This window comes from Dasypus novemcinctus, chromosome 11 (genome assembly GCF_030445035.2).
Source record: "Dasypus novemcinctus isolate mDasNov1 chromosome 11, mDasNov1.1.hap2, whole genome shotgun sequence".
NCBI lineage: Eukaryota > Metazoa > Chordata > Mammalia > Cingulata > Dasypodidae > Dasypus > Dasypus novemcinctus.
The window spans coordinates 9,385,130-9,457,218 of record NC_080683.1 but is presented as its reverse complement, the minus strand read 5'-3'; the positions used below and the strand labels follow the sequence as shown (position 1 = coordinate 9,457,218).

Here is a 72,089-nt window from a genome sequence, read left to right as displayed (position 1 = left end):
AGTTCCAAATTAACTTGAACCAAGTATCAAAGGGGAGCTGTAGGACAAAGTCAATCAAGTAGAAAGACTTAGACTAAACAGAGGAACTGAGCCCAGATAAATACATCAAGTAAATTAGATTCTGAGACACCAACAAGAAATTACAATCAATACCAAGAAACAGGAAGATATGGCCCAGTCAGAGGAACAAGCTAAACCTTCAGATGACATAAAGGAGTTGAGACAACTAATCATAGATGTTCAAACAAATCTCCTTAATAAATTCAATAATGTGACTAGAGAGATTAAGGATATTAAAAAGACACTGAGTGAGCACAAAGAAGAATTTGAAAGCATAAGCAGAAAAATATCAGATCTTATGGGAATAAAAGACACAGTAAGTGAAATTAAAAATACATTGGATGCATACAATTGCAGATTTGAAGAGGCAAAAGAAAGCAGTGAGCTTGAAGATGGGACCTCCAAAAGTGAACACACAAAAGAAGAGATGAAGAGAATGGAAATCATTAAACAGGGTCCCAGGGAACTAAATGATGACAAGAGATGTGCAAACATACAGGTAATGGGTGTACCAGAAGAAGAGAAGGGAAAGGGGGCAGAAGGAATATTTGAGGAAATAATGGTAGAAAATTTCCCAACTCTCTTGAAGGACATAGATATCCATGCGCAAGAAATACAATAACCCCTAGGTGGTATCCACACAGGAGAGATTCGGATAGCACTGGAAATACTTTGAACACTAAACCAACACTGGAACCAACAGAAACTTGCGGCTTGAACCAAAACAGGTCAGTGACTGTTACACACATAAAAATGAAAATTCTCCATAAGACTGAAACAAAACTCAGAATGACCATACATATTTTAAATGGTCAAGATAAAATCCCAAATCACCCAATTGTCTTAGTTTACCAAAGGCTGCCAATGCAAAGTACCCAAAATGGGTTGGCTTTTATAATGGGAAGTTTATTAGGGGTAAAAGTTTACAGTTCCAAATCTGTGAAAACATCCAAATTAACACACCATCAGAGATGCTTCCTAGCCGAAGTCATCTACTAGTGCTCCAGGCACCCTGCCACGTGGTAAGGCAAGATGGCAGCCAGTCTCTGCCAAGGTCCCTGCCTTCCCATCAAGGCTCACCATCTCTAGGAGCTCAACTATGGGTGATCAGGCCTATGACTTGTCTCTTTTCTGGGTCTTTCTCTCAGCCTGGGTGTCTCCTACTTTCTCCCTAAGCCCAGCTATGGGCAATCAGGCAAATGGCTCATCTCTTCAGCCTTGAGCTGCATCATGGGTTCAACCTCTTGGGGACTTGCTGACTCAGCTTCAGTGGATAGCGATCCTTGATTCTTCTCTCACACACGGTTAGGTCAAAATAGCAGATCTCCCTTTTCCATGCATTTTCTTTCTCTCTGTGTCTCCGTTTATATAGGGCTCCAGTAAGAGGGCAGAGACCCAGGGTGAGTCACACCTCACTGACGTAGTCCAATCAAAAACTATTTAACCAAGTGATCTAATGCAATCAAAGCGTCTCACACCCACAGGATTGGATTAGCTCAGAAGCAATCTTTTTTGGGGGAATTCACCAAATTCAAACTGTCACACCAATATGCAAAGAATCAGGAAATTCTCAGTATTTTTCAAGGTAAAAAAAAAATGGTGGTGGAATAGGAAGCTCTAGGAATTGGTCTCTCCATTGAAACAACTATTGGGCTGACAAGAACTAATTGAAGGGAAGCAGATTTGGCTCAACAGATAGAGCGTCTACCTAACAGATAGAGTGTCCACCTTCCACATGGAGGTCCAGGGTTCAAACTCAGGGCCTCCTGACCCGTGTGGAGCTGGCCCACGTGCAGTGCTGATACGCACAAGGAGTATCATGCCACGCGGCTTGCATAGGGGAGTCCCACGCGCAAGGAGTGCGCCCTGTAAGGAGAGTCGCCCCATATGAAAAAAGTGCAGCCTGTCCGGGAGTGGCACCACACACACGGAGAGCTGATGCAGCAAGATGATGCAACAAAAAGAGGCATAGATTCCCAGTGCCGCTGATAAGAATCCAAGTGGACACAGAAGAACACACAGTGAAGGGACACAGAGAGCAGACAACCTGGGGCAGGGGGAGGGGATAAATAAATAAATAAATCTCTAAAAAAAAAAAAGAACTAACTGAAGCAAATATTTTGGAATCCTGGAGTCTAGTCAATCCTTGCAGCATACAGGGGAGTGCTTAATAAAGAAAGAAACAGATACATTTCAGTGAATTTTGGCATTTTGTTGGGTAACAACCTGAAAGCCACAGAGCAAGTAAAAGTTAGACTCAATGATCATACTCTTTTCACCATTTACACCTGCCACCTGCAGAAGCAACAAAACTGGATGTCGCTAACAGGCCAAAATAAAAATAATGTCTGGAAGGATATAGGCTAGCTTGAAGATTTGAGGCAAGGCTGGACCAGGTCTTCTCAGGTCTCTGACCCAGGTACAAGCAACAGAAGTGGATTCTGACCACATCAATTTTTTTTTTAAAGATGTATTTTTAAAATTTCTCTCCCCTCCCCCCTTACCCCGGTTGTCTGTTCTCTGTGTCTTTTTGCTGCGTCTTCTTTGTCCGCTTCTGTTGTTGTCAGTGGCACGAGAATCTGTTTCTTTTTGTTGCGTCATCTTGTTCTGTCAGTTCCCCGTGCGTGCACCACCATTCCTGGGCAGGCTGCACTTTTTTTCGCACTGGGCGGCTCTCCTTACAAGGCGCACTCCTTGCACATGGGGCTCCCCTACGCGGGGGACACCCCTGCGTGGCACGGCACTCCTTGCGCCATCAGCACTGCGCATGGACCAGCTCCACATGGGTCAGGATGCCCAGGGTTTGAACCAAGGATGTGGTAGGCGGATGCCCTAACCACTGGGCCAAGTCCGCTTCCCTGACCACATCAATTTTTAAGAGAATTTATTGAAAAGATTAATGAAGGACTCAAAGAACAAGTCTTGGCAGCAAACCAGCCAGGAATACAGTGCCCCCAAATCACTGTAGATCTGGTCTGAGGAAATCACCACTGCCCTGGCCCATGGGCACACGCCCCAAAGTTTGCATGACAAATACCCTTGACCTTGGATGATGCCACTAGAACAGCTGCCATGACTGCCTCTAGAAACTGGACTTAGCCACCATGCTCAAAGACCATGATTCTGCTGGTCCTTGGCATCACTTGTTTCCAATTCACAACTTGTGTGTGTCTAGTTGTTGGAGGCCAGTCATGTGTCCAGCTCTAGCTACAAGGGATGCTGGGAAACTGAGTATCTGGTATTTCCAGCTTCTTTGGGATAGAAGGGGAGGTGGGCTTTGCTTCAGAAGGAGAAAGATTAGTCAAGCATAAGGAAGTAGTTCAGGTACTGGTGATCAAAACCAATAACAAATGTAGGTACACACTTGGAGGAAAAGGACAGGAACCAAAGAAGATCTTTGTAACAGCATTTAAAAATAATGCTTCATTTGTGTCTGCCCAACTCCCTGCAGTTGCAGCTGCAGATTGAGAGGAAAAGAGAGGCACAGCAATTAAGGAGTGTAATAAGGATATATTCTTGAAGATGAAGAATTCTATAAATATATTCTTTAATAATATATTATTTTTAATTAATATATCTATAAGAAGAATATACCCATAAGAGCAGTATATTCATAAATATGTTTAAGAAAAACACCCAAGATTATTTTCACAAAATGGTGTGCTCATGGGACAAAGCCCATCATTTAATTTTGGGATGAGGATCTCCACGATAGGTCTTGGACCTGTTTCAGTCTTTAAATACCAAATTTATTGGTATTCTGAATTCTAGCTCTCTCTTCTACAGTGTTCTTTGGCCATGCAGGCACCACCGCCAGGCCCTGGGTCCCTCTACTTTTACTTACCAGCTCCCTGCTCTCTTCATTTTCCCACGCTGACCAGCCGGGACTCCCAGCTCCATCACTCGAACCCCTCCTTCCCCGACCCCCATGGCACCCCTCTGCCAAAGCCCAGACCCTAGGTCCATCCAGTTTCATTTTCTCCAGACATAGGGGTCTGAGCCCTGCCAAGGAAAACCACAGAACAGAGGTTCCTGGTGCCCCCAGAAAACGCTGAGCTCCTCATCACCACGCCCCCCGCAGCCAGCAAGACTTTTGTGCTTCCCTGGTGCGCTCTCTCCCGTTCTCCACAGCAGCTCTTGCTCCTTCACCACTTTCCTCTCCCTTCACTCTGACCAGAAGATCCTCTTCCAGCGTCTCAGAAGAAATAGAAACCATCAGGAGAAAAATCCCTCAGCTTCTCTCTACTAAGTCTTTAGACTTCTCTCTCCATCATATTCCTTTTTTCCTCCCCTTCTCTCCTCCTAAAATGTAACAATTCCTTATTTCTCACCCATTCTTTTGTGCAGGGCAGGTGATGGTTTTGCTGCCCCGCCCCCACCCCCAAGCCACTAAAGCTGCTCTTCAACGACCTCCAGGCCCCTAAATCCTCCAGGCCCCTAAATCCATTCCGCGGGCCCAGTCGACCCCGCGCTGCTGCTGGCAAAGCCCCCTCCGCGAGGCACCTCCTTCACTTCTCCCTTCCGCCCCCGCTCCTTCCTGGCCTCCGCAGGCTGCTTCCTGGAAGGTCGTCTCTCGCTGGGGCCCCGTGGGGGTCGTTGCTCCCTCGGCCCCCTCTCCCTAGGGCCGTGCACCCTCTTTGGTGACCCAGTGCCCCCCTGCCCACCCACTTTGCCGCGGCTTCATCACCAGCCCTTATCTCCTTCCAAACTCTCAGCCTCCACGACGGACGCCTGACACGAGCAGCAATTTCGGATCACGCGATGGGCATCTGGTTTTGTTACAAATGTCAACCCTAACGCTTACGAGGTTTTGTCTTGTCCCCCCACCCCCAACTGTGTGAGAGACGTCTCGCAGTAACAGCTCTCCGGCGCCAGCCCAGGGAGCGAGCGTTTACCCCGGCAACCAGTGCAGGGCGTGTGGGAACGCAGTGGGTCTGCGGGCGCCCGCTCAACACACGCCCTTCCCTTTGGGCACTGTGGAAAAGAAAATTCTCAAGTCCACTAGTAAAAGTGGGAGTCCTAAAGGCGGGGCTACCTGAGTGGCTTGCAACCGTCAGCGCGTAAGGTAAGGTCTACGAGACTGCAGGGAGAGAAGCGGGGGCCGGGGCGGGGCCGGGGCGGGGCCGGGGCGGGGCCGGGGCGGGGCCGGGGCGGGGCCGGGGCGGGGCCGGGGCGGGGCCGGGGCGGGGCCGGGGCGGGGCCGGGGCGGGGCCGGGGCGGGGCCGGGGCGGGGCCGGGGCGGGGCCGGGGCGTCCCCACCTGGAGTACTTGTAAGAGCGGTCTGATGTACTGGCCTTGTCTACAGCTTAGCTTTGTTCCTGTTCACTGCAGAACAGCTTTCCCTGGACTCTGGTTGTCCCCGGGCTACCTCTCTCTGCTCTTCACAACAAAGTGATTGTACATTGAAGGCCGAGGCAGTGGAAAGGTCCTCAAAGAAATAAGCCAAAAGACCCCTCTGCTAGAGTAATTAAGTTTCCTTAAAATGCAGTGGATTGCCTGCAGATGAAATACTTTATTTACTACTTATGTGCTTCCTTTTGAAGAATTACTGTTACATAGAGGCAATTTTTTAAATTATCAACGATAATCTTCAATTTTATTCAAACCAGCCTTTTTTAAATTATTCTCATCTGAAAGTATAAAAAGCATAGGGCTTCTCTTCTCTAATATTTTGGTTAAATCAATAACAGTGACAGTATGCCATTTTGTAACTATTATTCTTTCTATTCTAATATTTTAATACCAGTTAATTTAAGGAAACCAAGTTTTACTTTTTAAACAAATTGATTTTATTGTTACATATTAATAAAGCATAAATCCATACAAAGAGTACAATCAATGGTATTCAGTGCAATCCCATATTTATGCATTCATCACCCCAATAACTCCCAGAGCACTTTCATTATTCCAATAATAATAAATAATAAATAATTTTAAAAACAAGCAAAATTCATCATCTCTCAGTCTCTCTGTGCCTCACCTGCTGTACATAGATGCTATTCTTTTTCCTTCTTTCTAGTATGTTTATATTTATATTTTTAAAAAATAGTCTTATGCATGCAATATCCCTCATATCCATGTTTTACATAAGGTTTTACTATCTTATACAGTCCCATGTTAGTTTTTAGCTTTCCTTTCAGTAATATACATGACCCTAGACTTTCCCTTCCAACCAGTGTCACACCCATACAATAGCACTGCTAGTTACAAACTCCATGATGTGCTTTCACCATTTCTATTCATTTCCAAAGATTTGCAAACAACCTTTTTACCAATTCTCAGAGATTAACTCTCAGTATTCCATTCTCTACCCTCCTTCTATTTTCTGGAGACCTATATGCTAATTATTAGCTCCATGAGTTTACACAGTATGTTTAGTTCATAATAGTGCAGTCATACAGTATTTGTCCTTTTGTGTCTGGCTTGCTTCACTCAGCATAACGTCCTCCAGGCTCATCCATGCTGTCATGTGCTTCATGACTTCATTCCTTCTTATCACTACATAATATTCCATCTTGTGTATGTAGCACAATTTGTTTATCCATTCATCAGTTGATGGGCACCTGGGTTGTTTCCAACTTTTGGCTATCATGAATAACGCTGCTATGAACATTGGTGTGATGTCCGTGTCCCTGCTCTCAGTTCTTCTGGGTATATACTTAGTAATGGTATTGCAGGGTCACATGGTAAATCTATATTCAACTTCCTTAGGAACTGCCGAACAGTCCTCCACAGTGGCTGTATCACCAACAGTGAGTAAGTGTTCCTATCTCTCCACATCCTCTCCAACAATTACAGTTTTCCAACTTTTGAGTAGCAGCCAGTCTAATGGGTGTGAAATGATATCTCATTGTAGTTTTGATTTGCATTTCCCTAATCATCAGTGATGTCGAACATTTTTTCATGTGTTTTTTTCACCATCTGTATTTCTTCTGTGGACAATTATCTTTTTTGTTTTAACTTTATTTTGTACATTTACTAATTGAAAATATAAATAATTAAAAACTAAAACGAAAACAGTTGAATAAAAACGTACGTTTCTCAATTAAATGTACTGATACATATAAATAATTTTTTGAATCATACTATGTGTTACACAATGTATTTGGCTCACAGTAATGCAATCATACAGTATTTGTCCTTTAGTGTCTGGCTTGCTTCGCTCAACATAATGTCCTCCAGGTTCATGCATGTTGTCAAATGCTCTATGACTTCATTTCTTCTTACAGCTGCATAATATTCCATGTGTGAATAAACAACAGTTTGCTTTTCCACTCATCTGAGACAGACACTTGTGTTGTTTCCAACTTTTGGCAATCATGAATAATGCTGCTATGAACAACGGTGTGCAGATGTCTGTTCACATCACTGCTCTCAGTTCTTCTGGGTATATACCCAGTAGTGGTATTGCAGGATCACGTGGCAAGTCTATATTCAATTTCTTTAGGAACTGCCAAACAGTCCTCCACAGTGACTACCATTGTGCATTCCCATCAACAGTGAATAAGGGTTCCCATCTCTCCACAATCTCTCCAACATTTGTATTTCTCTTTCTGAAAGGTGTGAAATGGTATCTCATTGTAGTTTTGATTTGCATGTCCCTAACCATTAGTGATGTTGAGCATTTCTTCGTGTGTCTTTTTTTTTTGCCATTTGTATTTCTTCTCTGGACAAATGTCTATTCAAGTCTTTTGCCCACTTTTTAATTGTGTTATTTGTCTTTTTATTGTTGAGTTGTAATGTCTCTTTATATGTCCTGGATATTAAACCCTTACCGGGTATGTGATTTCCAAATATTTTTTTCCATTGAGTTGGCTGCCTTTTTACCCTTTCAACAAAGTCCAGTGAGGTGCAAAAGTGTTTAATTTATCTATTTTTCCTTTTGTTGCACATGCTTTGGGTATAAGGGCCAAGAAACTACCATTTAGTGCAAGGACTTGAAGATGTTTCCCTACATTTTCTACTAGCAGTTTTATGGTTCTGGCTTTTATATTTAGAATGTTGACCCATTTTGAGTTGATTCATGTATGGGAGTGAGATAGGGGTCCTCTTTCATTCTTTCGGTTATAGATATCCAGTTGTCCCAGCACCATTTGTTGAAGATATTGTTTTTTCTGTTAACATTAATTTGGTAGTTTTGTAAAATCCAGTTGACTGTATAGGTGAGGGTTTATTTCTTTGTTCTCACTTCTATCCCACTGATTGACGTGTCTATCTTTATGCCAGTACCATGCTGTTTTGACCACTGTAGCTTTGTAATATATTTCAAGGCCAGGCAGTTAAATTCCTCCCACATCGCTCTTCTTTTTTAGAATACTTTTGGCTATTCAGGTGCACTTTCCCTTCCAAATGAATTTGGTAATTGCCTTTTCTAATTCTGTGAATTAAGCTGCTGGGATTTTTATTGGTATTGCATTGAATCTATAATTGACTTTGGGTAAGATTGACATCCTCATGATATTTATTCTTCCAACCCATGAACACAGCATGTCTTTCCATTGTTTAGGTCTTTTAAAATTTCTTTTGGCATCATTTTGTAGTTTTCTGCATATAGGTACAGTACTTCTTTGGTTAAATTAATTCCTAGGTATTTGAGTCTTTTTGTTGCTATTGAAAATGGAGAGGGACGCGGACTTGACCCAGTAGATAGGGCATCCATCTACCACATCGGAGGTCCGTGGTTCAAACCCAGGCCTCCTTGACCCGTGTGGAGCTGGCCCATGCGCAGTGCTGATGCGCGCAAGGAGTGCCGTGCCACGCAGGGGTGTCCCTGCATAGGGGAGCCCCACACGCAAGGAGTGCGCCCCATAGGGAGAGCCGCCCAGCGTGAAAGAAAGTTCAGCTTGCCCAGGAATGGCGCCACACACATGGAGAACTGACACAACAAGATGATACAACAAAAAAGAAACACAGATTCCCGTGCCGCTGACAACAGAAGTGGACAAAGAAGAACACGTAGCAAATAGACACAGACAACAGACTACTGGGGCGGGAGGAAGGAAGGGAAGAGAAAAAAAAATACTAGAAAATGGAATTTTCCCTCTGATTTCCTTCTCAGATTGTTCAGTGCTAGTGCTAGTTACTGATTTTTGCGTGTTGATCTTGTATCCTGCCATTTTGCTAAACTCATTTATTAGCTCAAGTAGTTTTGTCGTGGATACTTCAGGATTTTCAGAGTATAGGATCATGTCACCCGCAAACAGTGAGAGTTTTACTTCCTCTTTTCCTGTTTGGATGCCTTTGATTTTTTTCCCTTGTCTAATAGCCCTAGGTAGAACTTCTAGCACATTATTGAATAACTGTGGTGACAGTGGGCATCCTTGTCTTGTTCCGCATCTTAGAGGGAAAGCTTTCAACCTTTCCCTATTGAGTATGATGTTGGCTGTGGGTTTTCATATATGCCTTTTATCTTATTGAAAGATAGAAAGTATCCTATCTTTTGAAGTATTTTTATCAAAAAAGGATGCTGGATTTTGTTGAATGCCTTTTCATTGTCGTTTAAGATGTTCATGTGTTTTTTTTTCCCTTTAATTTGTTAATGTGATGTATTACGTTGATTGAATCAGTCTTGCATACCAGGAATAAATCTCACTTGGTCGTGATGTATAAATTTTTCGATATGCTGTTGAATTCGATTTCCAAGTATTTTGTTGAGAATTTTTCCATCTATGTTCATTAGGGAGATTAGTCTGTAATTTTCCTTTTTTGTAGTGTCTTTATCTGGTTTTGGTATTAGGGTGTTGTCGGCTTCATAAAATGTGTTGGGTAATTTTTCCTCCTCTTCAATTTTTTTGAAGAGTTTAGACAGGATTGTTGTTAATTCTTTTCGAAATGCTTAGTAGAATTCACCTGTGAAGCCATCTGGTCCTGGACTTTTCTTTGTTGGGAGATTTTTGATGATGGATTCTATCTCCTTAAATGTGATTGGTTTGTTAAGTTCTTGTATTTCTTGTAGCATCAGTGTAGGTTGGTTGTGCATTTCTAGTAATTTGTCCATTTCACCTAGGCTGTCTAGTTTGTTGGCATACAGTTTCTCATAATATCCTCTTATGATTCTTTTTATTTCTGTGGGGTCATTGTAACTTGCCCCATTTCATTTCTGATTGTATTTATTTTCATCTTCTCTCTTTTTTTCTTTGTTAGTCTAGCTAGGGGTTGTCAATTTTATTATCTTCTCATAGAATCAGCTTTTGTTTTGTTGATTTTCTCTATTTTTTTTTGTTCTTAATTTCATGTATTTCTTCTCTAGTCTTTATTATTTCTTTCCTTCTGCTTACTTTGTATTGATTTGCTGTTCTTTTTCTAGTTTCTCTAGTTGTTCAGTTGAATCTTTGAGATTAGCTCTTTCTTCTTTTTTAATATAGGCATTTATGACTATAAATTTCCCTCTCAAGAGTGCCTTCACTGTTTCCTGTGGGTAGAGCTGCTGAAACCTTCAGCCTTGCTGTGCTGCGCACCGCCAGATGAGCAAACTCTCAGGCGTACACGCTTTAGGGCACACCCTAAAGATGGCGCACCAGCAGAGAGCAGAAGCAATCAAGCGCCACCCTCCTGCCTCCGTCTGTTAGCAGACTGTCCAATTAAAAAATTACACACAAGCTACACTGCACTAGCGCCAATAACTAATACCCCGCCATTCATTCTATATAAGCCACTATCTTATGCAATAGAGTAGATTCGTGTCCTGAACCGGTCTCCGGAGTGTGTTTATCTCTGTCATCCTCACCCCAGCGGGTAACCGAGTTCAACAGTTTCCCATAAGTTTTGATACATTGTGTTCTCATTTTCATTTGCCTCAATATATTTACTGATTTCACTTGCAGTTTCTTCTTTGGCCCATTTATTATTTAGGAATGTGTTGTTCAGTCTCCGCACATTAACGAATTGACTTTTTTCCTATTTATTATTGACTTCCAGTTTCATTCCATTATGATCTGAGAAGGTGCTGAGTATAATTTCAATCTTTTTATATTTATTGAGAGCTGCATTCTGCCCTAACACGTGGTCTATCCTGGAGAAAGATCCATGGGCACCTGCGAAGAATATATAACCCACTGAGTTTGGATGCAGTGTTCTGTATATATGTTTAGGTCTAACTCATTTACCATATTGTTCAAGTTCTCTGTTTCCTTGTCGATCTTCTGTCTGGTTGTTCTATCTAATGATGTGAGTGGGGTGTTGAAGTCTCCCACAATTATTGTAGAGATGCCTGTTTCTCCCTTCAGTTTTCCCAGTTTTGGGGCACCCTGGTTAGATGCATAGATATTTATGACTGTTATATCTTCCTGGTGGATTGTCCCTTTTATTAATATATAACAGCCTTCTGTATCTCTTGTAACTTTTTTGCATTTAAAGTCTGTTTTGGTATAGCTATCCCTGCTCTTTTCTGGTTACTATTTGCATGGAGAATCTTTTTCCAGCCTTTCACTTTCAGCAGGTTTATATCCCTGGGTCTAAGGTGAGTTTCTTGAAAGCAGCATATGGTTGGCTCATGTTATTTTTTTCATCCATTCTGTCAGCCTGTGTCCCAATGGGAGTTTAATCCATTTACATTCAGTGATATTACTATAAATATGCTATTTACTTCCTCCATTTTATTCTTTGGCTTTCATACATCATATCTTATTTTTGTCTGTCTTTTTATTCTTTTGATTATCTTTTTTGCTATTCTTTCTTCTATACTCTCCTCCAAGCCTGTCTGTCCTTTCTTTTTCTTCCAGGTTCTAAGGCTTCCTTTAATATTTCCTGCAAAGGTGGATTCTTTTTGCAAACTCTCTTAATTTCTGTTTGTTTTTGAATATTTTATACTCAACTTCATATTTGAAGGACAATTTTGCTGGATAAAGAATTCTCGGCTGGCCGTTTTTCTCTTTCAGGATCTCAATTGTATCATACAACTGTTTTCTTGCCTCCATGGTTTCTGAAGAGAAATCTGCACTAAGTCTTACTGGACATCCCTTGTATGTGATGGTTTGCTTCTCCCATGCTATTCTGAGAATTTTTATCTTTGACATCTGACATTCTGAGTAGTATGTGTCTTGGAGTAGGTCTATTCAGATTTATTCTGATTGGTGTATGTGCATCTTGGACATGTATGTTCATTTCTTTCATGAGAGTTGGGAAATTTTCAGCTATGATTTCCTCAAATACTCTTTCTGTTCCCTTTCCCTTCTCTTCTCCTTCTGGAATTCCCATGACATATATGTGCAATTTGGGTTGTCATTCAACTCTCTGAGCCCCTGCTCAATTTTTTCTATTCTTTTCTTTCCTCTCAATATTAGCTGTTTTGTCTTCAGTATCACTTATTCTTTCTTCTATCATATAGAGTCTGCTATTGTATGCTTCAAATGTGTTTTTCCTAAATACTAGTCATTTTTTTAAGATTTATTTATTTATTTTTATATTTATTTCTCTCCCCTTTCCCCCAACCCCTGCCAACCCCCTCGTTGTCTGCTCTCTGTGTTCCTTTGCTGTGTGGCATGTTCTTCTTTGTCTGCTTCTGTTGTTGTCAGTGGCACAGGAATCTATGTTTCCTTTTTCTGCATCATCTTGTTGTGTCAGCTCTCTGTGTGTGTGGTGCCATTCCTGGGCAGGCTGAACTTTCTTTCGCGCTGGGTGGCTCTCCTTACGGGGTGCACTCCTTGCATGTGGGGCTCCCCTATGCAGGGACACCCCTCTGTGGCACGGCACTCCTTGTGCGCATCAGCACTGCGCATGGGCCAGCTCCACACAGGTCAGGGAGGCCCGGGGTTTGAACCGTGGACCTCCCATATGGTAGATGGACGCCCTAACCACTGGGCCAAGTCCATTTCCCCAAACGTGTTTTTTACCTCACCTATTGTGTCTCTCATTCCCATAAGCTCTGTTACTTTTCAGGATTTCAAATTCTTCTTCGTGCTTGCTCAATGTTTTCTTGATATCATTTCTCTCTTTGGCTATATTGTCTTTCAACTCATTAATTTGATTTTGGAAATTTGTGCGCATCTTGCTGATTAGTTCTCTCAAATTCTGCATCTCTTCTGGGGCTTTGATATATTCCTTTTCTTGGGCCATGCCTTCTGTTTTCTTAGTATGGCTCCTAATTTTTTTGCTGGTGTCTAGGCATTTGATTAGGATGTTTACTCAGATACTCAATTTCTTTCTCTTTTGTAGGAATTTAGTGGCAAGAGGCTGTGTGTTACCACTGCTCTTTGAGTCTTGGCTCAACCTGGATTGTTAGGATTCTCCTGCTGGTTGTGTAAAACTGGGCACTGAACCCAGTAATTGCTTGTAAAGTCACTTCCTAGAGCCTTGAGGAGGGAGACTCTAGAGGCGAGAAAAAGCCTCTCCTATTTATTTTTAATTTTCTTGAATGCACTACCTTGTTCTGCCAGCAGATGCCCCTCTTTGGTAGTGCTCAGTTCAATGCCTGGTCTAAGTGTATTTGTTGCAACACAGACCTGATCAATGTGGCAGAGCTTCCTGTCTGGAGGCTAGGAGCCTTGTAATTCCAACTTTCTCTAAGACTTTTCTCCAGCCTTCTCTGGCAGCCCCCTCCCTTTTCCCAGGTTGGAAATATTTCCACTCCTTCTGAGACCTCAACGATCAGTCTTTAGTGTGGGGGATGGTTCCAGCAGCAGCAACTGGTGGTTTCAACTCATGGTTCTGTCATATCAATTTCCCTCCTTTGACCCTCTCTCCTCCGGGTGGTGTCTAGCCTTCTCCTGGTGTCCTAAACCCCGAAGATCTTTTTCTAGACTGCTTTAGCCTATCCTATAGCTATGTTTCTGGAGGCGAAGAGAGTCCCATGTCTTTCTAGTCTGCCATCTTCCCAGAAGTCCTCTGGACAATTGTCTTTTCAAGTCTTTGGTCCATTTTTTAATCAGATAGTTTGTCTTTTTATTGTTGAGTTGTATGATTTCTTGTATATCAAGGATATTAAACCCTTATCAGATATGTGATTGCCAAATATGTTCTCCCATTGAGTTGGCTGCATTTTCACCCTTTTGACAAAGTCCCCTGAGGTGCAAACATGTTTAATTTTGAGGAGGTCTCATTTATCTACTTTTTTCTTTTGTTGTTCATGCTTTGGAAGGACCCCAGTTTTGATTGTTTATAACCCTATTCTAAAATCTCAAGGTTTTCTTCTAAACACTTTAGGATCAGATCATCTTTTGTACCAAAAATAGTCCTCATAGTAAATTCCTCTTTACATAGATCCAATCAAGGAGAATATAGAATAACCAAAATCTCCCCCACAAAACACTGTATAATAATTTACTGCTATGATGATATTAAAGTTCTGTAAATACATATTTTATCATCAAAGAAAGAACAGTGTAGTCTGTATTGAATGTATTTTGTTTTCCTCTACTTTTGTAATTTCTAAGTTAAAAACCTTTAACGATTTTTGAGTATTTTCAGCCTCTCAAAGCATCCCATTTCCTCAATGTTCTAAATAAACAAAACATTTGGTTTCTTAAAAGAAAGCGGGGGCAGGGCAGAAGTGAATGTGGCTCAAGTGGTAGAATTTCTGCCTACTATATGAGAGGACCTGGGTTTGATCCCTGGGGCCTCCTGGTAAAAAGAAGAGAAAGTGTGTCCCTCATGACAAGCCAGTGCCTGTTCAACAAGCCAGAGCCTGCACAAGTGCCCACGTGGTGAGCCAGTGCCTGCGTGGTAAGTAAGTCATGCAGCAAGATGATGACGCATCCAAAAGAGAGACAAGGGGAGAGCAAGGTGAAGCGCAGAGACCAGGAACTGAGGTGGCACAATTGACAGGGAACCTCTCTCCACATCAGGAGTCTCGAGGATTGAATCCCAGGGAATCCTAGAAGAAAGAGAATGAGAAGAAAAGCCAACACAGACAGCAAAAACAGCAGGGCAGGAGGAGGGGAAGGGGGAAAAATAAGTAAATAAATAAATCTTTAAAAAAAAAAAGACTGTAAGGAAAAATTAAGATTTATGTGAATAATGGAGGGGAGCGTACTAATTGGCATGAATAGGAACTTTGTAACCACTCACTGCAATTTTCTTTTGGCATCTTCAAGCGCAACAATTCCAAAAATAGAATTCATGCTTGCCCAACATCTTTCCCTTAAAGGTTTTCCTCTTCCTGAGTTTTCAGCGAATGCAATCACTGAGATAGTTGTCCAGGAACTCAGCCGCCACCCTTTATTCCCCACTCTCCTTCACCCCCACATCCAATTAAGCAAAGCTGTTGGAGATTTGGACCTGAAGGGTATCAGGAATGAAAGAAAGAGAAAAGGGGGAAGGAAACAAAGAAAAAGAAAGAAGAACGAGAGAGCTGGGATCAGGGGGTCTGCGAGTAGAGACTCATCAGACAACTTTATTGTTTACAAGGGGCTCTCTATATACCCCAGTCTCGAGACAACACAGCAGCAACATGCAGTTAACTATTAGCATTACTAAGGAACTCTAAGGAACTCAAAAAATCTTATCTCAAGGTACAAAGTCTAAGTGTTCTATTTACTACAAAAGGTATGTGCTCATCTTTTCTTTCAGCCTGGAACGGCTTCATCCTTAAGGAATTACCGCATTCCTTAGGGGGCAAGCATAGCCATGGAAACAGCACGTCTCTTCTTGTGAGACCACTGTGCCTCAGTTTCCAACAAAAGCCTTGCGCAACGCACTTGTTAAATAAGCGTGGAAGCCTCCACTTCTCCCCCTCCGCTGCCAACACCTTAATTCAGGCCAGCTAACATTTTGTCAGGATTACTGCAATTGTCACAGAGGTCTCCCGGGATCCTCTCGTTCTCCCTGCCCCTAACCCACCGTCCCCGCAGCAACCCGGGGATTGGGCATGGAAAGGGGAGCAGGGGAGACTATTTTCCACTCGCGGGGTTTCAGGGCCTGTGGCGGAAGGGAAAGGAAGCTCTCCACATGGCCGCTCCGAGGCTCGCGCACTTGGGAATGAGCTGTCAGCCCAGGCACTGGCTGAGAAATCAGTCTGCTCACAGGCACCCTCAAGCCCCTGCTGTGGCCTTGGGGTCAACGGCAGCTGCCAGCTCCCAGGTCACAGCACGCCCCAAATTGGGGAGGTGCTATCCAGGACAACCCACATCCCCCTCCCCTGTTGGAAGAAGCCAGAGCCGGCATGGTGGGAACTTTGTGGCGAGTGTGGAGTCACGTGGCTCAGGTGTGCTAGGGCAAAGTGTAGTTCACACCACCCAGCAGTAAGGACCCAGACTGGGAGAAATGCCCAGAGACCCAGGGTATTAGTCAGCCACGGGGCGCTGAGGCAAAGTACCAGGACTCTGGTGGCTTTTATAAAGGGTGTTTATTTGGAGTAGAAGTTTACAGTTACCAGGCCCTAAAGAGTCCAACTCAAGGTACCATAAGAGGTACCTTCTCACCCAAGGTCATTGGGCACGTGTTGAATCAAGATGGCGGGCGATGTCTGTGAGGTTCAACCTTCCTTCTTTCTCTTAAGGCTCCGTGGTCCCAGCCTCTTTCCATCTCAGCTGTGGGCTGGCCTAGGGCTCGTCTCTCTCCCCAGGGCTCGTTTCTCTTTGGGCTCAGCTGCTCTGTTCTCTTCGCAAGGTCAGCTGTAGACCATCCGGCTCACCTCTCTTCCCGGGGCCTCTGCCGTGTCTAACGAGCCGTCTCTCTTCCTCTGTGTTCTTCTCCTCTGTATGTGCTTTACTGTGAGGGTCTGTTTCATCAGCCTGGGACTCAACGCAGAGTCGCACTCTAATGATGTGGTTGAATCAAAGCCCTAATCTTGATTTCATAGTGTAAAAGTGAAACCTCTGAATTTAAAACGATCAAAGGGATATCATGTCCAGAGGAACTGACCAGTTTACAAACATAATGTATACCTCTTTTTGGAATTCATTAGTAATAGCAAACTGCCACACCCAGCCGCAGCGCCATTCCCACCCTCATTAGAGCATTGTAGGAAGGGGCCCTGACTGGCTGTCTGAGGACTGAGGACCTGCTGAGGGTGCTTGCAGCCCGTCCCTCCACCCCTCGTCCCAGTGTCCACCTGCACTCATGTCTAGGAGGCCTCGTGTAATTGAGGAAGGAAATGGGGAGTGGGGGGCGGGGCATGGCATCTTTTTTTTTCCCTTGGCCTCAGGTGTGGGCTCCAGTGGTTATGGGACTGATGGTCAGTAGCTATTTTTTTTAAAGATTTATTTTATTTATTTATCTCTCCCCATCCCCTCATTTTTTGCACTTGCTGTCTACTCGTCTTCTTTGGTTCTTTAGGAGGCACTGGAACCGAACTTGAGACCTCTGATGTGGGAGGGAGGCACCTAATCACTTAAGCCACCTCTGTTCCCTGCTTTGTTGTGTCTCTCGTTATGTTTTTCCTCCTGTGTCTCTTGTTGTGTCATCTTATTGCGCCAGCTTGCCATCTTGCTCATCCTCTTTAGGAGGCACCGGGAACCTCTGCTCCTTGTTTTGTTGTGTCTCTCATGATGCTTTTCTTCTTGTGTCTCTTGTTACATCATCTTGTTTCAGCACTGGGAACCGAACCATGGACCTTCCATGTGGTAGGCAGGAGCCCAATCGCTTGTGCCATATCCACTTCCCAGTAGTTATTTTGTTGAGAAACTTTGAGGACTCTAAGAATGTTGAGGACTCCAGAGGTGCCAGAGTATGGCCCAGAATAGTGGGGATGGCTGTTCTCCAATCTCTGTAGTGACACTACTGTCATCTGGTGGTTATTCCAGGGCATCAGGACATAGCACCCTTGGCCTGACCAAGGGCTTTCTCACAAGAAATAGGAAGATCTGGCATGAGAAGACCTTCAGGCCAGTGGGGCAGTACCAGTGATGGGCTGGTATGGTAAATATTTACCTACCATGGGCAGGGGGTGGGGTGGTAGGGGTGAGGGGGGTGGGGAGGCCCTAATCTGTACGATTTGCCAATTTTAGTGATGGGTGGCTGATTTTTTTTTTAAAGATTTTTGTTTTTATTTATTTCTCTCCCCTCCCCCCAACCCACCCCCCTGTTGTCTGCTCTCTGTGTCCAGTTGCTACGTGTTCTACTTTGTCCACTTCTGTTGTTGTCAGCAGCACGGGAATCTGTGTTTCTTGTTGTTGCGTCATCTTGCTGTGTCAGCTCTCCGTGTGGGCAGTGCCATTCCTGGGCAGGCTGCACTTTCTTTTCACGCTGGGCGGCTCTCCTTACGAGGCGCACTCCTTGCGCGTGGGGCTCCCCTACGCGGGGGACACCCCTGCATGGCACGGCACTCCTTGCGCCCGTCAGCACTGCGCATGGGCCAGCTCCACACGGGTCAAGGAGGCCCGGGGTTTGAACCAAGGATGTGGTAGGCGGATGCCCTAACCACTGGGCCAAGTCCGCTTCCCGTGGGTAGCAGATTTTTTTTTATACTCTTTTTTTTTTATTATTTATTATTATTTTTTAATTACATTAAAAAAAATATGAGGTCCCATTCAACCCCACCGCCCCCGCCCCCCACTCCCCCCACAGCAACACTCTCTCCCATCATCATGACACATCCATTGCACCTGGTAAGTTCATCTCTGAGCATCACTGCACCGCATAGTCAATGGTCCACATCATAGCCCAGACTCTCTCACGTTCCATCCAGTGGGCCCTGGGGGGATCTACAATGTCCCGTAATTGTCCATGAAGCACTATCCAGGACAACTCCACGTCCCGAAAACGCCTCCACATCTCATCTCTTCCTCCCGTTCCCCACACCCAGCAGCCACCATGGCTACCGTTCCCACACCCATTCCACATTTTCTCTGTGGACATTGGATTGGTTGTGTCCATTGCACACCTATGTCAAGTGAGGGCTTAGATTCCACATGGGTACTGGATGCACTCCTCCCGCTTCCAGTTGTAGACACTCTAGGCTCCATGTTGTGGTGGTTGACCTTCTTCAACTCCATGTTAGCTGAGTGGAGTAAGTCCAATAAATCAAAGTGTAGGAGCTGAAGTCTGTTGAGGCTCTGGGCCTGGGTGTCATATTATCAGTCCAGAGATTCAAATCCCCTACATATATCTTAAACCCAGCACCAACTACAATTCCAATAAAATAGCATGCAAGTCTTGTGAAAAGAGATCCCCTCTGAGTCCAATTCCATCACGCAGAAACACCAGCTCCAAAGAAGGGCCATCTGTCATGGCAGTGAACTCCTTCTGCCATGACCATAGAACCCGTGGGTCTCTTTATCCCTCAAAAGAACCAATACCTGGGGTTGTATCTACCTTATCTGTCTCTTAGACTCTGTTCAGTTGTACATAGGGGTATTCCTTCTGACAACCTCCAGACTCTTTTTTAGAGACTCACAGCCTTATAATCTCATTTCTCCTTTCCATTTCCCCCTTACATTAGGTCAAACAGCTTCCCGAAGTCATGTTATTATATGTAGACAGGTATATTCTGCTGTTCCGCATTGAATCTTTAATTCAAGGTCATTTTCTAGTTGCTTCTTCAGCTGGTATGTGGTAGTGATCCCTCGGTGCCAGGGAGGCTCATCCCCGGGTGTCGTGTCCCACGCTGGGGGGAATGCATCGCATCTACACGCTGAGTTTGGCTGTGAGAGTGGCCACATTTGAGTAACATGAAGGCTGTCAGGAGGAAACCCCCAGGCACAATGCTACTCTAGGCCTTGTTCTTATTGCAGGTGTATAGGCTCAAAAGTGTAGCCATTAGTATCGAGAGCCCACTGTTGGGCCCTCCTTCCTTCCTGGTTCTTGCCATTGCACCTGGAGGATTGCCGCTGGGTAGCAGATTTTTAACATCAATGTGACCTCACCATATGCGGAGTTGGGAAGAGCCACCAACAATTGGCTCTGGAAAACCAAGGCACCCCTGGGAGACAGCACAGGGGCCTTGAGGTCAGGAGAGTGTCCTACAGCTAGACACGAACTGAAAGAGCCTGCTCAGCCCCTACCCACCGTCAGTTTAAGTCTGGGGCCAACGTGCACGGCAGGAACCTTGGCTGTGCGGCCCCTGCCTGAAGCAGTGTCACCCGAGGCCCCTCGGCAGGCTCCCGGGTGCCTCCTGGCACAGCCGGTGGGTCCTCGCGTGGTGCTGAGGGATCTTCAGGGCCTCAGAGGCGCCCTCAGGTGGGGAGAGCCTTTCTGAGGAGGGCCCCACATGCTGAGAGAAGCAGAGGAGGCGGCTCAGCACACCCAGCCAGGCTGGGCCGGCGAGCCAGGGCCTGCAGGCACGAAACCACGGCCTCGGATCCCAGCCTAGGCCCCAGCAGCCTGCAGGCCCTCGGCCTGGGATGCCAGGACTGGGAGGAAACACCCTGCAGCTACCCCGAGGGCAGCCCTGGCTAAGCTCCTCCCACAGGGGCTGGTAAAACCTCTGGGACCTTTGGCCTTGTGACCCCTTACTAGAATGTGGGTTCACGAGTTGTTTTTGTTTTGCTGTCTTTTCAGGAACAGTTTGTATTAAAATCACTAGAAGTAAAAGGTTACGTTAATATCCCAGAATCTGCTGTAAGGAACAGCTGCTAGGGGATAAAGGCCAGACAAAACAGCACCCAGGGCTGCGATGTGCATTATGCCTGGCTCTGCCCCCCAGGAGCCTGCCAGGTGTTAGCTCCAGGCTTGGAAGAGAAGCAGACTTGGAATCCTTGTCCGTGTTCACTACTCGTGCCATTAATAGAAGTGGGACTTATATGCTAAATGAGTTATAAAGAAATAGCGTGTCATGTGCAATTAAAATAGAGAAAAAAGAAGTCAGATCCCTCCAGGAATAAATGTGAAAGTTATTTAAAATTTCACAGCAAACAAATATCCACGTGAGGACTTGCCCATGTTTCCAAATAAGATCATGGTGATCATATCTTACAATGAACGTTTACACCGACCTCCATTTTTTGTAAATATGCTTGCCAAAACCGAGTCACAGACCCTCTCTTTAAAAAAGAAATGCACTCCCAGCCCCCTGCAACACGCACCTACTTCTAAATGGGTGGAGACAATTTGGCACACTCGGGCTGCAGCACCCGGGAAGATCCCCAAGAGGGAAGGCAGGTCCTCCCCGCCGCCACCTCCTCTTTTCAGTTTGAGGTTTTAATGTCAAGATATGAAGTCTTGTGAGGTTTTAAAATAATCCTTTCACAAAATAAGGCTGCTTTATCCTGTGAAAACCTTAGTCCTTTGTCTACGGTTGCGTCCTGTCCTCCACCTGCTGCTACCAGCTGTTAGCGGCTGCCTTAGAGCCCGGGTGTTTCGTCATGGCGCCCCCTGCGTGTGTGCGGCTCTTTGGCTGCGCAGGTGTGGTTTCCAGCCTAAATGGGCCACACGGTCAAACAGGAGCCCCGCTGCAGTTTCACGTGCCTGAACGTGCTCAGCTGGTCCTGCTATTGCCTGCCCACCTGGCGGATCTTGGAGGGGCAATGCTGCAACTCCTCCTCATGCTCATTCTTGCTTTTACCGTGGGTCCCAAAGCACCTGACAGGTTGGCTGCAGCGCTTTGTCCGGGAAGGATGTCGGTGTTAAGGTGAACACCAAATAAATAGCGGAGAGCCACGTCCTACTGGTGAGGAGGGTTAAACACCGTAACACGGGGAAGGCCGCGGGCGCAGGGCCATCGGCGTAGCGCCAGGCCTCGCCGGGCCCACAGGTGCCCTGTTGCTGCCGTCCCTACAGAGCCCCAGGGGGAGGCGGCAGGCACTGGGACAGCAGGCTCCTCACCTTCTTATTCTGCTCCTTGCCATACCCCAAACTCCCAGCGCGGAGCCTATTTGACAATGTGCATTCGACATCTATTGCTGAATTGAAGCTATTGGAAACATCCGGAGGTCGCGGGGCCATTGCAGGACAGAAGAAGCCACGCCAGGTTAGAGCATTCACAGAACCCGAAGGGAGGTGGACAGCAGGGACAGTGGGTTTGGAAACTGAATCTGGGGTGCAGATCTACGGTAGACTTTGATAGAGCAGCAGAAACAGGAAGTTTTTTGTGATTGTGGAAACACGGAGCTCCCAGAGGTCATTTGCTTGGGGATGTGTAGACAAAGGGAATTAAAGCATTTGAATATTTGGTGAGAATCTACACAGGCCCAACCCTATCCTCATATTTAGATGCTCTTCTAAATCGAGGGATCCGATGAGCAGGGCAGTTCTTTTTCATCAGCACAAGGACTCCCTGCTCCTACTGCCTCGGATTCTCATTCGTGCAAAAAGCTGGAAAAGTCGAGCAGATCGAAAGGTTCTTTCTCTGAATGAAGCTAACCGGTATCCAGAAGTTCAAACCCGTGGCCTCCTTAGCACCATAACCAACGGGAGGGTTTGTCAGAGGCCTGAGGCAGCTGAGTTGTCAAGGCAAATGTGCCTCGTGTCTCTCAAGAGTTTCTGGATTATTGTTAGACATAAAGCGGAGAGATTCTTGCCACAGAGTAATAAGCAAACAGGCAGTGGGAGAGAGCTGCCCATCCCAGGTACGCCTGCACACAGAGGAGGAAAGAGCAGTATGGGAGAAGGGCTGGCGATAATGAGGGGATTTAGGTCTTTTTATAAAAACAGCAGCCTCCAAGCAAAGAAGCAGGTGATGAGTATCCAGCTATCCCAGCCACCAAGGCCAAAGTTCCCAGCACTGGCACAGTCTGCTTGCTGGGATGAATGAGGCCAGCCCAGGGTCAGACTGAGCCCTTCCTGGGTGATGCAATCAGACGGACAGGGGAGACCTGCCACCCCTGCAAAGCTCCACATAGCTAGCTGCGTTCTTCCGCTTAATAATGATGCCAGAACCAGCAACGAACCCTCTTCCGCTGCCTCTCAGAGCCCTGCTGTAGAGAAGATGCCTTTAATTAGAGCTGGGCTGCACAGCAGTGGGGCTCAGCTATACTGCAGTTTGGTGCTGCAAGGCAGAAATGTTACCATGTATTTTCCCAGACGAGCAAAATGCAGATGATATTTAATATCCGTTATCTCTCCAGGGAAAGAACATTCTGTTCTTTTGAATTATTTCTCTGAGAAATAATTCAAAAGTTTGAGTTAATTCTTAGTCGGTTTGTGTCTTTTAAAAATAGAACACTCAGGTTTTTGCTTGTTAGCAGGGCAATAAAAAGTGGGATAATTAGTTAAGCCTCACAATAACACTTTGCCATATTTTAGAGATGGAGAAACTTAGGCTCAGTGAGGTTAAGTCAGCTGCCCAAGGTCCCAGGGAGAAAAAGGAAGAGCTGGGACTCAAACACACCTTGTCTGATTTTTTTTTTTAACCAGATCAATTTTATTGATACGTATTAATAAAGCATAAACCCATCCAAGTTTACAATCAATGGTATTTGGTATAATCACATAGTTGTGCATTCATCACTTTGATCATTATTAGAGCATTTTCATTATTCTACTACTAATAAACAAAAAGCCAGAAAAACCAATAACAAAAAAAGTCACCTCTCAATCTCTCTGTGCTTCCCATTCTGTACATAGCTGCTATTCTATTTCTGTCTCTTTAGTTTATTTGTATTTTGTAATAACAGTTTTATATATGCAATATTACCCATATTCATATTTCACATGAGATTTCACTAGGTTATACAGTCCCATGTTAAATTTTTTAGCTTTCTGTCTAGTAATATACATGACCTTAGACTTCCCCTTTCAACCACTGTCATACCCATATAATAGCTCTGCTAGTTAAAAACACCATGATGTACTTTCACCATTTCTATTCATTTCCAAAAAGATTTACAAACAACTTTTTACCAATTCTGCCAGATTAACCCTCTGCTTTTCATTCTCTGACCTCATTCTATTTTCTGGTGACCCATATTCTAATTATTAAATCGATGAATTTACATAATATGTTTGGCTCATAATAGCACAATCATATAGTATTTGTCATTTTGTGTCTGGCTTGCTTCACTCAACATAATGTCCTCCAGGTTCATCCATGCTGTCATATGCTTCATGACTTCATTTCTTCTTACTGCTGCATAATATTCCATTGCGTGAATATCCCAGTTTGTTTATCTGTTCATCACAGTTTGTTTATCTGTTCATCAGTTGATGGACACCTGGGTTCTTTCCAGCTTTGGGAAATCATGAATAATGCTGTTATGAACTTTAGTGTGCGCATGTCTGCTCATGTCACTGCTCTCAGTTCTTCTGCATATATAGCCTAAATTCAACTTCCTTAGGAACTGCCAAACAGTACCCCAAAGCAGCTATACCATTCTACATCCCCACCAACAATGAATAAGTGTTTTGATCTCTACATCCTCTCTAACATTTGTAGTTTTCTGACTTTTTAATAGTGGCCATTCTAATGTGTGAAATGATATCTCATAGCTTTGATTTGCATTTCCCTAATCACTAGTGGTGCTGAACATTTTTTTCGGGTTTTGTTTTTTTTTTTCCATTTGTATTTCTTCTTTGGACAAATGTCTATTCAAGTCTTGGCCATTTTTAAATTGGGTGGTTTGTCTTTTTATTGTTGAGTTGTAGCATCTCTTTATATAGCATGGCTATTAAACCCTAATTGGATAGGTGATTTCTAAATATTTTCTACTATTGAGTTGGCTGCCTTTTCACCCTTTAGACAAAGTCCTTTGAGGTGCAAAAGTGTTTAATTTTAAGGACGTCCCACTTTTTTTTTTCTTTTCTTTTGTTGCTCATGCTTTGGTGTAAGGTTTTAAGAAACTACCATCTACCACTAGCTCTTAAAGATGTTTTCCTACATTTTCTTCTAGGAGTTTTATGGTTGTAGCTTTTATATTTCAGTCCTTGATCCATTTTGAGTTAATTTTGTATAAGGTGTGAGATATGGGTCCTCTTTCTTTCTTTTGGATATAGATATCCTGTTCTCCCTGCACCATTTGTTGCATAGACTGTTCTGGCCCAGATGGGAGGGCTTGACAGCCTTGTCAAAAATCACTTGATTGTAGATATGAGGGTCTATTTCTAAGTTCTCAGTTCATTTCTATCAATCAATCTGTCTAACTTTATGCCAGTATCATGCTGCTTTTACCACTTTAGCTAAGTAATACACTTTTTAAAAAGATTTATTTTATTTATTTCTCTCCCCTTCTCCCTCATTATTTGCTCTCTGTGTCCATTCGCTGTGTGTTCTTCTGTGTCTGCTTGCATTCTTGTCATGTGGCACTGGGAAACTGTGTTGCGTTTTTTGTTACGTCATCTTGCTGCATCAGCTCTCCATGTGTGCGGCGCCACTCCTGGGTGGCCTGCGCTTTTTTCGCATGGTGCAGTTCTCCTTATGGGGTGCACTCCCTGTGCGTGGGGCACCCCTACATGGGGACACCCCTGCGTGGCACAGCACTCCTTGTGCGCAGCAGCACTGTGCATGGGCCAGCTCACCACACGGGTCAGGAGGCCCTGGGTACCAAGCCCTGGGCCTCCTATATGGTAAGCAGATGCTCTATCAGTTGAGCCATACCACTTCCCTAAGTGATATGCTTTAAAGTCAGGAAGTCAGAGTCCTCTAACTTGGTTCTTCTTTTTAAAGATATTTTTGGCTATTTGGGACCCCTTAAACTGTTCAAATAAATTCGATAATTGACTTTTCTATTTCCGCAAAAGTCTGTTGGAATTTTTAATGGAATTGTGTTGAATCTGTAAATCATTTTGGGTAGAACTGACATCTTAACAATAGTCTTCCTATCCATGAACATGAGATTGTCCTTCCATTTATTTGTCTTCTTCAGTTTCTTTTGTATTTTGTATTCTTCTGAATACAGGTCCTTTATGTTCTTGGTTATGTTTATTCCTAAATATTTGATTCCTTTAGTTGCTGTTATAAGTGGAATTTTTTTCTGCTTCCTCCTCAGATTGTTCATCAGTGATGTATAGACATATTATTGATCTTTATTTTTCACTTAAGATTCATTCATGACCTTACATGTACAGTAGTTTCTTCCTTTTAGCTTTCTTAAAAAAAATTTATTCCGTGCCCCCCCCCCCCCGCAGCTTGCTTGCGGTCTGTTCTGTGTTCATTCCTGTGCGTTTTTCTGTGTCTGTGTCTCCCTTTCTTGAGTTATCTTGCCATGCTAGCTCTCCATGGGCACAGGCCGTCAGCTCTCTGTGGCCGCGGGCCTTTAGCTCTCCATGGGTGTGGGCCAGTTTGCCTTCACAAGGAGGCCCTGGGATGCGAACCCAGGGCCTCCCATATGGTAGACGGGAGTCCAATCGACTGAGCCACAGCCACTTCCCCATGCTATTGATTTTTGTGTATTAATCTTGTATCCCACCACTTTGCTGTTCTAGTACCTTTGTTGTGGATTTTTAAGGATTTTCCAGTTATAGGATCATATCATCAGCAAGTAGTGAAAGTTTTACTTCCTTTCCTATTTGGATGCCTTTTATTTCTTTATTTAGCCTAATTGCTCTAGCTAGAACTTCTAGCACAATAGTGAATAACAGTGGTGACAGTGGGCATCCTTTTCTTGTTCCTGATCTCAACAGGAAAGCTTTCAATCTTTCACCATTGAGTAAAATGCTAATTGTAGGTTTTTCATATATGCACTTTATCATATTGAGAAAGCTTCCTTCTATTCCTATCTTTTGGAATGTTTTTATCAAAAAAGGATGCTATAGGTGGTGGACTTGGCCCAGTGGTTAGGGTGTCCGTCTACCACATGGGAGGTCCAATGTTCAAACCCCGGGCCTCCTTGACCCGTGTGGAGCTGGCCCATGTGCAGTGCTGATGCACGCAAGGAGTACCCTGCCACGCAGGGGTGTCCCCACGTAGGGGAGTCCCACGTGCAAAGAGTGTACCCCGTAAGGAGAGCTGCCCAGTGCGAAAGAAAGTGCAGCCTGCCCAGGAATGGCGCCGCACACACGGAGAGCTGACACAGCAAGATGACGCAACAAAAAGAAACACAGATTCCCGTGCCACTGACAACAACAGAAGCGGACAAAGAAGATGCAGCAAATAGACACAGAGAACAGACAACCGGGGGGCAGGAAGGGGAGAGAAATAAATAAATAAATCTTAAAAAAAGAAGAAAAAAAAGAAAGGATGCTATAATTTGTCAAATGCTTTTCAGCATTGAGATGATCATGTGATTTTTCTTCAATTTATTAATGTGGTTTTTTACACTAATTAATTTTCTTGTGTTGAACTACCCTTGCATACCTGGGATAAAACCCACTTGATTGTGGCATATAATTCTTTTAATATGCTTTTGGATTTGGTTTGCAAGTATTTCTTTGAGGATTCTACATCTATATTCATTGGAGATATTGAGCTGCAGTTTTCTTTTTTCATAGTATCTTTATCTAGTCTGGGTATTAGGGTGATGTTGGCTTCATAGAATGAGTTTGTTCTTTCTTGCTCAATTTCTAGGAAGAGCTTGAGCAAGACTGGTATTAGATCATCTTTGTTTTTTTTAAATTTCTCTCCCCTTCCCCGCCCCGTTGTCTGCTCTTTGTGTCCTTCGCTGTGTGTTCTTTTGGGTCTTCTTGTATTATCTGGCACTGGGAAACCGCGTCTCCTTTTGGTTGTGTCAGCTCTCCATGTGTGTGGCACCACTCCTGGGCAGGCTATGCTTTTTTCACATGGGGTGGCTTTCCTTACGGGGCGCACTCCTTGCACGTGGGGCACCCCTACATGGGGGCACCCCTGCGTGGCACGACACTTCTTGCATGTGGCAGCACCGTGTGGGCCAGGTCACCACACGGTCAGGAGGCCCTGGGGATTGAACCCTGGACCCTCCATATGGTAGACAGATGCTCTATCAGTTGAGCCACGTCCACTTCCCCTAGATCATCTTTGAATGATTGGTAGAATTCACCTGTGAAGCCATCTGGTCCTGGGCTTTTCATCTTTGGAAAGTTTGTGATGACTGCTTCAATCTCTTTATTTGTGATTGGTTTGTTGAGGTCTTCTGTTTCTTCTAGAGTCAGTGTAGGTTGCTCATGTGTTTCTAAAATTTGACCATCTGATCTACATTGTCTAGTTTTTTGGTGTACGTTGCTCAGAGTTTCCGTTTATGAGCTCTCTTATTTCTGTGGGGTCAGTGGTAATGTAGCCCCTCTCATTTATGATTTTATTTGAGTCTCCTCTCTTTTTTCCTTTGTCAGTCTAGCTAAGGGTTTGTCAATTTTGTTGATCTTCTCAAAGAACTAACTTTGGTTTTGTTGATTCTATTGATTTTTTGTTCTCAATTTCATTTATTTCTGCTCTGATCTTTACTATTTCTTTCCTTTGGCTTGGTTTGGGATTAGTTGCTGTGTTTTTCTAGTTCCTTTTTAAATATAAGCATTGAGGGCTATAAATTTCCCTCTCAGCACTGCCTTTGTATCCCATGGGTTTTGATGTTCTCATTTTCATTTGTCTCAAAATATTTACTGAATTCTCTTGCAATTTCTCCTTTGACTCTGATTATGTGAGTGTTGTTTAATCTCCATATATTTATGAATTTCCCTTTTTCCATCCATTATTGATTTCCAGCCTCATTCTGTTATGACCAGAGAAAGCATTTTGTATCACTTCATTCATTTTAAATTTATTGAGACCTGTCTTGTGGCCCAACATATGGTCTATCCTGGAGAAGGATCCAGGAGCACTTGAAAAGAATGTCTATTCTGCTGTTTTGGGGTATAATGCTCTATAGTCTGTTAGGTCTAGTTCATTTATTATATTATTCAAACTGTTTATGTATCCTGTCCAGATGTTCTATCCAATACTAAAAGTGGTGTATTGAGGGAAGCGTCTGTGGCTCAATCAGATGAGCTCCCGTCTACCGTATAGGTAGAACCAGGGTTCATGTCCCGGGGCCTCCTTGTGAAGGCAGGCTTGCCTGCTCCCTGCAGAGTGCTGCCTGGCCCGCAGGCACCGCGGAGAGCCAACTCAGCAAGGTGACGCAACAAAAAGAAGGGAGACAAGCGAGAACAGAGAAGAGCCCGCAGTGAATGGACACAGAGAGCAGAGAGCACACAAAATGTCACAAGGGGGAGGGATATTTAAAAAATAAATGGTGTATTGAAATCTCCAATTATTATTGTAGCGATATCTATTTATTCCTTCAGTTTTGCCAGTGTGTGCCTCATGTATCTTGGAGCACCCAGATTAGGTACATAGATATTATAGTTATTTCTTCTTGATGAATTTCCCCTTTCATTACTATATAATGGCCTTCTTCATTCTTTATAACAATTTTGCTTTTAAAATCTATTTTGTCTGATATTAGTATTGATACTCCAGCTCCTTTTTGGTTACTATTTGTGTGGAATATCTTTTTCCAACCTTTTACTTTTAACCTGGTTGTGCCCTTACTTCTGAGGTGAGTCTCTTGCAGACAGAATATAGATGGCTCATTTAAAAAAAATTTTATCCATTCTATTGGTGTGTGTCTTTTGATTGGGGAGGTCAAGCCATTAACAGTCAATGTTATCACTGTAAAGGCATTCTTATGTAGTCCATTTTGTCCTTTGGCTTCCCATTGTCACATCTTTCTGTTGTCTGTCTTTTTACCCTTTAATTTACCCTTCCTAATAATCTTTATTTCTACACTCTGTCTTTGTGAACCTACTGTCTCAAGCTGTATAGTCTAAAAAGAGGGATTGCAAGTCACTCTATGGTCTAAAAAGAGGGACTGCAAGTCATTCTCTGTTTAGCAGGTATGGATGGAGATGGCGTGTCTGTAAGGTCAGTCTCTGCAGATGGCCTTCAAGCTCTTTGAGTTGAGATGTTCTTTGAGGACCTTTCCTCTAACGATATATGTACAAGAGTATTCACTGCAGCACTGTTTTAGTTTAGTAAAAGGTCTGAAACAACCTCGATTTCCATAATTTTTTAAAAAGGCTAAAAAAATAAACCATGGTACAAACACACAGCAGAATACTAGACAGCTGTTATGTCCTGACAAGATATAGATGATAAAAACAAGGCACAGGGAAGCGGACTTGGTCCAGTGGTTAGGACGTCTGTCTACCACATGGGTCCGCGGTTCAAACCCTGGGCCTCCTTGACCCATGTGGAGCTGGCCCATGCGCTGTGCTGATGAACGCAAGGAGTGCCATGCCATGGGGGAGCCCCACGCGCAAGGAGTGCACCCCATAAGGAGAGCCGCCCAGTGCGAAAGAAAGTGCACCTTGCCCAAGAATGGTGCCGCACACAGAGAGAGCTGACACAACAAGATGATACAACAGAAACAAATTCCCGGTGCCGCTGATAAGAATAGAAGCAGAAACAGAACACACAGCAAATGGACAGAGAGAGCAGACAACTGGGGGAGAAAATTAATTTTTTAAAAAATCTTAAAAAAAAAAATGGCACAGGGTAGTGTACAGTTTACTACCATTTATGCAAAAGAAAAAATCATATATTGTATTTGCTTGTATACATAGACCACTGGAAGGATAAACAAGGAGTTGGTAATAATTGTCACCTCTGTGGAGGGGAACTGGTTACTGGAGGAAACGGGTGAGAGGATTTTCACTTTATGTCCTTTTGTGTATTTTGATTTCAAACCTTGTAAACCTATTAACTATTCAAAAATGGGGAGTGATGTAGCTCAATCAGCTGAGCATGTGCTTTCCACATACAGGGTTCCGGGTTCGATCCCCGATATCTCCTAAAAACCAAAACAAATGAAAAAACCACCTCAGGGGAGCCAATGGAGCTCAGTGGTTGAACGCTGGCTTCCCACATACAAAGTCCCGTGTTTAATCCCTGGCCCCAGTACCTCAGAAAAACAAACCAAAAAAGCATGCCTGTGTTTTAGTTTGCCAAAGAGATGCTGATGCAAAGCACCAAACGTGCACTAACTTTTCTAAAGGGTATTTATTTGGGGTAAAGGTTTACAGTTCCAAAGTTCTGAAAAGTCCAACTCAAGGCGCTTTCTTACCAAAGTCAGGTACTGTTGATCCTGGCGTTGTTGCCACATGGTGAAGCAAGCAAGATGGCCGCCAATCTCCGCGGAAGAATCTGCCTTCCCCTCCAGAGTTTCCTGTCTCTTGGAGCTCAACAGTGAGCAACCAGGCAAAAGGGAACCAGGCCTCCTACGTCAGTCTTGGCTGTTCGGTCCCTCCCCAAGTTCAGCTGTAAGCTATTGGGCATCAATCAGGGCTAGTCTCCTCTTGAGCTGCCCCATGGGCTCAGCTTCCTGGGAGGATTGTGCTTAAGCAATACTTTCTTACATTGCAGAATCAAATATGCTGGCTCCCTTTCTCCTCTGAGTCTGTGTCTCCCTTTTTATCAGACCCAGCAAAAGAGCAGAGACTCAACATGAATCATACCTCACTGACATAATCCAGTCAAATGGACCCACAGGAATGGATTAGTTTACAAACCTATTATTTCTCTTTTTGGGATTCATAAAATAATTTCAAACTGCCACAACCTGGAATCTTCTAAAAAGGAATAATTAAAAAAAAAAAAGAATTTTCAGGGAAAACGGACTTGGCCCAGTGGTTAGGGCGTCCGCCTACCACACGGGAGGTCCACGGTTCAAACCCCGGGCCTCCTTGACCCGTGTGGAGCTGGCCATGCGCAGTGCTGATGCGCGCAAGGAGTGCCGTGCCATGCAAGGGTGTCCCCCGCGTAGCGGAGCCCCACGCGCAAGGAGTGCGCCCGTGAGGAGAGCCGCCTAGCGCGAAAGAAAGAGCAGCCTGCCCAGGAATGGTGTCGCCCACACTTCCCGTGCCGCTGACGACAACAGAAGGGGACAAAGAAACAAGTCGCAGCAAATAGACACAGAGAACAGACAACCGGGGCGGGGCGGGGGGGGGGTAATTAAATAAATAAATCTTTAAAAAAAAAATCTTCAAAACTTGATATATCTATATACATGTATAGATTTATAGGGAGAAACAGGAGGCTATTACATCAAAATGGTAATCTTTTCCTTCTTTACTCTATTTTTTCAGAATTTTTTCCATGTTTAACTTAGTTCTTCCTAAACTCCATCAGCATTTCAATCAGTAATCATGGTAAGAAAGATGGAAGGGAAGACTGGGGACTTCAAAATTCCAATATTCACAGTATACTCTACAAAATAAGTCTACCATTGCTAACAAGTTGGAGAGTCATAGTTTCCAATCCTTTATGAAAATACATGGGGGTATAAATAAATTACAAAACAACAGTTCTCTAAGTAAGGAGCAAAAAGGGAGAGGAAAATGCAGGAAACAAATCACAGAACGACAATGTACAAATATTTTCACGTTCCTATTAGAGGGCTCCTGGTTTTATTTATTAAAAATAATTTTTTTTTAAGATTTGTTTTTTATTTCTCTCCCCTTCCCCCCACCCCACTGTCTGCCTTCATGTCCATTCGCTGTGCATTCTTGTCAGGTGGAACCAGGAGTCTGTCTCTTTTTGTTGCATCATCTTGCTGCGTCAGCCCTCCGTGTGTGCAGCGCCACTCCTGGGCAGGCTGTGCATTTTTTGCATGGGGTGGCTCTCCTTGTGGGGCACACACCTTGCGCACTGGGCTTCCCTACGTGGGGGCCACCCTTGTGTGGCATGGCACTCCTCCCTTGCGCGTGGCAGCACTGTGCGTGGGCCAGCTCACCACACGGGCCAGGAGGCCCTGGGTATCAAACCCTGGATCTCCTATATATATGGTAGGTGGACGCTCTATCAGTTGAGCTACATTTGCTTCCCTGCACCTAGTTTTAAATGACTATTCTTCACCTTCCCGCATTTCCCCTTATTCTCATCACTGGTAACCATGATACCAAAGGTTGTCTTCTTATGTCTCCCAAACATTAAAACTGTTGTTCTTTCTGTTTAAAAAGGGGAGGCAGGTGAAAGAGAAATGACTTTTAATTAAAAAAAAAAACACATTCTAAGTTCTCATAAAATCATTGCCCATGTTTTCATGATGTTGGGTAAAACATTTGGAATTAACTTCTGAATCCCAGCTGAAGGAAGGGAATTCACCTCACCCCCAAACCAGGTAAGCAGTCACCTGTCTCTGGCATGAAAAGGAAGCATGATGGAAGGGGGGTGGAATCTTGGGCTTGGCTTCTAAGGATGACATTCATTTGAAGTCTATCATCTGATATAGACAAGTTCTGCACTGCAATCGATGAGCTGCCAGTGTTTACTTGTAAGACTGTCTGGGAGCTGGAAGGGAAGGAAGGTAAATACACCCAAGCCCAGCTGAGCAACTGAGGGGTTTTACATTTTATTTCCAGGAAATGACATCTTGTTTTCACAACGAAAAAGCATTCTCTCCTCTCAAAACAGAGGCTGCCTTAGCTTTCCAGGGCAGCCATAGGGGTACACTCAATCTGTACAAAACAAATGTCAACAGAGATGCTTCTGAAGTACCAAAACAATAAACAATAATAAATTTAAAAACAGAACGGAACTAGAGTAACTCATTCAACATGTAGTGAAGCACAGTCCATTAGGTACCCCTCCTGAAGCAGCTCGAGCGCGGGGTACTGGCGGTGCTCGAGGCAATGACAGCAGGGGGGCTGGCCAACACCCATGGCTCCTGGCAGGGGACGCGCTAGTCCAGTCTCTGGTCCACACGGCCTCTCAAGATGACCTCTAGAATCACATCTAGAGAGAACCCTCTGGATCCATCCCAAGCCCCCAACGCCTGGCAGTCTTCCAAGTGCTCTGGAGCATGGTCTTCAGGACAGGTTCTTTGCTTTGGAGAGAAAGAAGAGAAAAAAAAAGATGACCCTGCAGTTTCCTTCCCTCGCCTCCCTGCAGCCAGCCTTGCCACCCTCAGGCTTTTCTCCATAGAGCAGCCAGTGAACCTAGAAAATGTCAGTCAGATCATGTGTTGTGCTCTGCTCAACTCCTGTTCCCCATTTCTAGAGCAAGAGTTCAGGCCAAAGTCCTGGGAAGTGGATTTGGCTCAACTGATAGAGCATCTGCCTACCATATGAAAGGTCCGCGGTTCAAACCCCGGTCCTCCTGACCCGTGTGGAGCTGACCACACGCAGTGCTGATGTACACAAGGAGTGCCATGCCATGCAGGGGTGTCCCCTGCATATGGGAGCCCCATGTGCAAGGAGCGCACCCCTGCAAGGAGAGCCACCCCGTGCGCAGCCTGCCCAGGAGGGGTGCCACACACATGGAGAGCTGATACAGCAAGATGACATAACAAAAAGAGATACAGATTCCTGGTGCCGCTGACAAGAATGTGAGCAGACACAGAAGATCACATAAGCAAATGGAAAGAGAGAGCAGACAATGGGCGGGGGGGAGGGGAAAGTAATTAAAAAAAAAATCTAAATACCTATTGAATAGCTCAAGTTGGTGCCCTCAGACGCCTTAAACCTACTTTTCAGTTAAGAACAAAACTTCTCTCTCCCAAACTGCTTCTTACTTTTAGCAAATGGCACGGGATCATCTACACAGGTGCCCCTGAAAGAAATGAGTGGTCCTCCACTGTGAGCTCCCTTCACCCCCAAGCAAAGGAGTACACAAACCCCTAACTACCTTCACATCCACCCTCTCCCCCCAACCCCACTGCTGCTTCTCTAGCCTAGCCACCACCATCCTGGCTTGGGCACTGCCTCTAAATTCTTGTGCCCCATTACCATTTATTCTCTTCACAGCAACTAGATTCATCTGTCAAGAAAAAATATAGACACAGCCAGCCAGCTCTCCATTGAAAATGTGATATTTTCCCAGCTACCCCTAGGCTGATCTCCTCAACATGGCCTAGAAGGCGCTTTGTGACCCAGTTCTGCCTTTCTCCAGTCTCTCTGCTCAGCACTTTTCTCTGGCACTCCACCATCCAGCCACACTGCACTTCTTCAGTCCCCCCAAATCCCTCTTCCTCTCGTTTCTGGTCCCACTTCTTATGCTGCACACTCCCAGCCTCATCAGTTGTTCAGGAACACCTGTCCTTGATCCCTACACCTAGTATCCTTTACTTTCCTGATTCTAGCACTTTACCATAATTAGCTCTAAGAGGGCAGGAGCTACACATGCCCTGCTCACTTTTACTCTTCAACACCTGGCACTTAGAAGGTGCTCAGAAGAAGGAAAGGCCCAAGGAAAGGAAGGAAAGGCGGGAAGGAAGGGAAGGGAAGGAGGGAGAGAGGGCTGGTTCTTTGGGGTTCTGGTTCAGATCTAATGGGACAAGGGTGAAGGAGGTCCAAAGTCTCCATGCGGGAAAGAGGAAGCAACTCAAGCAGAAGCCCTAGCCAGGAATCAGAGCATGTTGGTCGTGTCAGATTTCTTAAGAACCACAGCTGTGGGCGGATGGACAGTATCTATATCCGGCTGAGGGAGAGAAGCCTTACTAGCAATGTCCCTAACTCTCAGGTACTGGGGCCGGGGGCTGGGGCGAATGGGGAAGAGGCACGATCAGTGACCAGAGCAGCTGTCTATGAGTAGTTCATGGGAATCTAGAATACTAATTTAATTGGGCTTGCTCTAAAAACATTGTGTTCACCTAGGATTAAGTGCAGGAACGAAGAAATTCTCAAAGTTGCTTGGTTAATGACCACTCTATATTTGCACAGCTTATCTCCTAAAATAAGTTATTCCTGGAAGGATGAATAAAAAGCAGATCATAAAGTTACATTTTAGGGGAGAGGGAGGATCCATTTTTCAGAGAGCCCAAATAATTCTGTTTTATCAATCAAAAAAGGGGGGCAGGGAGAAACTTCTGCTGTGGGAAACAGCAACAGATGATCTGCCTGGGCCTCTGGAGATGGCCAGAGCTGCTCACATTTGCTTCTCTTTAGCTCTCGTCTCTGTGGTCAGGTTCCACCTCCAGTCCTTCTTTGCCTGCCTCGTGGGCATGCTGGGCTGGTGGGCACTTCCCTGTCAGCCTCCAGCAGCAATAGGATCCCACCTTGGTCAGCAAGCACTGGTCCTCACCTTCAGTATAGCGTGGTGGGGTTCACGAGAGTCCCTGCCTCTCCTACACTGGACTCCTCAGGGTGTGGCTAAAGATGAAGCAGAGAGGCTTGATGTCCTCTTCCTGGCATAGCAAAGCTCTCCCAGACCCTGCAGTCTATGCGGTGGAGTGCACTGAAGGATCCATCATCACTACCTAGGAAGGCCACTCTCCTAAGCTGGGAAAGCCTTCCTGGTGGGAGCTCTTGATTAAGAGGAGAAGACAGCCCATCAGAGAGCATGTAAGTCAGAGAATAGCCTTTTGTAGCAGTTTGATATGGTTATGAATTCCAAAAATAGATACTGGGTCATGTTTGTAATCTGGTCTGTACTTGGGCCTGATTGAATTATGATTAGAGCTTTAATTGGGCCATGTCATTAGGGTATTGAGTCCCTGCCCCTTCGTGGGTGGGGATTCTCAGATAAAAGGCATGGCAGAGGACAGAGTTGAGGGTTTCTGATGTTGGAGTTTTGATGTTGGAGTTTGATGCTGAAGTCTTAAGCTGGAGCCCCGGGGAAAGAGACAGAGCCATTCACCTGATAGTCTATAGCTGACCTTGTGGAGAGAGGCAAAGTCTAGAGAGCCTCATAGTCTACAGCTGACCTTGTGGAGCAAACAGCAGCTGAGCCCAGAGGAGCCCAGGAAGCCGAAACCCTCACAGACGTCGGCAGCCATCTTGCTCCAACACATGGAAATAGACTTTGGTGAGGGAAGTAACTTATGCTTTATGGCCTGGTAACTGTAAGCTCCTACCCCAAATAAATACCCTTTCAACCTCCAGATGGAAGCACTGTTCAGAAGTCACAAGGACTAGAAAACCAACAAGAAATATGAGGTTCTAGGACTTCCTGGGCTGCTATACTCCATGTATTCCAATTCATCCCACAGCTGACATCTATGGGTGAACAGTTCCTATTCTACCCTTGTCACTTCATTTCAAATTATTTTGAGAAGCCAATGAAGGTGGTGGGGGAGAGAAATTAAATAGGAAAACCTTGATGACAAAGAAAGGAAGAGCAAGGGAGATTAAAAAAAAAAAAAAAGGGAAGGAAAAAAAGGAGAGCCAAAAAATTAGGGGGTAGTGATAGATAAATTAAAATAAGTTTCTAATAGCAAGTGTGCTAATTTTCTGCACCATGATAATTTTGCCAAGGATGAATTTTCAAAAATCAAAAGTTTCAAAGAGTATAGTGTTATACTCTATTTGAATGCATGCAAGTAGATACCCCCCCACCCTCTCCCAACCTTGCTGAGAGTCATCTTCCCTTGACAAACACTGTCCTTCCTCTACAAGGCAGGCACAAAGGACTACTAGACTTCAAGCACGTGACTTTCTGGATTCTCTCGGCAGGATCAGGTGGATTAAAAGTACCTATCAACAAGTAGTCTCTGGAGAAGTTTCACTTGCTGGACACCCTTACTGCCACCTACCCCAGATACTCCTTTACAAGGCTGTGTCTTCCAGTGAGGGAGGTTGGGCAAGATCAGGTAGGGAGGCAGATGTTCTCTTCAAAGCCTGGGCTCTGCCAGTTTCTCCCACGCTATGTCTAGCCCACTCTCCTAGCCCACAGAAGGTTGGCAAAAGCCATAGGCCATGTGCTCCAACCTGAGCCAATCTTCCCAGAGGCCCCCTAACTCTGGAGGGACCTCTGTATTTGCAGATTCACAAAAACTGTGGTTCACAAAGGATCCCCACCTCCCACACCTCCAAGCAATGCGCAATCTCGCTAGTAGCCTTGGTTCAATACTTCAAAAGCAAGAGAAGTGGGGAATGTAGTTTGGAAAAGACCCTGGGTTGAAAAATCACAGTTCTAAAGGCCTAAGATTTTATTTCTAGATCTATTACTTTATTCTTTACTCAGCACAAAGCAAAGAAACTGCTAGGGAGAGCAGAAAGTGAGAGTGTTAACACTCTAGTCAACCAACGAACATCTACTGAGAAGAGAATAGGGGAGAGGGAAGCAGCTGACAGAAGGCTCTGCTCCCTCACCCCAGCAGCTCCAGAGGGAGATGCTCTACAGAGGACGTTTAAAAAAAACCTCTTCCCTTCAGAAAAATCTCACAGCACTATTCCAGAGAGCCACAATTACTTGTGCAACAAGTGCCTATTGGATGTCTACTGTCGGCCCCTGCTCCAGGGCATCCTTTCTCCAACACAGGACTTGGCATCCTAACAGTCTCCTCCTCTCCTCTGTGTAATTGTGGCCCTCACATAGGTGATTAGACTTCAGTGACTTATGAGTCACTCCTCCTCTCACTGGGATATGGAACTTCCAATCAACAACAACCAGGAAGACTTAGGAGGGGGCTGTGAAATTAGAGCAGAGGCATGGCAGGGTGGAGGGAGCCCCACGTTGCCACAGCCAGCCAGTTCTCTCTCTCTGAACCAAGACTCATAGTAACAGTAACCCCTTCCAAGAAGAAAATGACCCTGTCACAATTTCAGAACCCTGGCTATTATAGGCTTGCCAATCCTAGATCCCAGATCCAAAATTTGGTCCTTTTAAAAATTCCATGCACTGAGGATTAAACCATCTTTCAAAGGACCCTGCAATACGCAAGTAAGGTTGGTATTTGAATGGAGAATTTTCTCTAAACCTCACATTGCAGCCCAGCAAAGCTGCTGATGGCTCTGGCACGTCTTTCCCTAAATCAAGTCTCAGAACCATCTGTCTGTCTCTGGAGAAAATCTTAAAGCTGCACTTGCTGTGATAACCACATAAACTGCGACTGGTGCCAGAATCGCTCTCAGCCAATTCGATTTAATGTGCAGCCCCCTAGTGTTACCAAAAAGGTGGAGAGACACCCTCCTCTTTAGCTTTTGGAGAGAAAAAGGGGGCTTTGCTATCATTTACTCTGCAGAGTTAACTCTGTAAGGGGAGTCAGAGGTGAACTAAGGACAAGGTTTCTTCTCTCCCTTTCCGATGCTCCATGAAAACATCCACCGTGCTTGGCCCAACTAAAGAGTGCCTAGGTAGTGGGCTGGGTGAAGAAAGCACAGGGACGCCTCCAGCCCACATGGACCCAACACACCTGGGTCCCCAGGTTTGCTCCTCTCAGAAAGGCAAGAGGGAGGAAAAAAGGTTTTCAGGAGGACTCAAAAGACACTTCCTAAGCCCTGACTGGCCCCATGCTGCTCGCGCCATGTGTACATTATGTCTGTGCGGGTCACAAGGGACAGGATGCTAGGGACAGGTCGCTGCTTCTCGTGGTTCTGCTGGAAAGCTACCCACTTCCTCTGTGACACTATCCTCCCTACCTCCACTGGCCCAGGCCAAATTAAGTGTCCCCTTCTCTGCAGTTTCACAGCACCCTGCTGTGGAACTCACTGCACCATCTACTTGTCTTTCTATATCCTTCACTAGACTGAGTGCCATGAGGACTGAGACAACGCCTTATTTATCTCTTTATCCAGATGATTAGTATGGTGTTCACAAACACTTAACAGAGTGATGGAGGTGGAGAGGAAAAGCAATGAGATTCTGCCAGAATCAAGGGGCTCCTGGAGGGGAAAAAAATAATCTGTGGGCACTCAAAACTGGGCACAAAATCCAAGAGCACACAGCTGTGAGAAGAGCAGAACACATTTTGGTTCCAAAGAAACAACTGAAGGCCGTCCCACCATCCTACAGGTGAAAACGCATAAAAGGCTCCAGCACACTTCCTGCTCGGCACGGCTCGCCGCCTCGCTCTGGCTGACCAACCGAGGGCCAGGCTCACAGCACAGCTGCTCACAAACCAGCACCAGATTCCTGGCCCTACTCAAAGTTACTGAAATCTGAGATCAAGCGACAGCTGCATCAAGAAAAAGGCAAGTGCCAACATAAAATTTTCTTAACTCTTATTTAGTTTTGCCACATGTCTCCATATACCATATTTATTCACCTTTAATTCATCCATAATTAAATCGTTCTTTCCTCAAATAACATTCAAGGTAAATAAAACCTTTCACTAAACTTTTTCTCTTTTTAAAAAAACTATTGGGGAGCAGATGTAGCTCAAGTGGTTGAGTGCCTGCTTCCCATGAGCACCCATGAGGGGTCCCAGGTTCAATCCCCAGTACCTCCCAAAAAAAGAGAGAGAAAAAAAGGATGTAATGAATCTATACACTTATCTCTGTTCCCTCCTGAACTCCATAATAGAAAATACAAAATTTTAAAGGCATTAACTCTGATAAACAAAGCAAACAAGAGGAGGCCACAACAGACCACAGGTATCTTGGCAGACTGGAAACAGCTGAAACCTACACCTACATGGATGCAAATGTGTAAGTCTGAGGCCAAGTGGGGTTTTGGAGGCACTAGATACTTGTAATAGGTAGGGTCATGGTGTGGCTGCTAACTGGTTGGTTGAAAGTCTTTCTAAGGAGCACTTAAACTGCTGAACCCCTTTCCTCAGCCTACACAAACAGATAAAACTGTCCCTCTGCAATGCCAGCAGAAGATTGGAGGTTTCATGTTCTGACACTGAACCAGAGGGTCTAGACTTGGTGGGGGGGACTAGGGAAAGAGGTGTGGTGCCTTACTAAAAAAGGGGGAAGTACATAAAAGTTCATACAGTAAAAGGTAAGAAAGAAAGACACACATATATCAGCCCTTTCCCCTCCTCCTTCTAAGCCCTGTCAACCTATTTTATCCCACCCTTCTGTCCTTCTTATCCCTAGGGCAGGAGACTGGAAGAGTAAACTCTGGGGAAACCTACCAAATCAAGAGAAAGACCTAAAAATGCTCTCAGAGATTTCTCCCAACAAAACAGCAGGCTTGAAATGATAGATTATATTATAGCAAAACTCCACAGTTGAGGAGGCTTACCCAGACATACAAAGCTCTAACTAAAATTTAGTTTCTCACTCTTAAACATGAACCAGATAGCCAAGGATCACCAGATATTTGAAGAATGCTCCTAACATCAAAGAAATAAATCACAATTAACAAAAAGGAACCCAGAAGATATAGCAACAAGAGAAATTAAAGAAAAATTAATGTCCTTGGAAGATAAGTATTGATTCCAGGAAAAAAAAAAAAAGAAACATATGGAGAAGAAAAAAAAATGAGTTATCAAAAATTAAGGGCTAAGCAGGTATAGCTCAGTGGCTGAGCACATGCTTCACAGGTACAAAGTTCTGGATTCATCATGGTACCTCCTAATTAAAAGAGAAAAGAAAAAAAAAGAAAAAGAAATAAAATTAAGAGATTAGCCCAAGAGGCCCCAAATTCAACTAAAAGAGGTGACAAAAACAGAAATAATGAAAAAAATTTCCCAAAACTGAGGGAATGAGCCATAGATTGAAAGGACCCACTAAGGGTCCAGAAAATGAATAAAATGAGAACATATCAAGGCACATCATTCTGAAAAAGATTCTAAAAGCAGCCACAGAGAAAAATTAGATCACCCAAAAATGACCGGGAATAAGAATGGCATCAGATCTCTTAGTAGTAACACTGGAATTAGCAAGAACACAACGATGCTTTGAAAATTTTTAGAGAAAGCAATTCCTATCTCAAATTCTAGACCCGGCTGAACTATCAAACAAACGTGAGAAAGCATAAAAACATTCCCAACATTCAAGATCTCAAAATTTTTATCCAATGCTTCCCTTCTTGGGGACATAATGGTGGACACACTCATCAAAGCAAAAAGAACCCAGGGGATCCAAATCAAGAAGAGACAAAGGGAATGTCCAGGATGGTGGTGAAGGGAACTCTCAGGATGACAGCTGTGCTGCAGACCCAGAGAAAAACCAATACAGATTAGAGCAGGAAAACAAAGGGCCCTCAGAAAGATGTGTGCAAGAACATTATGAAACTGATAATCTGTCTGGTGGGTTTAAAGGCTGAGAGGAGATTTACAGTTCTTTTGGAGAGTTGTTAATGGGTACATAGAAAACTAAACAAATGAAAAAATAAAAGGATTTATTCTAGTGGGCAAAGTTTGTGCAAGAAAGAAAATACAATCAAACTATACTATATGCTTATTTACATGAACATAATGCAAACACTACATTTTGAGTGTACCAGAAACTGTAATAAAATTACATTGGGAAGATGGGGGAAGGGTATAAGACAGTTAAACTGTGATCTTCCACAATGGAAAGTAAATGGATAATATCTAAGACATTTAACAGTTAAGAAACAGCAATAAAGACATACTTAGAATTATGGAGATAAACACTGGAAGAAACAGTACAAAGAATTGAAGGTGGTTGTCTCAGAAAATCGAGAAAGGGATGAAGGAGAAAGGACAGCTGTTTTTAGTTATAAACCTGTGGTACTGGTTTGACCTTTTATATTTTGTTCAAGAATGACTAATAAATTTTTTTTTTTAATTAAAAAAAGAGAATGGAAGGAAGAAAGTCAACAAAAGAGAGTAACCATTTTCTTTCTTTGGGAACATTATCCATTTGTAAGTTGGGAGCTCTTTTATACTGGAGCACTATATACCAAAAAAACCCACTATACCAAAGATAACTGAAGTATTTATAAGGTAATTATGTAAGAATTGTACTCCCAGTTCTAACAGAGTCTTGCCCTCTGCTCCAGCATACAACTGTAAAGTCTCGAGCTGAATCTTGCTGATCAGAGAGACCTCCATTCTTCATTCTGGCTTTACATACTAACTGGACTATTCAGTCCAGGTGGTATACTGCTTCTTGATTTAGAAAAGAAATTACTCAAGATAAAGGACTTTTAGCTTGCACTATAGTGTGTAATACAGTGATAACATACATGAACACTCTCATGCTCTCATTTTCAAAGAGTTAGGCAATGTATTAGAAGGAGAAAAGCAAATCCTACTTGCATTTAAGTAGGGTTTGGATTTGAACCCATTGTGACCTCAGTCATTACTAAGCTAAAAAGCCTAAACCACATTTATGCTTAGATGCATACCCAGGTAGCTACAGGCTCACAATGAAGGACCCAGCTGTTCAAAGGGCAAAACTGTCCTTAACAATAAATGACAGAAAACCTCCTTATTCTATCCATGGATATTTGCACTTCAAGAGTGCAAACTATTTGATTTCCAATAGAGGGGAGCAGATGTGGCTCAAACAATTGGGCTCCCACCTACCACATAGTAGGTCTAGGGTTCGATACCCAGGGCCTCCTGGTGAAGGCAAGCTGGCCCATGCGGTGAGCTGGCATGAGTGTAGAGCTGGCCTGCGCAGGAGTACTGGCCCGCACAGGAGTGCTGGCCCACGCAGAGAGCTGGCACAGCAAGATGACACAACAAAAAGAGAGACAGAGGAAAGACAATAAGAGACACAGCAGATCAGGGAGCTGAGGTGGCGCACGAGTATGAGCACCTCTCTCCCACTCCGGAGGGTCCCAGGATGGATTCCTGGAGCTACCTAATGAGAATATAAGCAGATGCAGAAGAATGCACAGTCAATGGACACTGAAAGCAGACAATGGGTAGGGGAAATAAATAACTCTTAAAAAAAAAAAAAGTCCAATAGAGAAAATTTAGGGCAAAGTAGAGATTTTTTTGACATGAAAATTAGGTTTGCAAGAATCCATACATCTTGGGAAGGTCACGTGAGCAGTTTTCTACCTGTCCAATGCTCCCTTTTAGTCCCATTAGTAGTGCACTCTTAGAATGCTCTTCCAATTCCATTTATCTTCAGTTCTCTCCATTTACCCAGTACTCACAATCCCAGCACTTTCCCAATTCCTTTTCATCTAGATGAGTTGTGATTCACTGAGTGAACTTGGCCCCACATTTCTGACCACTAAGGGAATAGGTAAAAAAATGTGCCTTATGAGAAAAAGTTAGAAATGGCTAGACTACGGTTATGGGTTGAATTGTGCCCCTTCCTCCCCCAAAAGATACGTTCAAGCCCTAACTCTCAGTGCCTGTGAATATGACCTTATTTGGAAATAGGGTCTTTGTAGATATAATCAAGTTAAAATGATGTCTTACTAGATTAGGGTGGGCCTAAATCTAATGCCTGATGTCCTGGTAAAGAGAGAGAGAGTTGGACACAGACAGACCACAGGGAAAAGGGCCATGTGAAGACACAGACAGACTGGAGTACACAGCAATAACCTTCAGAGGGAACACAGTCCTGCCAACACCTTGATTTTGGACTTCCGCAGTCTCTACAACTGTCAGAGAATCAATTTCTATTCTTTTAAGCCACCCTGTTTGTGGTACTTGGCTATGGCAGCCCTAGGAAACTAGTCTAACTACCTTGCAGTATGACAGTAAGTTGCTTCATCTCTCTGGGCCTCACAGTTACCTTAAATGGCCTCACAGTTTCTTTAAACCTTGTAAAGTTGTGAGAATTAAGCAAAGTAATTATAGGTCAAAGTACTTTGAAAAATACTTTATACATCTATCTGCCAAAGCCTGTAAATAAATAAGGCCTTTGCTGAGAAAGGATTCTTACATGCACTCACCTTTTCGTTCCCTAATGAGGATATTTCGTCGTTCTCTCACTTCTGAGCTCAGATTATCTACCATCTTATTAATGCAATTGTCTAGAACCAGGGAGTGGGTTTTGGACTCGATGTCCTTCCGACAAATAGGGCATTCTATCTTCCGCTTCATCCATTCATTGATACAGTAGGAGCAGAAACTGTGGGCACAGTTCAAGGTGACAGCCTACAACAAGAACGTGAACACACACATGAAAACTGTCACACTTCCTTTCCCAGGGCAGTTGTGATATCAAAGATAGTAGTAGAGGAGCTAAATGGAAAGTTAACCACAATCCCAGCTGGAGGGCTTACAAAAGGCATCAGTATCATTCTTGGGACTGGGAATTTTAAACGTCATGTTTGACCATTCATTTCCTCCTTCCTAAAAGTTAAGGTCATGGACTCTGGCCCTCAGTAGGCTAATCTTTCTCTTTTGTTCTAGCAATTCAGATCACACTACCAATACAATGCCATGAGATACAAGGAGGACAAGTAAGCACAAGAACATTGGGTACCAATACATGACTAATTCTCTTATGAAAAACATATTTATGTCCTGCTAATGGTAAATTCGAACCTGAATTTTACATACAAGGGGGAGTACATAGTACTCAGTAAACAGAATAGCAGGAGGCATCATCTCTACTCTAAAGAAACTAAAATGGGAAGCGGACTTGGCCCAATGGATAGGGCATACATCTACCACATGGGAGGTCCGCAGTTCAAACCCCAGGCCTCCTTGACCTGTGTGGAGCTGGCCCACGCGCAATGCTGATGCGCGCAAGGAGTGCCCTGCCACACAGGGGTGTCCCCTGCATAGGGGAGCCCCACACAAGGAGTGCGCCCCGTAAGGAGAGCCGCCCAGCACGAAAGAAAGTGCAGCCTGCCCAGGAATGACGTCGCACACACAGAGCTGACACAACAACATGACGCAACAACAACAAAAAGGAAACTAAAAAAATTAATGTAAAAGGCAGTTTAAAAAGGCTGGGTGTAAAAGGAACTGAAAAAAAATGCAATGGATTCACTGACAATGGCTGAATTCATAAGTAAATATGCCTATGAGGAGAGAGAAAGCAGGAGGGAGCTTGTATTCAAGGGTTTCTTTCTGTGATCCCTCTGGTCAGATTTCTGCCAGAGCCCATTTCACTCACAAGAATATAAACCATTCTCTTCATTACTCTTGTTTATGTACACCTCCTATGATACAATTTTTTCTGAGGCTCCAAAGTCCTCATTCCTGTTTTTAGGGTAATAAAACAGAAATTACATATTTTTCAAATGCTAAGTTGAACCAAGAAAGCTGGAAAACTAGGAGACATGTTTATTGTAAGCAATACACCCTCACAAACGGGACTAAAGGCTTGTCTCTTTAAAAGATGAAACGTCTTCTAGCACTGACTTTAAGAGGTGACCGGTAGAGCAGGTAGGGCAGTATGCTTTAAACAAAACACAGGTCAAACTGTTTGTCTCTTCAGGTGTCTGTGCAGGTGCTCCAGGTTGGCTAACCCATTCCAACCCCCTAACCTCATCTTCTACTAGAGTCTACCAGAGCCATGTCAAAGCAACGCTGAGTTTCCTAAGTAGAGAGTGAAATAACCAGGGACTATAGGGAAAATTATGACCTGAAGTCAAATGAATCCAGAGCAGAAGACATAGGTCTGTCCAGGAAGTTTTTCAGGAGGCCATTAGACCTAACCTTTCTAAAGAATACCTGAGAAAAGGAAGCAGTGTGTGTATACATTTCCCTTTTTAGAAAAAGAGTCTGAAAAGCACTGTCATTTAACAATCTGAGTTTTTAACACTTGTAGTCTAAGGTGAACTGATCATAAATAATAGAGTTTTGTGAGATATGAAAGAGAGCCAGTGCAAACACTGTGAATGTAATTAACAGCACTTAATCATATATTTGAATGTGGTTTAAAGGGAAATTTTAGGGTGTAGGTATGTTACTAGAATACAAACTTAAAACAACATAGGACTATACAAGACAAACAGTAGCCCCTATTGTAAAACATGGACTAGAATTAATAATACACTTATAAAAATGGTCTTTCATGAACTGTAACAAATGTACCACACTAATGCAAGGTGTTAAAGAGAGGACAGTATATGGGAACTCTGTATTTTATGCATGATTTTTTGGTAAATCTACAATCCCATTAAAAATTTAAAAAACGGGAGAGAGCTGTGCAAAAACATGACAAGATAACAAATGGTAACTTAGGGGAGAGAGGTTTCATTTTCACAAGGAGCCTGAGTCCCTCATACATGTCCAACTTGGCCCCTAAATTCCCAGAGTGACCACACGTAATAACATTTACCATCTTGTTTAAAAGGCCACATTAAATGTTTCATATCAGCACCATGCCCAATTAGAGTAAAGAAAGAGAAGCATTATTGAGCAACTTTATTCTGATCTTTCACAATTCTAATGCCATGTGGTCCTATTTCCCCACCCCCAACAAAAGAGATAAAGGCTTTATTGTGGCTATAATAAAGAAAAAAATATTCAAGAACAAATGAAACAAGAAAAAGGACCAGAAAGGGAAAGAAGACTACAAAAACAAATGAGAAGTGGCCACCTCTAGAGGTCACTTTGAAATCAAATAGCTACAATAAGTTCTTGGAAGAAAAATCTCCTCATAACATTTCCTTATAGCAGAAGCAGGATGTGTAGCCTAAGCTCCATTCAGGATTGGGAAAGTGAGGAATGAGCCACTGTTCATAATTACCTCAATAAAGTATTCTGAGCAAATAATACATTGGAGCTCGTTCTCTAGCACATCATTCACGTGGTTAAGAACTTCTTCCTTCTGTGCTTGCACCTTTTCCTTTTCTTCCTGCAAAGACACACAACCCTGCCTGTCATTCAGGAGAACCAACCAGAATGCAAAGCAGGATAGGGAGCAGGGTTAATTGTCTAGAATAAGATTCAGAAGGAGTCTAAATTAAATATTCATTCTGGCACAGCAAGATGAGAATAAAACATGGTTTCCCTAAGGGTTACTGTTTCTCAGAACCGCTTTGTAATACAGAGCATTGATTTCCTTTCTTTCTTCTCCTTTTTCAGTATTTGCATTATAGTCTTCGTCTCCTTTCCCAAAATTAACCAAATGAGAAAACCTGGAGGTGGTATACTAACCCCACCAACCACCCAAGGCCAGAATGAGGCATTAATTTCCCTATAGCAAGTTACAGTTCAGAGGTGATAAAAAATCATCCCAAGCTACTGAGAGCCGACAAATAAAAATGAAGACATGAAGAACAGGCCTAGAGAAAGGAAACTTGAATTGGTTATAAGGTCCCTAGTGTTCTTTGTAGCTGCTTCTTCCATAAATAGGAAGCATATCTATATTCCCTGGTGGCAGGAGGCTGGAAAGACTAGAGAGATGGCCTTTATGAAGTACCTTCAGGCTCCAACCTCTATGATGCTTGCCACTTCCCACTCCTGCAGAAGTCTGCAGTATAATTTCCCTATGATTTCCCCTGGAGGGAAAAGTCACCTGACATTTTAGGGGAAAATCCTAGATGTGCTTTCTTGAAGCAGATTATTTATTTAAGTTAGTACCTCATCCCCCAAACAGAAAGCATCAGGAACCCCTAAGGGAGAGAGGAAAAGTAAATTAGGCTATGTCTGAGTGGTTGATTCATTTTTTTCATCCTTTATCTTCCCTTCTAATCAAAGCAAATACTGTCAGACTGTTAGGGTGTGGACCCATTTCTAACTAAAGTCAAATCCCCTGAAAACTTATGTATCACTGGGTTTCAAAAATGGATAATTACTTGGAGGCTTGTGGGGGAAGGTACTATGTGATCTAAAAGAGGATAAGGCTATTGAACTAACTGAAACAAAGAGTCTCCTCCTTTCTATATGCAGCTCTAGGTCTGTACATGAAATGAGGTAGGGATGAGATATGCAGTCAGACTCGGGTATTAATTTCAGGTCAGAGGTTGCCAACTAGTGGTCTGTGGACCGGATCTAGCCTGTAGACTTTAGTTTGACCTTCGTGGCATTAAAAAAAAAAAATCAGCTTGCTGCCAGTATTTGAAAATTAAACATTTGAATTTCCACTTTCTGTGGAAAAATTATAAGACTTGATAACACAGGGCCTGCATTTCTGGATGGCAAGAAGTGGCTGTAGCAGGGCACCTTTCCAATGTGCCACAGTCCTCACAGTTCTCATGCCCAGGCCACTTCATTCACTTCTATTACCAGTCTGGCCCCAGTGAATATTTGAGTTCATAGCCCTTAATTTAGAGTTCTACTGATTTAAAGTGGGAAGCAAGGACAAAAACACTTCAGGATGAACTATTTTTTACTTTGACTATTCCCCGCCTTCACCTGTGTCAGTGAAACACCCTGAAGGAGCATTCCTCCACACAGGGCTAGACCACAGCATGTGAGTGCCTTATTCCCAACATTTTGCTTCCAAAAAAGAAAATAGATGCTGTTTTACAGAGAGAACCCTCTATAGGCCTGAGTAAGTTTACAGATTATTTCCCCTGAGGCAGGGAGCAAGCTTAATCGCTCTCTTCATTCACCATAGCAACCCTTGCACTGTTAAAAATGCTGAGTTGCATGTACTAACCAAATTCTAAACCTCCATCTTCTTTCCAATACCTTGGTCTGCTCCAATTCTTTGTTCTTGGCTTGGATGATTGCTTCGAAGTCCTTCTTGCTGCGATTTAGCTCTTCCATTAGAGCCCGATGCTGCAGAAACATAGTAGATACATGCTCAAGGTGACTGACACTAGCCCCTTCTGTTTAGCTGCACACATGCCTCCGCCCTCCCTCTAGTCAGTAACTTTGATTCAAGGGATCAATGAATTGGCAATTTCAAAATAATGCCTTTGTTCTTCAGGATATCCCACCTACCTGTTGCTTTTTTTTTTTTTTTTTTAGGAAGAAGACATATAGGGAGGCCATCAAATCTCCTACTTTCTCTGGAATAGCTGTTCCCAACCTAGGTGGTCACGAGAATCAAATGAAGAACTTTACTGTTTGGTTTGGGGCCCAGGAATGTGCTTTCAAAAAGTGCCAGGTAATTCTGGGAAGTAATGCTCAAGAGAGCTAGCAAATAACTATGAGGCTAACCAACACTAGGAACGACTTTTAAAACCTAATAATTTTCACTGAAATAAAAAAAGGCTTTTAACCTATTTATTCTATAGCTCACAAACTACCTGCTCTCAAGGCAGTACTACCTGAACCTTGCCAGTGTCTTCCAGAAGCTGGTGCATGTAAGACCTAAGGGCTCCTTCCATTAGGTGCCAAACTTCCTACACCAAGTGTCAAGAGGCCCCACTTCCGTGAAACATAGTTTATGAGTTCCCTCATGCTTAAGTATAGCTTATACTTTAAAATTTCACATCAAATCCTTTTATAAAGAAGGCAGAGTAAAAGCAAACATTTTTGAAATGATATTACCCAAAAGACAAATTTTTAAATGGGCAGTCTCTTGAAAAAATAAAGCAGTTACATGAGAAGGCCTGGGCACTCCTCTTGACCACTAATTAGATGCGCATGCCTTAACTTTTTGATCTGCAAACTGAGAAAACAGGTGCCCCTCCTACCTCAGTGTTGATAAGGACATAAAACTACAAGTATGAGAGGATTCAGAAAAGTTTTTTAAACTCTATGGAAATACAAGCTTTTGGAGAACAGCCTCAGAGTGACCAGCAGGGTGGACCAAAAATTAAACACTGTTTCAGCTGAGAGAATGGCATGTCCCTGAGGCATGGTAGAATCAAACTACAAACTAACAGCACCACATTTTAGGTTGATGAATTCAGACTGGGTGTGTTTTCCTGCCTTCTCAGGAAAGAGGGACAGGGTACAGGGTACTTAACGGGGTACTCAATGGGACAGGGGACAGGGTATTCACTTGGGGATTTCCAAGTACCAGGGCCTTATTCTTTTCCAGTCATCTTCGAAACAGTATCTGACTATTAATTTAATAATGCTTTGAAATCTCCAACTTGGGAACATGCCTAATCTCCTACCCTAGCAAATAAATAGGTTTAGTAAATAAAATTTCAAAAGTTGAATTTCTACCTAATTCTTTCCCAAGTACCTCTCAAGGACATCAACGCAAGCACCCTCTCATGCTTACAATAGTGTGACTGTTAGCATCATAAGACAGTTAGCAGATAGTTATACAATAAGAGAACATAAGGATAAATTCCAATAAGCAAATTCTAATTTTATTGTTCACTTTTCTCAAGAAGATTTGAACCATTCCACTAATCTCCATACTAAACTTGCATCAAACTACTAATCATAATAACTACATAATCATAAAAGGAAATAACATAAGTTTTAAAGATGCAAAAGAGTCTATAAAAATAATCAAATAATCAAATGAAAGAAGTAGTCAAGTTAACTGCAATACATTATAGGCAATCTTTTAGGAGAATTTTATTCCTGAGCTCAGAAACAGCGAAGTAACAGACTGGCCAAGTCATAGCTCATTTTTGCCCCCTGTTGCCCTAACCTTTCTGGAAATGCAGCCTCTTCCCCAGAGAGCTTCCTAATTGCTACAGGCTCCACTCCATCTTCACTAGAGCAACTTCTGCTCAGCAAAGATGTAAGTTTTCATGCTGAGGTCTGGCATGTCTGTGAGGTTTCAAATCTCTGACCTGATGGTGTGAGCAGCTGCCATCTGCTGTGTACAGACTGGAGTTGCTGCAGGGGTGTGGGCTAAACAGCAGAGGCAGCCAGTGGCCATGGAATGCTTGGCCGCCCCCCTACTCTACAGCCCACTATAATCTCAGTAGAGTGGCAATAGCTAAGTTACCTCCTGCAGAGCCTGGGCCAGCTGTTGCTTCAGGTCCTCTTCTCCTTGCTCCTTTTCCAAACCCTGCAAAGCCAGAAACAAAATGGAAGGTTTCCCTGTATGTGTGTGTGTGGGAGGAGCAAAACCCAGTAACCTGCATAGCAGACCAGCTAACATGAACATGTGGAAACAACAGGGGACAGGAAGCAGGTGGAAAATCTCCCGTATTACTTTGAGCTATTGACCATAAGGGATTTGAGCAGAATTATCTGCTCAAGTATTATATACCTCAGGACTGGTACCTTCAATCTACAATTTGGGTTGTTTTGGAAAACCCTGGGCTAACAGTCCGTATCCCCTTCAGTGGCTAATGCTGACTCCAACAGGATGTAAACTGAGAGCTGAGCCACCACACGACGTCTCAGCTCAAATATAATAGTCCACACCAGCACACATGAGATCCATCATGTTTCTTCCCTCCATTCTTGCCGTCTTGCCTCTCATTCTGGTCTTACTTCTAGTCTCTAAACTGCTTTTCCTCCCTCCTTGCCTGAGCTGATTCTGCTTTTCCTCCACACACCCCCTCCAGAGAGCCTTCCACATCATCACCAACCTCCATCCATCACCCCTCCTCAAGAATCTTGGGCCCCTCTTTCCATACTTTGAGAATTACCTACCAACTCTTACCATATTTAATATGCCTACATGAAACTGTTCTCTGATTATTTGATGTGTGTAATACATTTTGTCTCAAGCCATTTATTAAGCAACCTTATAACCACAAGAACTCCAAGTATAGGGCCAGGCAACATGGGTGTGTGCGCGTGTGCGCGCGCACACACACACACACACAAATTCCATGAAGCAGCAAGGGTAAAATGAGCCTGAACAAGCACTAGAGGTAGGATAATTCCCTAAGGCTTTGTGGGCAAAGGAAAATGGAGCTAATAAACAATGGACTAGATACACTTTACTGTAAGCAATTCATACATGATATCCTCAAACCTGGGGAAATTCTCTAAACCAGTTCTTTTTGCCTTGCTTTAACATCTTGGTACAAGAAAAGATTTTGCTACTATACCTTGAAACAAACCCAAAACAGCCATAAATATCAATTAAGAGCAGCTATTGTTCTTGAACACATTAACATTTAGAGAGTTCTGCTCTGCTGAAGGTGTGATACACTAGATATGTAGAGATAAACCATCCTCTATTAATTTCAAGAACTAGTCAGGCTGGGTAAGGAAAGCAAAAAGGTACAATCAAGCATCCAGAGTACATCCTTAGGAAGACCTATTAATCCAGGGCCTTTATTAATACTACCAGTTCAAGGGGACAACAGACATCAAAACCAAATTAATAAATGGTTGGGAAATAAGCCAGCAACCCAAACAAAAGATAAAATCTTATTCATTCCAGTCATGATTTGGCCATTCTTGTTCTAAGTCAACAAAGGGAAATTCTTGACATTCAGCATTACCTGAGCAACTAGGTGGGAGTAAAGTGTATGGTTCCTGCCAGATGGGAACTGACATTTCAAGCAGGAGCCAGAATCAGCTCTAGCTGAGAAGCTCTGTGCAAGAGCTTGTCATCTAAGCAAATGGCTCAGGAACGGGGCACATTTGGTCTAACCTTGACACAGCTAAGACAGTAAATATTTTACCTTCCCGGTAAAGGTACTGTGGAAAGCAGCTAATCACTCAACAACTGAATCATGCTATACCAGTCCCAGCCTGTGCTGCCAGCTCAGAAAAGAAACAAAAACATTTTCTGCCTTTCTAGCCAACTACCTCCAAGGGGAGCTGCAGTTAACTAACCCTCAGAAGTTGCCAAGCACAACAAGGCAGAGTAACCAGCTGCCTTGGGGCTAACTGATCTGTCTCTGACCACAGAGTAAAGATGATAGAGGACCACTATTGGTTTAAATGGGGTGTACTGTGGTTTTGTGGAATCCTGACTTTCATCCAATAGCTCCCTGAATTTACCTTGGTTCTGAGATGTCTCAGCTTTGTATCTAGTATCCCAACTCTGGCTCCTGATATTATCTGCATACTGAAGCATTAATACTTTACTCAACAACCTTATTTCAAAGTTTTCTATTCCCATTCTACCTCCTGCCCCTGATGCTCAGCACTGGGTCCCTGACCCAGAAACAGAAAGTCTCAGGCTGGAGGCTCAGAAGGCCTGCCCACTCCCAGGAGGCACTCTTGTTTTTCCCTCCCATGTGGTACCTGCAGATGCTGTTCTTCCTCCTGGAAAGTCTTCTCTAGTTGCTCCACTCTCGCCTGCTGCTGGGCCTGCTCTGCACACAGCTGACACTGTAAATCCTGTAGTTCCTGCTCCATTTTCACAATTTTCTTTGAGTCCCCCTTTTGAGTTTGCTTTTTCACATTCAGAACAGCTACCTGTTTCTCCTGCATCTGTATTTTCAGCTTCAGAATCCTGGACATGGTAACCTTAAGTAGCTCTAACCTGCTCTGAGATGCTGAAAGGTTTGAGGTTTTCTGCTTCTTGTTGTAAAGCTCTGTGACTTGGGGTGGGACAGGGTAAATATGCGCCCCTGTGCTCTTCTCACTTAGCTTAAGAGAAGTCAACTTAGGATCCAAATATTCACAGGATTGCCTGGTCCCTTCACCTTTCCCATGTGACTTCACTGGCTGACCAGGTTCACAAGATACTTTACTTATTTTGGATTTTGAATTTGAGGGGCCTTCAGCTCCAGAACCATCTAATTCATCCAAACTAAATTTTCTTTTAGTTCTCAAGCCTTTATTTTTTTCCATCATCTGGTCACTCTTTGGAGCAAGACAGGGATACATCCTCTCCCAGTCTTCTTCAGTAACTTCATATTCATATTCTGCATTCTCTTTATTTTCCAGAGGCACCCCAAGCTGGATTTGGTCTCCTTTATGGATAGGGTAGACCTTTAAAGGTTCCAGACGTTCTCTGTTCAGCCAAACACCATTCAGACTCTGAGGAGAGAGAAAGAAAGATGAGACAAGCTTCATGATTTCCCTTTGCTTAATGGAATTTCTCTCTGGCTGCTGCAAAATCTTCTGCCTTTCAGAAGGAAAACCCTTGAGAACAAATAGAAAAGATTCATAATTGACCATCCTTAGAAACAGCATTCTTCAAACAGTGTTGTGGCTTTTTACTTGCACTTCACAATTGGGCCTCCAGAGAGAACTCCCTTTATAATAGACAGGAATCACCTTTTTACCTGTGGAGGAACTACTCAAACAAATGCAACAGTACCAAAAGAGAACTAAAATAGAATATCGCCTATTGACCTAAACTAGGGGCAGTGGCCCATGACTGGAAAAACTGCTACCAGTCAAAGAAGTGTCATCTAAGGATGAGGTTAATGAGGTAGACTTGGCCAGGAAAGGAGCTCAAGTTCTGTTCCTAGATGTGCCCCCTGAACTATCAGTGAAGAAGCATAGCACTTCTGAGTACACAAAAACCAAAACAGGCGGCAGACTTGGCCCAGCGGTTAGGGCGTCCGTCTACCACATGGGAGGTGCGCGGTTCAAACCCGGGGGCCTCCTTGACCCGTTATGCGCAGTGCTGATGCATGCAAGGAGTGCCCTGCCACACAGGGGTGTCCCCTGCAGAGGGGAGCCCCACGTGCAAGGAGTGTGCCCCATAAGGAGAGCCGCCCAGCGTGAAAGAAACTGCAGCCTGCCCAGGAATGGCGCCACCCACACAGAGAGCTGAGACAACAAGATGACAAAACAAAAAGAAACACAGATTCCTGTGCCACTGACAACAACAGAAGCGGACAAAGAAGACACAGGAAATAGACACAGAGAACAGAAACCGGGGTGGGTGGGGAAAGGGAGAGAAATAAATAAATCTAAACAAAACAAAACAAACAAAAAAAAAAAACCAAAAACAGAGTATGAATAGCTTGTGTCAAACTGCAAGCATGATCTGACCCAATTACTATCAACATAGGTTCATGGGCAATATAGCATAGTGGTTAAGAGCTTGAACTCTAGAGTCAACCAGACTAGGGTTCACAGCCTACAGAACCACCGAGAGCTTACTAGCTGCGTAGACCCAGGCAATTCTTAACCTCTCTGTGCCTCAGTTTCATGTAGTACTTGTCTCATAATATTCCTGTGAGGAATGAGATAATGCATGTAAAACAGCACAGCAACTCACATATAACAAATGCTCAATAAATATTTTTCATGATTTTAATTCATCATAGTATGGGAATTAAGAGCACAGACTAGAATCAGTCCCGGATTTGTGTGGTAGTTTAAAGCTGTACAGTCCCCAGAAAAACATGTTCTTAAATCTTATCCGGGGAATGGATGTGGCTCAAGCAGTTCAGCTCCCACCTCCGACATGCGAGGTCCCAGGTTCAGTTCCCATTGCCTCCTGAAGAAAACAAAAACGAACAACAAGCAAAACAAATAAAAAACCAACTCAGGGAAGCTGATGTGCCTCAGTGGTTGAGCACTAGCTTCCCACATATGAAGTTCCAGGTTCAATTCCCAGTGCCTCAAAAACAAACAAACAAAAAACAAAAAGCAAAACCAAACAAAAAAATCGTATCTATCCTGTGGATTTAAACTCACTTTAAGAATGAACTTTTCCACACTTCCCGTGCCGCTGACGACAACAGAAGCGGACAAAGAAACAAGACGCAGCAAAAAGACAAAGAAAACAGACAACTGGGGGAGGGGGGGGAATTAAATAAATAAAAATAAATCTTTAAAAAAAAAGAATGAACTTTTGATACAACTACTTCAGTTATGGGATGACTCACCTCACTCAGGATGAGTCTTAATCCTGACACTAATTCTTTACAAACAGAATGAAGAGCGAGAAAGACGTCGTGTGTGCGAGAGAGCGTGTACACATACACGTCTAGGAAACTAAAACAGTTTCTAATCTGACTCTATATCTTAACAAGCCTGTGATTTTGGGCAAGTCTCTTAACCTCTCTATGCCCCAATTACCTCACCTACAAAATGGGAGATAATGATAATATATCCCTGATGGCATTTGTGTGGATTAAATGACATGTGATAGGTAATGTACTTAGAAGAGTGGCTGGTACATGGTAAGCATTTTATAAGCATCCATTATTATGTCCTGGCTTAACTGATTTTAATCAACAGTTCATTTCTACGCTCAACACTGTGCAAGGTAAGTATACCTAATGCAAAAGTAGGAGATATGAAAACAACTTGTAGCAGCTGACTGAGAAAAGGACAACACAAGGACACATATAAGCAAATGTGAAATTACATGGCACAGTCTATAAATTCAAAGCAATGCCACATGGAGTTGGGTTAGCTAAGGGATGCTAAATAGGGATGGCAGGTCCCAAAATAACTTGAAACAAATAAGGGATTTAGAGTCAAGAGACTGGTAGGTACTTTAACCCATATCAAGGACTTAACTTTGAGGAACAGACCAGATATGAACTCACATCTGAATTAAGCTAAGATTTATTTTTATGTTGGTAACTATAGCTACCAACTTTGAGCAAGAAAAAAATACTTGACTACAAAGTCCAGAGAATGAACGGGAAATAAGGATTGGGCCTCAGTTCTGGTTTGGTATTAGGCCCTTGTTTCTGGATTTATTTTGGTTTGAGTGGGAAGCAGGAGATAAAGACTGGCATAAATACACAGTAAGACTGGCCTTAACCCACTCCCTTGTGCTTAACCTGGTTCCTGCCTAAGCTTCCCCCACCATTTCCGTTCAGCAGGAGAAACAATGGGGATTTAGTTCTGCTGCCTTCTGAAATAGCACAGGGGGAAATAACGAAGGAGGAGGTGGAGGTGGTGAAGAATCTGTTTGAGAATGATGATCAATTTTAGATTACACACAGGAAAAAGGTCTCAGAAAAGCAATAAGACATGGAAGGATACCTAATACCAAGATCCAGAAATTTAAGAAAAACCTCAAGGGCAAAGATAAGGTTAAATAAATTTTAAAAGGTTATAGAAGCAGCCCAAGGCTAGAGAGATTAAGGAATATCTAAGAAGCTTCAGTAACTTCTCAAGGGACACTGCAGCCCTCCACTAGATCCTCTGCATTAACCTGCCTCCCTCCAGAGCCCTTACAGTCTAGAAAATAAGTCCTCAAAATGTTCCCATCACAATTTATCCTTGGATCCCTGCTTACCCATTCACTACTCCTTAGTGACACCTAGTGGTAATAATTTGAACGGCAGCCCAGAATCAAGTCTTCACAAGGTGGTTGTAAAGGATGAAAATCCCATGGCCCCATCAAGTCCTGCCCAGGATATGGTCTCAAAATACAATGGTTTAAATAAAGCTCTGTTCTAGTCTTTCTAGATATTGGTTCTCATAATCACCAACATGAACAACATGAGCAGCAGCAAAGTGTCCCCAGAGGAAAACCTACTCAATGTCTCCTGGCCAAAAATGGGAGAAAAGTAGGATAATCACATCCCCTTATACATTACTTAGTTCACCTGATACTCAGTCTGTGTCCAGCTGTTTTTAAACAGTTGTTGAAGAGAGTGGAAGAAACCCAAAGCCAAAGGGCAATGTTTTCTTGGGGTTTATCTAGTTTAGTGGGTCTCAACCTTGACTGTACAATAAAATCACGTGGAAAGGTTGAAAATAAAAGCAGGGAAGTGGACTTGGCCCAATGGATAGGGCGTCCGCCTACCATATGGGAGGTCTGCAATTTAAACCCCGGGCCTCCTTGACCCGTGTGAAGCTGGCCCATGCGCAGAGCGGATGCGCACAAGGAGTGCCTTGCCACGCAGGGGTGTCTCCTGTGTAGCGGAGCCCCACGCGCAAGGCGTGTGCCCCGTAAGGAGAGCCGCCCAGCGCGAGAGAAAGTGCAGCCTGCCCAGGAATGGCACTGCACACACAGAAAGATGACGCAACAAAAAGAAACACAGATTCCCGGTGCTGCTGATAAGAATAGAAGCAGTCACAGAAGAACACACAGTGAATGGACCGGGGGGGGGGGGAATCTGAAAGCAGTGCCTTGGCCCTATCTGCAGAATGAGTTAACTGGTCTGGGAAGAGGGCTAGACATCAGTATTTTTAAAGTCAGGTTTACATACAAACAAACAGAATTGTATGAAGATACAATGCCCCCTTGTAGTCTACCTTTCCCATCCCAGGTAACTAATAATCTGTTTTCTGCTCTCTCGTTTTGCCTTTTCCAGACTGTAACATAAATGGAATCACAGAGCAGTGCCCTTTTCAGACTGGCTTCTTTCATTTAAGAGCATGTCTTTGAGAGTCATCCACGTTGTTGGGTTACCAGTAGTTCCTTTTTACTGCTAAGTTGTATTCAAGGGTATGGATGTACCAGTTTGTTTTTATCCATGCCCCAGGTGTTTTTTCCAGTTTTTGGCAATCATTAATAAAGCCACTATAAACATTCACGTATAGGTTTCTGTAAGAAGCTAAGTTTTTATTTATCTTGGGTAAATATCTAGAAGTGAGATCACTGGGTGAGTATATATTAAACTTTATAAGAAACGGCTGTTTTTCAACATGGTGGTACCATTTTGTATTCCTGCCTGCAATGTGCAAGAATTCTAGTTGTTCTGCATCCTTGCCAGCACTAGTTATTTTTTTTATCTTAGCAACTCTAACAGATATGTACTTGCCAGTATTTTTAAAAATTATTTACTAAATTATAACATACAAACAAAGAGCGCAAATTATAAAATGTAAAACTAGGTGAATAATCACAAAGTGGATATAATGTAACTACTACCAGGTTAAAAAACAAAAACAAACAAACCACCATATGATCAGCATCCCAGAAACCCCCTTGTGTCTTCTTTCTCTTCCCTCCACCATCCAGTAAGGTACTGCTACTCTGACTTAACATCACAAATTAGTTTTGCCTGTTTCTGAACATTTTATAAATGGCATCATAATATGTATTCTTTTATGTCCAGCTTCTTTCTCTTAATATTATGTTTGTGAGATTTATTCATGTTGGATATAGCAATTCATTCATATTCATTACAGTACAGCATTTCACTGTAGTAATATTCCAGTTTATTTATCCATTCTCCTGTTGAAGAGATTTGGGTTATTTCCCTGGGAGTGAAAGTACTGCATCATGAGCCAGATAGATAGATAGATAGATAAATAGATAGACAGACAGATAGAATCAATGCAAAATAATTTCCCAAAGCCATTGTACCAATTTATCCTCCCAATAGGAAAGTATAAGTTCCCTTTCCCTCTATCTCCTTTTCTGGTATTGTCAGGTTTTAATTTTAGCCTTTCTGGAAGGTGTGTAGGGGTAGTCCATTGTGGTTTAATTTGCAATTCCCTAATTACTAACTTTTTATGGTTTTTATACATTTGGATACCATCCTTTAAGAAGTATCTCTTGTCCATTTTCAAAATTGGGTAATCTGTCTTTTTTTATTGATTTGGAGTTGTGTACATATGAGTACAAGCTCTTCATCAGTTTTTTTTTTATTACCCCCCCTTGCAACTTGCTTGCTGTCTGCTCTGTGTCCATTCGCTGTGCATTCTTCTGTGTGTCTGTATTTTATTTGTATTTTTTCCCTCCCCCCTCTTGTGGCTTGCTTGTTATCTGCTCTCTGTGTCCATTCGCTGCACACTCACTTCTGTGTTTTTCCTGGTCTCCCTTTTTGTTGCATCATCTTGCTGAGTCGGCACTCCGCAGTGCTTGCAGGTGGGCGGCTCTCTGTGGTGTGTGGGTGGGTGGCTCTCCATAGCATGCAGGTGAGCCTGCCTTCACAAGGAGTCCCTGGGACACAAACCCAGGGCCTCCCAAATGGTAGACGGGAGTCCTACTGATTGAGCCACAGCTGCTTCCCTCTTCATCAGTTTTAAGTGTCATAAGTATCTTCCATTCTGAGCTTGCCTTCTACTTTCTAAATGGTGTCTTTTGGCTAATAGAAGTTCTTAATATTAATGTACAAACAATAGTGTGTATATTTTTTTTTTGGAAGTACCGGGGCCAGGAATTGAATCCAGGACCATGTACATGAGAAGCTGGTACTCAGCCACTGAGCCACACGGGCTCCCCTACCTTCAGTATTTTTTAAAAGTATCCCGGTTAAGAGGCAAAAACTTAAAGGAGGGCTGAGAACCACCTGCTCTAGCTGCTGGAGGAACAGAAGCTGAACTGCCCCAAGCAGCAGGATTTGTTCACACAGAACATACTTACCAGAGAATTCAAATGCTAGAGCCACAGAAGAACAAAAGAATCACCAGCGGGGCAGTTAAAAAAACAGTCAGAAGGTAAGTAAGAATGGGAAAGGCTCAGACAAGACTCGCCTGAGCCTCTAGGACTGGAAAAAGCAAACCCACCAAGGCATTTCGGGTTGCAATGTCTGAAATAACTTTTTTTGTGAAAGAGCTGGATGCCAATACAAAGCCTGGACCACCTTTGGAGCATCTCAATTAACTGAAACCTACAAAATCAGAACCATCCTCATATTTGTGTGCACAGTTATCCTCCAAAGTTATTTTTTAAAAGCCAATTATAAACTAAAGTTGCATTTGTTGCAATTTTTATACCTATACTTAAGCTCTTATTTCTGGCCAATTCCAGCAGATAAGAGACCATTTTATGGAAAATGTAGATCTGAGTTTTGAATTATTAGAAATATCTACCTCTTAAAAGAAATTTGGCAAATGACTTCAAACATTAACTATACCAATAATAGCCAGAAGCTGAAACTCATATCCCTCATCAGAGAAGCGGGCAGCCAAGAAGCCATAAAGGAAGGGAGTATGTGTTCAGGAAAAAAAAGGGGGGGAGAAGGGGGTTAACCTGTAAGAATAGTTGCTCCAAAACAACCCAGATACTGATTCTCTCAAAAATCAGAATTCTCTCACAAACTAAATCAAAGGTAAGAGAAAGCATAATACACTTACAGAAAAGATCTAGAGGAGCTAGGAACCTACTTTTCCTGTATAGTATTTGACTGGAACCTGAGAAAGGAGTCATGTGATAAGAATGCCCCCAAAAAAGGGTACAAAGCAAGCACTGAGTGCATTCTTGGAGCAAGTAATGTTCTGTGGCTGGGACAAGCAGCCTCTATGTACCTGCAGTTGGCACTCAAGGAACAGTGAAATCAGTCAGCGAGTGGGTTCATAAACTCTCAAATCTGCTAATCCCATTAATGGAGTATATCCATACTGTACAAATTCAATGAAAGAAGCAGTGAAGAACTCACCTGTATGATAGTGTAATTCCATTTCTCAGATAGCCAACTCTAAGAAGGAATATATCTTTTCCTAAAGTATTTTGATATAAGATACTGCAGAGGCTTTAATATCTTGTAGCTTTTATCTTTAATATGCATTTTTTAAAAAACAAATCATGTGGCCAGTATAGCAAATATGCCTGTATCCTTTACTGATATTTTGACAGTAGGGCATAGCAGTGAGACCTACTTGAGTTTAAGTCCTGGCTCATTCTCTCACTCACCAGTCAATTATGTAGATGGCAAGTCAATTTATCTCTCTGGGCCCCAGATTCATCTATCTACAGAAGAGATTAAACTAGATAATCTCTAAGAACCCCTTTTCAGTGCCAATTTCTATTTTGCTCTCAGTGCCTTGCTAAGAGTGTGGAACCCACTTACTTAGCATTTATACCCTTCTCCTTCAACACTGTGCCAACTCAACTTAATCCTAGCGCAAGAAGGTACTTTCTCCAACAGTTTAAATCTAGCAGTTTTATGCATGGAAAATGAAGATGCTAGGCAAGCCTGTGAGATATCTTTCCTTCTAATAGGTACCTTTAACATCTTTCCAACCAGAGCAGTGAAGCAGTATAAAATGGTGCTGAAGGCATGTCATGCTTTCTAATCCTTAACTGTTTTCAATATAATTTTTCTTACCTCATAGTCTATATTTTCATTGAATTCCTAGGTGTTTGGATATCTGTACTTCAGGTACTTCTAAATTGCTGGTCTTTATATATTATTTCACCTCCCTTAGTATATTCACACTAGACCAATGTTTTTAAACTTGTTTAAGCAGAAAAAGCCTTTGCTCAAAGAAAATCTTTCTCAGAACACCAATTTGTAAAACAGGTTAAAAGGGGGAAAGGGGTGTTTAAATAGATAGATAGATAGATAGATAAAATTTTAAAAGGGGGTTGCTCTGATTGGAAGGGATGGAGAGGGGAAAGTGCTCTGTGTGTACTCAGCTCACAGACCCTCCTTTTTCCCTGCACCACAGGAGTCCAGAAGCTTTAGCAGATTTCCAAGGTCTCTAAACCTTCAACCCAAAAAGGGCCAACTCTCAAGTAATTCAGTCCAGTTTCTAGAATAGGACATATTGCCCCAATACAGGTGTTCTCTTAAAAGTAACAAAGTAACCCCAACCTCAAAGTCATTAGAAATTATTTTGGCATAATTTCTGGCAACATACAGAAGTGGTTGCCTCTAGAGAAGAGAAATGGGCGGCTAGGGAAGAAGTAAATAAACTAAAAAATTTTTTTTTCTAATTTGCTTTTCTGTGTTTTTTTCTTTATGAGAAAATATACTTTTGAATCTTTTGAAATTTGTACCGTGAATTATCTATGTAAAAACAAAGTCATTTAAAAATAAATAAAAGTTCAATAGACATTATTAGAAGTCTATTGAATTCTTGTACCTTGTTGTCCATAATTGTCCACTGGCCCTCTGCATTCTGCTTCAAAACACAGTGGTTGCGGGAAATCATCAGAGGGCAGATTTTTGATACCAGTTGGTATGTGACACCAAATCCTCGCCCTACAGTCACCTAGGAAGACAAGAGCAATGTAAGAGACAATTGGCCATGTGTTGAAAAGGGAGGTTCTTTACAAGGTTGTCAATCAGTAGTATATGCAGGTTCTGACTTAGGAACCCAGACTTCACAGAACCCAAACAGTTCACCTGCTAGCTCCTCCTTCAGCTGCTATGGGCGCCTCCAAGGAAAAGCTTTCACAAAATGGGGATTTACAGGCAGAAAAAAATAAAAAAGTTGTGACAAGAAGAGACAGCTGAAAAGAGTTATCATGGACTCTCGGGGTTGGTGGGATCTTTGTAAGTCACCTGGATCACCTGGCTCAGTCACCTATACAATGGAGAAATTCTTTCTACAAATCCCTATCAACTAGCCTTAATCACTGCCAAGAACTACAGCCTCTATACAAAGCAGTCCCTCAATTTTTAAAATGGCTCAGACTTGGCATCTTTCTTCCTATAAATTCTACCCATTGGCCCTGGCTCTGCCCTGGCACCACCAGAATCTCCAATCCCACTTCCATTTGATAGCCTCTCAAATATTTAAAGTCAGCTATAAAGTGTCCACACAGAATCTTCTCTTTTCCTGGCTCTGTTTTCCCAGTTACTTCAACTTATCTCCAAGGGCATGGATGAGGCTCTTTGCAACCTTAATAGGTCTGTGAAAAAGACTCCTGGTTATATTTATTCCTGAATGCCATATTAAGAAAAATAAGCATAATTTCTATTACACAATAGAATGCAAGTATCACTTTCCCAGTTCTAGATATTATCACTGTGGCATCTAAATTGCATTAGCTTTCATAGCAGGTCTAGCCCACTGCCAGTGTGTTCCTGGGCTTAGGAATGATTAAATTTCTTAGGTCTTTCCCCTACTAAGAATTGCTGTGCTAAGTTATGTCTCTTCTGTCCTATACTTGACTAGTTGGTAAATTTATATTCAAGTGCAGGATCTTACATTGATCCCTATTAAATTTCACCTTGTTAGTTCAGCCTATCACACTAGCTTGTCAAGACCTTTCTGAATTTTTAATCTACCATTAGACATACTCAATATCCCTTCCAACTTTGAGTCACCCACTAGATTGATAATGATGCCTTCTGTACCTTCATTCAAGATATAGATAAAAATATTGAAATGGGACAGAGCCAAGTACAAAGCTCTTAGGAAAGTCTAATAAACTTTTTACTACACAATCTGGGTACTACTGCAACCATTTACTAATTCAACCAAAAATCTTTACATTGAGACCATATTCTCCCTCTTGTTCATTAGGACAGCATGAGAACCTCTGGCAAAGGTTACAAAGAAGCCCCAGTTCACATCTACCATACTTTCCTGACAGAACAGTCTAGGTAATAATAACCCTGTCAAGGAAGGAAATAAAGTTCCTCTGAGGTCCAGGTCTTATAATTTCCTGCTTATTCTTCTCAGTCTTAATGGGTCTTAATGACCCATACTGGAACCTTAGCTGGGAAGAGCATTAAGCCAGATGGTCTGTGGTTTTCTAGAAACTGCTTTCTTTACTTGTTGGAAAAATCTTTCAGAATCATGCCTGTCGTCCTCAGGCCCTCCACTACCATGACTCTCCTTGCCCCATCTATTCCTCCCTAAGTCTCCACACTACCATTCAACCAACCGCTCATCCCAAATTGTAGGAGTCATCTTTGATTCATCTCTGTCCATCATCCTCATATCCCAATCACTAGCAAATTCTACTGGTTCAAATGTCAGTAAATCGGTTCATTTCTTTCTTCTTCAATGGCTACCACTCTGCTCCAAACTACCTGGCCTTCTAACTGCTCTCTGTGCTCCCATTCTAGGCCCCCAAACGTCATTCTTCACATAGCAGTTATGTGAAGTCAGATCATTTTACTTCTTTCCTTAAAACCCTCCAATGAGTAAAATTTCTTCCCAAAGTCTATATGGCCCTGAGTGTCCTGACCCACTTTGCCTCTTTAGTCTCATCTCATACCATGGTCCCCAACACACACTGCTTCAGCACTCAAGTCTTCTTTTTGTTCCTCAAAATCCCCTCCAAATTCAAGCCTACCTGAGGGTCTTTTCACTTGTCCCATCTGCTTACAACACTTTTCTCCCAAGACCTTTGCATGGGCTCCTCATGTTTTCAGTTTCAGTTCCTCAGAGGCCTAACCTGATTACCCTATTTGAGGCTGTTGCCTGCTCCCTCCATCACATTCCTTCCTGTTACTAGCATGTACTTACCACAATTTAAAATTTTGCTTTTTGTCTCCCCCTTACTAGAATATAAATTTCATGAGCAGGGACCTTCTGTTTATCACTGTATGAGCAACTGGCATGGTGCTCAGTAAATATCTGGAAGGAATCGAAGAATAAAGAGATCTCATTTGAGTCCTTCCAGGTTCTAGGGTGCATGTTTTTTGTAGGTCAGGAGTTGGAAACCAGGTTATTACCAGTGGCAAATACAGAGCAGCAGGAAGGAGCTCTTACAATATAACTTGCTCCTCTTTAAAATGTTGTGACAACCACCTCCGCCAAAATCCTGAGTATGAAGTTTATTAGTTCTTTAACAGTTTGCCAGAAATTCCATGAAGTACAGAAGTTCCTCTGAGTTAACAAGTATACCTTTAAAAACGTAATACTCCTGGAATATTTAGGGATTTATCTGTCATTACTATTAAGAAAGAATTTCGGGAAGCAGACTTTGCCCAGTGGTTACTGCGTCCATGTACCACATGGAGGTCCGAGGTTCAAAACCCAGGCCTTCTTGACCCGTGAGGAGCTGGCCCACGCACACGCTGCATGCAAGGAGTGCCGCTGCATGCAAGGAATGCCGTGCCACACAGGGGTGTCCCCGCATAGGGGAGCCCCACGCGTAAGGAGTGCGCCCTGTAAAGAGAGCTGCCCAGTGCAAAAGAAATTTCAGCCTGCCCAGGAATGGCGCCGCACACACAGAGAGCTGACACAAGATGACACAACAAAAAGAAACACAGATTCCCATGCCGCTGACAACAACAGAAGCGGACAAAGAAGAATACGCAGCAAATAGACACAGAGAACAGACAACTGGGGCAGGGGAAAGGGGAGAGAAATAAATAAATCTTTTAAAAAAAAAAAAAGAATTTCCATTTAAGTAGTTTTATTTTTAAGAGTCCTTTCAGTGAGAAGTGTTCCATATTCCATTTTTTAAAACAAATATTTTCTCATACTTTTTTTTTAAAGATTTATTATTTCTCTCCCCTTCCTTCCATCCTCCTTCCCCCCATTGTCTGCTCTCTATGTCCATTCATTGTGTGTTCTTCTGTGTCCACCTGCATTCTTGTCAGCAGCACCGGGAATCTGTCTCTTTCTGTTGCATCATCTTGCTGCGTCAGCTCTCCGTGCGTGTGGTGCCATTCTTGGGCAGGTTGTACTTTTTTCGTGTGGGGTGGCTCTCCTTGCAGGGCGTACTCCTTGCAAGGGGTACACACCCCTGCGTGGCATGGCACTTCTCATGCACCTCAGCACTGTGCGTGGGCCAGCTCACCACATGGGTCAGGAGGCCCTGGGTTTGAACCCTAGACCTCCCATGTGGTAGGCGGATGCTCTATCAGTTGAGCCAAATCCGCTTCCCCATATTCCATTTTAATATATGTGGGAGACAACCAGATTGTCATTATGGGTAGTCTGGGGCAAGTGGTACAGAAAAGATAGAGGAATGTTAGAGAAACTATCTTTTTCTGGAATTGCCTCCTGCAGGCTCTGAATCCAGGGAAGGGAAAACTCTTTTTTATCCTTCTTTTACTGTCCAGGTACTAGAATTTATCTTGGTACTCTACTGATACTTCACCTATACCACAGGTAAATTATCTTTGGTGAGCTTATCTGGAAATCTCAGCACCATTCATAACATAAAACTAAATCTCATGGAAATGAGTGCCAACAAAGTGCCAGGTTTCTGGTACCCATATGTTAGGGGTTATTTCCATTTACAATTCTGCCAGCCTTTGGGCTTACAGACGTTGTTGGTCTACAAGATCATCTTGCCCTGGCCCACCTTCACTCATGCTATCTCCCTTCCTCCTGGACATGACTTTTACTGTTTCCCAGACTGACAGCAAGTACTCTAGAACCAACCTTTCCCTTCTTCCAATACCCTCTAAGGCAGAAACCTTCACCAAAACACAAATACAAAAAAGAAAAAAGAATGAAAAGAAGATACTAAAGTTCTTTCCAAAAGCCTAGATCCATATATTGGAAGTAGCCAAACTGCAATAAATCTATTTATTTGTTTTTCCACAAAATACTCTTAGTTTAAGAAGTTTAAAGATACCCATTTATACAACTTACTTCAGTAAGTGAAATGGAATGAACCCTGTTTTACCATTTAATCTGTGAAATGTGGAGCCTTGAGAGGAATGGAAAGGAAGGAACCTGACCTCACTCTGCTGTATAATCAAATGATGCTAGTATACCTCCTAAAATCTTGTGCACAGGAGTCTGTGCTATGGTTTGGGGAAAATTATACTAAGACCTCATCTCATGGCTTTGATTCAAGCCTTTCTTCAAACACACTGCAGGTTATGCTCCAACTACTTCCTAAGAGCAGATCTTGCAGAGAGCCCACGCAGGCATCCTTCTCTGCGTGGGCCCCCTAGACAAGCCATACTCCTTCTCACTATGTCTACATCATTCACTCAGGTTTGTATGAGTCTTTTCCTATTAGCAGCAGCTCCACACAAAATTACCCAATAGTGCAAAATGTCTAAGTGTGCTTGAAAGTCCTCTTGTCCTTGCTGCAAGTGCCTGGTTCTTTCTCCCCATTCTACCCTACAAGACATTCAAGGTTATCACCAGCTATTCAGGAAAAGTAATAAATTAATCCACAGCAACTGAATCTGAAACAATATAGTTCACACTTGACCACTAAGTATCTTATATATTGTGTGTGAGTACAGTGCATATGGAGGGAGTCAGATTAAGTAATGCCTGTGAAAACCCCAACCCTATACAAATAAGGTTAGTACAATGAATCCTGTGGTGGAAGATGGACTGTGGTTAACAGAATATGAGAACATTCTCGCATGAACTATAACAAGTATATAATACTAATATAGGGTGTCATTAACTGGGTGGGTTGGGGGAAAATACACCAAATGTAAAATATTGGCTATAGTTAGTGGTAATGTTTATAGTATAGTTAGTAGTACTGTTTTAACATGTTCTTTCATAGTTCGTAACAACAATTTCACAATAGTGCAAGGTGTTGGTGTTGGGTAACGTATGGGAGCCCTGTATAATGATATCCATGTTCGTTTTGTGAGTTCACAACTTATACTATACACTTACTGTTTACGGATGTTCATATATGAATAATAAACTTCAATTTAAAAAGTTAAAAAAATAAGTATAGTTAGCATTATTCAGATATTAATTTGCTAAACTTCCCAGAAGGTATATACTTTGAGGAACACTCTATGGCTTACAGGAAAATTTTAAATATACGAAAGAATAAAAATCTTCCTTAATTCACAACATAATAATCAACCACCCAGTTTTTACCGCAAAGTGAACCTATCAACCAAATTATTTCAAGATCCAAATTTCAGTCACTACAAGTGGATTCCTGACCCAGCTCTCCCTTCCAACATTACCTTCAACCCAATCCTCGGCGCCCCAAACTGGAACGTCCCTCACCTTTCCTCTTTCCTTTTTTTCTTTTTTCCTTTGTGAGCGCACTAGAAAACGTCAGCACGTCTGGACAGGAGAACCAGTACCTTTCAGAACCCCCACCTCTGACCCACTCCAGGGGGTGCCTGCGGGCAGCACAGGATTAAAGTGGCCCGTCCCAAAGCGCCAACCGTCCCCAGAGTTGGAAAGGAGGAAGACTCTAGTACATTGAAGTTTGAGTATTTTAGGGGACAAAATTCAAAACTCGCCATCATTTTCAAACTAAACTCGGAAGAGTTCGCGCCGTCGGCAGCCGGTCCAGACTCCGCCTTAGGGCCCGGCGGTTGGCGACTCGGGGGGAAGTTGGGACAGTGTGGCCTCACACTTCGCCCGCCACGGGCCCGGGCACCTCAAGGCTCGGGGCGACCCCAAAAGGGGCCGTCCCAGGTCCCTCCTCCCTTCTTCAGGCAACTCCGGTTTCTCCTCACATCCCCTACGCCTGCCCTTCGCTCCGCTCCCGCCACCCGAATCCTCCCTCCGACCCGACCCCGGCGCCAGCTGGTCCCTCCGGCCGCGGCCTCCCTCAGAGAGGCCATCTTCCAGCCCGCGTCCTCGGCCGCTCCAGGCCCTCAGGCCCTCCCCGCCCCTCGGCGGATCCCCCCCCGACGCCTCGTCTCCTTTCTCGCCCTCGGCGTCTACTTCCCCCACACGCCCTCCCACTCCGACTCCGCCGCCGCTCCCACCAGACTCGCCCCCGGCACCCGCCCCGCACGTCCCTCCTCCCGGCGTCCCCGGGCCCCGCCGCCTTCCCTCCCCTCTCCCTCCGCGTCCTCCAACCCCCTTCCCGCACACCCCCAGGACCTCCCCCTCACCTCGCTCCCATCCTCCAGCAGCAGCCACTCGGTGTCCCTCCCCGCCCGCCGCAAGCACCAGCTCAGGCCCCTGGAGCGGTCTCCCGAGACCAAAGAGCCGGGCTCCCCCATAGCCCGAGCCGCCTCGGTCGGGGCCCGGTCGCGGTCAGTACGCGGCGAGACCCGGATCACGGCGGCGGGCGCTTCCCCGCGCCCTCGCGGGCGCCATAGCTAAATAACAGACAGAAGCAATCGCCTCGCGCTCGCGATCGAGGCTGAAACACTCGGGCTACGAGCCCAGCCCCGCCTCCCGCTCCAGGCCGGAGCCAACGCGCCTGCGCAAGGGGGAGGCAGCTGCGCGGGGGCTCAAGGGTGCGACCCTCCAGCTGGGGTTGCCGCGGGTGTAGCCCCAGGCGATGTAACTCCACGGCCCGCGCTGCCCTCACTCCCTCTAGAACTCCCACCCCACTCCTCGCCGCCCCAAACTGGAACCTCTCCTCACCTCGCCCCCAATTTCTTTCCAAACTTGCCCTTATGACCGAATTATTAGATTCATGTTTATTTAAAGCTATAACACATTCAAACAACTTTGACCTAATTTTTAATCCTAAGTGTATCCCTAAATAGTGTCTATTTTGTACACTCTTCCTGTATTACCAAATTTTAAAAATTATATTAGACAAATCTATAGAGGCAGAAAGTAGATGAGTCCTTCTCTGGAGCTGGGTGTGGGAACTGACATTGCAAGCAAATAGACTTGAGGGTAAGGGGGTGGGGGAGGAGGTGATAGAAAGCTGGACTGTGAGGCAACTATGTCAATATACTAAAAACGAAGAATCACTGAACAGTACACTTCCGTTGGGTGAATTTTATGGTATGTAAATTATCCTCAATAAAGCTTTTTCAATCTCAAACGGAGCCTTTGATTCTCCAGCGTAGTAGCTTCCCCCAGTAGTGATTCCCTCTGGGATAACTCATTGCTCACTTTTATCTCTTCAGTTTTCCAGTACCTGGTTAACAATTTTCTTATATTAAATTCTGTCAGGAGAAGAAAATATACGTATATACTAAATGACTACTATTTATTGAGAGCTAGGTGCCAGATGCTAGGCCAAGCTCCCTACACGCTGTATTTTCTCCTCACAATATGAGCATGATGGCTACTATTATAATTCCCACTTTAGAGAGGATGAGGATAGAGGCACAGAAAGATTTAGTAATCTTCTCAAAGTAACAGATGAAATGGCAGGATAAGATGCTTATTCAGGTCTGTTTCCAGACCCTAATTTCCTAACCACGGTTATAACTCCAGCCTGACCATGTATTATATAAAACGACCCTTGTATTAGTCAGCCAAAGGGGTGCTGATGCAAAATACTAGAAATCTGTTAGTTTTTATGAAGGGTACTTATTTGGGGTAGAAGCCCAGTTACCAGGCCATACAGCATAAGTTACTTCCCTCACCAAAGTCTGTTGCCACGTGTTGGAGTAAGAAGACTGCTGGTCTCTGCCAAGTTTCAGCCTTCCTCTTCCCCTAAGGTTCTGTGGCCCTATTCCTTCCATTTTCAGCTGTCAGTTAGCATAACGCTTGTCTATCTCCCTGGGGCTCATTTCTTTCCAGGCTCAGCTGCTCTGCTCTCTTCCCAAGGTCAGCTGTAGACTATCAGGCTCAGTCTCTTCCCAGGGCCTCTGCCTTCTCTCTTTCCTCACGAATCTGCTTACTTCTGGGGGCTCCAGCATCAAAACTCAAACTCTTCCCTCGGCCGTGTTATTTTCTCTGTTAGTCCCTGCCCACCAAGGGAACGGGGACTCAACATCCTACTGAGGTGGCTGAATCAAAACCCTAATCATAATTTAATCAAGTAAGGTGAAACCTCTGAATTTAATAGAATCTCATATGCCCAGGGGAACAGACCAGTTTATAAACACAATCCAATATCCATTTTTGGAATTCATAAATAAAACCAAACTGTCACAACCCTCAGATGGGATTTGTCTGATGCTTTAGTCATGATTAGACTGGAGTTATGGTTTAGGAGAGGAAGACCAGAGAGGAATAGTGTCATTCTCATCATATTAGATCAAGGATACCTGCTCTTAACAGGAATAGCAGCATTGATGATAATCCTGATTATCTGTCTAAGGTAGTGTTTATCAATTTCTCCACCATAAATTACTCTTTTCACACCTTTCCATAGTGTAATCTTTGGAAGGAAGTCAATACACACAGCCCACACTTAAGGAGTGGATAATTATGTTCTCGTTGCTTGAGAATTTACATAAATTATTTGGAATTCTTCTGCACAGATTTGTCTAGCTGTTTATTTATATCAGTATATATCTATTTCAAAGCTATCTCAGGGCTCATGGATTTTTTATTTTATGCTTTGTGTTATAGGCCAATATTGCTTGAATTATTTTGTTACTCAGATTGTGTCTACTTTACCCATGGAAAACTCTTTCAGTTGCTCCTGTGTCCCCATTTTATCAAGCAGTTTTATTGGCAAATATTCACATACTATACAGTCCATCCAAAGTGTATAATCAATGGCCTTCAGTACAATCACAGTGTTGTGCATTCATCACCAAAAAAGATTAAGAACTATTTCATAACTCCAAAAAGAAAATCTCCACACCCCTTAGCAGTCATCTCCCAATCTCTCTATCCTTCTTCAGCCCTGCATAACCACTAATCCTGTACTGTCTCTATAAATTGATTTATATTTACATTTTATATAAATGGAATCATACCATATGTGGTACTTTGTGTCTGGTTTCTTTCACTTAGCAAATGGTTTTGGCTTTTTTTAGGGGGGAGGGCTGGTATTAACATCTTGTAACATTAGCATACATTTACTCAGTTTCAAAGAAAACCAGTCTTATATGT

General features: G+C 43.4%; 1 protein-coding gene across 3 annotated transcripts; it reads right to left on the bottom strand.

Annotated features, from left to right (window-relative positions):
- Positions 1-30,732: 30,732 nt before the first annotated feature.
- Positions 30,733-69,524, bottom strand: RNF8 (ring finger protein 8). Of its 3 annotated transcripts, none has more exons than XM_004484074.5 (8): positions 69,224-69,524; positions 62,607-62,735; positions 53,220-53,960; positions 51,010-51,072; positions 48,834-48,923; positions 46,945-47,052; positions 44,189-44,393; positions 30,733-33,575 (listed from the first exon to the last, which is right to left on the bottom strand). In XM_004484074.5, exons 1-8 carry the CDS (start codon positions 69,332-69,334, stop codon positions 33,559-33,561), a joined length of 1,464 nt encoding a protein of 487 aa, XP_004484131.1. In that variant the 5' UTR covers positions 69,335-69,524; the 3' UTR covers positions 30,733-33,558. The 3 variants fall into 3 exon arrangements, 2 of the variants coding, with proteins under 2 accessions (XP_004484131.1, XP_023442003.1); XR_011650045.1 differs by having other exon boundaries at positions 32,720-33,575; positions 48,802-48,923; positions 69,224-69,484; XM_023586235.3 differs by lacking the exon at positions 51,010-51,072 and having other exon boundaries at positions 69,224-69,488.
- Between the last annotated feature and the right edge of the window lie 2,565 nt (positions 69,525-72,089).

What these genes read in the sequence shown, in the direction of transcription:
- RNF8 (XM_004484074.5), bottom strand. Translation starts at nt 69,334, where the DNA reads ATGGGGGAGCCCGGCTCTTTGGTCTCGGGAGACCGCTCCAGGGGCCTG. An exon ending in AGGAAGAACAGCATCTGCAG is followed by an intron (nt 51,073 to 53,219) that starts GTACCACATGGG and finishes CTGGCTTTGCAG; the next exon opens with GGTTTGGAAAAGGAGCAAGG. An exon ending in TGGCCCAGGCTCTGCAGGAG is followed by an intron (nt 48,924 to 51,009) that starts GTAACTTAGCTA and finishes ATGTTTCTGCAG; the next exon opens with CATCGGGCTCTAATGGAAGA.